This window comes from Triticum aestivum, chromosome 2B, assembly GCF_018294505.1.
Source record: "Triticum aestivum cultivar Chinese Spring chromosome 2B, IWGSC CS RefSeq v2.1, whole genome shotgun sequence".
In the NCBI taxonomy this organism is placed as follows: Eukaryota; Viridiplantae; Streptophyta; class Magnoliopsida; order Poales; family Poaceae; genus Triticum; species Triticum aestivum.
The window spans coordinates 348,843,395-348,915,483 of record NC_057798.1 but is presented as its reverse complement, the minus strand read 5'-3'; the positions used below and the strand labels follow the sequence as shown (position 1 = coordinate 348,915,483).

Sequence of the window (72,089 nt, the reverse complement as noted above, 5' to 3'; positions counted from 1 at the left end):
ACAATGGGATATCACGTGCCACTTGATGTATGTTTTGGTGACCAACTTGCGGGTTCCGCCCATGAACCTATGCATAGGGGTTGGCACATATTTTCTTGACTCTCCGGTAGAAATTTTGCGGCACTCTTTGAAGTACTTTGTGTTGGTTAGATGAATCTGAGATTGTGTGATGCATATCGTATAATCATGCCCACGGATACTTGAGGTGACAATGGAGTATCTAGGTGACATTAGGGTTTTGGTTGATTTGTGTCTTAAGGTGTTATTCTAGTACGAACTCTTGAATAGATCGATCCGAAAGAATAACTTTGAGGTGGTTTCGTACCCTACCATAATCTCTTCGTTTGTTCTCCGCTATTAGTGGCTTTGGAGTGACTCTTTGTTGCATGTTGAGGGATTATTATAGGATCTATCTATGTTATTATTATTGAGAGAACTTGCACTAGCGAAAGTATGAACCCTATGCCTTGTTTCCTATCATTGCAATACCGTTACGCTCACTTTTATCATTAGTTATCTTGCTGTTTTTATAATTTCAGATTACAAATACTCGTATCCACTATCCATATTACACTTGTATCACCATCTCTTCGCCGAACTAGTGCACCTATACAATTTACCATTGTATTGGGTGTGTTGGGGACACAAGAGACTCTTTGTTATTTGGTTGCAGGGTTGTTTGAGAGAGACAATCTTCATCCTACACCTCCCACAGATTGATAAACCTTAGGTCATCCACTTGAGGAAAATTTGCTACTGTCCTACAAACATGTGCACTTGCAGGCCCAACAACGTCTACAAGAAGAAGGTTGTGTAGTAGACATCACAGCAAAATCTCGGCCCCGACCCGCTTATTCGCGGGTTTTCCCCTCGCCGCTGCGGTGCCCTGCATATAAGCGGAAGCGGTTGGTGGGGGGACATTTCAGCCCGCCATTCCCCCCACCAACCACCTTCCCTCTCCCCCTCGTGCCGCCGCCACCCCGCCGCCCAAGATTCTGGCGACAGTAGCCGGCGGGAGCTCACCGAAAGGCCGCCGCACTCACGAGGCCTCCCATCTCTCCCCCTCCCTGCGCCGGCGGGCCGCCGGATTTGCGGATCTGTGGACCTTCTTCGCGCGGCCGTCGGATTTAGCTTTGCCGGCCGCCGGCGGCTGCGCCAAGCGATGGAGTGGTCCGGGAGCATCTTCTGCAGCCCCGGCAAGGGCACATCACCGCATCCAGGGACGGGTTCACCCTCCCGGCGCCGCCGACGATTTGCGGCCATAGATCCGTCTTCCCGCCCACCGGGCTCGGCGTTCACGCAGCGGTTTGTGGCTCGCGGTTGCCGCTCATACAGTGTGATGACTGCACGCAGATAGTGCTGCGGCTTACTTCAGCCACGCCGAAGCACCTCGGATGGGTGTTCTTCAAATGCGAAAACGACGGGGTACGTGCACTTGCGGTAGCTCGTTTTGATGGCTCATTCTTTTGGTTCAATTGCGGATCCTCATTTCAAACATGGCCATTCTTTTGTGTAGGAAGACGGATGCTCATTTTGGTTTTGGGAAGGCCAATACATTGATTTATTGATAGAAAGAAAGTTAACAGATGTTGATGCACTCCTTAGTAGAATAGAAAGCAATAATGCGGCTGCATGGGCAACTAGAGTGGAAGCAACGTCTACTTCTTCCGAACCAAAGATGAAGAATGAAGAATGCAAGATCAAAAATCCGCAGATCAATAACGAGTGCATTGAGAAGATTTTGCTTCAACTAGTGGGAGCAGGTATGGAAGTTGGAAATCTTTTAAAATGCATACATGTGGTTCTTGTTTTCTTTGGTCTTGCTATTCTAGCAAAGATTTGGTGATGTTTTATGTATCCAATGTTATTGAAAAAGCAAAAAATGCATTATGTCGGATCAAATCAAAGTGCAAATTTAGCTTTTCCGGGCCCGGAGGAGCTGCGCCAGATCAGACCTCGCAAAGCCGACCCGTAAAAAAACATATTAGCGGAATATGTTTTTTTACGGGTCGGCTTTGCGGGGTCTGCATCCGCGGCCGTGCGCGCCGACCCGCAAAGCCTTTTTTCCACAAACTGCAAATACGTTTTGCGGGCCGGATGGATGCGGGGTCTGCTAGAGTTGCTCTTAGTCCGGAGTATGCCAGAATATGTTTCGATTTGTTTATAGCATGTATGACAAAATAATAATTTTTTCCAAATTTATAGGGAACTGATCCATGGTTTGTAGCTGTTTTGACGAAAGCATTTCCCCCATGCGAACGAAACAAAGTAGGTAGATTTATGCGACATTTCTCACACAGCATGGAAGCATCATATTGGAACTCAAATAATGCAACCTTTTTCTGATTGATGGAAATATTTTTGTTGTTTCATGGAAATATAATGCAAACGTGTTTGAAACATTTTCCAGTGTCACGATATTACCATGGATGTTAACAAATTATATGTGGCACTAGACCATGATGACGCGCGTGCCGCGCCTTGTCCGTGTTTGATGACATGATCTAATTGTGTACGAATATAGGTACAGTAAGAATGTAGTACATGATTAGTACCATTATGCAGGGTTGAAATATGATTATTAAAAAGTCACATGGGTTGTATCTATTGTCAGAAATTGATGGGAAGTTTTACTGCTTCTGATTTTTTGGTTGAAAAAATGAAGTACAATTTGCATGTGTATGTGTGTATCCAAGTATGTAGCATAATTTCTATCTAGAGCTGAAAATGACCCTATGTGAGCAGTTAGAAAAGAAGGTCTACACAGCTGCTCAAAAACATAAAAGCACGTGTTGTTGCCCTTATCTATTTAAGACATGCAGAATATTTAAAAAGTTATAAATGGCACAAGTATCTCTAAATAATATATTTTACCTAAGAAATAATAAAATTTCATATGAGTCTTCTACCGTTGACCTCAGTAAAGTGGTTGTTAAGAGACCTTGGTGAACGACAATAGTAAAAACGGAAAATAAGTCATCTCCAGCATAATAAGCTGAAGTCAAAACTCCATTATTTGCTTGTGTTTGGTATCAAGGATTACTTGTGCCAATGCAATACGGCTCTAGATTCATTCTGAATTTTTATTGATCAACATGTAGTACAACACTCATTGTCTTTTGATTGACTGTTTCCTCTTTGGTATCTTTGGAGCATCGAACATGCATTTTCTGTAAAATGGCTACATGTTAACTCTTTGGCACCATAATAAAACTTTAGCAAGATAGTTCTTAAATTTACCAAAGGGAGCAGTACAAAATTTTCAGTTCAGACTTAAGAAAAATATCTAAGACAGGTCCAGTAAGGCAGTTCTTGAATTTTAGTGCAAAATTTCAGTGGAAGCCTAAGGAGAAAAAAATCTGACATACTATCAAAAGTGACACATAGGAAAAGCACTATTTGAGTACTATCGAAAAGCACTATTTGACAATATTTAAAGTGTGATCGGTGCTTTATCCTCTTTGTTGCGAGGCCGGGGTTTGGATTTTGCGATCCACCTGCATCAACTTCCCTTGGAGGCATGGAGCGGCATGAAACTCGCCTGGAGGTGTCCATGCGCAGCCCCTAATCCTGACACAACCTACAGACCAAGAGAAAACAAAGCAGAATGGATCAAAACCAATCAGATTGTGGAGATAGATCGAGGCCAGGAGTAGCACTTTGAGAAGCCGCAACATTTTTCGGCCTGATGCCAAATCCAACTCCAATAGAGCAATTTGCACCATTGAGCTCAATAGTTCCTGAAACAAGAGCGACAAGTTAGCTGGCTAAGTAATACGACGACAGTGTACATAACATCATCGATGAAAGAGGAGGGCATGGGTCAGCCGTGAAGTCAACCCTAGTAGGCAAGAGATAATCGAAGTCCAGATGAAAGAAACGAAACAAAAGGAAGTAGAAATACGCACCTCCACAGTGCAGCAACGAAATCAGGCTTGCAGAGCACAGCGGCCCATCAGCTATGAAGCCGGGTGAAACTCCAGTGTACCGTGTGCTCCTCGTCCTTCTACCTCTAGCTACGAGAGAGAGAGAGAGAGCTGCAACAACAATTGGTATACAGAGCTTCGGTTCGGGCGATCACCGGCGACCATGGCGCTCGTCCCACACGGTGGCGGCGCGGGCGGATCGGCGACGATGGCGATGCCGATGCTGACCGCGGACAACTACACGGTCTGGGCCATCAAAGCGCAGGCGATCCTCGACGTCCACACCGTATGGGAGGCGGTGGTGCCGGGCGACGCGGCGGTGAACGCCAAGAAGGACAAGATGGTGCACGCGTTGCTCCTCGGGGCGTTGCCGGAGGATGTGCTGCTGCAGGTGTCGACGAAGCTCACCGCCAGGGAGGTATGGGACTCCCTGAAGGTGAGGTTCGTCGGCGCCGATCGGGTCCGCGCGGCGAGGCTGGGGACGCTGCGCGGCAAATTCGACCGGATGAAGATGGCGGACGGCGAGGAGCTCGACGTGTACGGCGGGAGGCTCGCGGCGATGGCAGCGAGGTATGCCAGCCTCGGGGAGACGCTGGGCGACGCAACACTTGTCAAGAAGTTGCTGGATACGGTGCCGGATCGTCTCTTCCCCTTCGTCGCCGGCATCAAGCAGTTCCACGACATGATGACGATGGCGTTCGACGAAGCGCTCGGACGGCTGTGTGCGTTCGACGAGCGGGTTCGGCGCCGTGGACAAGACGGCGGCGAGCGCGGGGGTGAGCAGCTGCTCATGACGGCGGCGCAGTGGGCAGCACGGGAGCGTCGACACGGCGGTGCTCGGGACGACGACGATGAGCGCAGCGTGGTGTCGGGGAGCGGCGGCAACAGGCGCAGGCGCTGCTACAAGTGCGGGGAGCACGGGCACTTCCGGCGCGAGTGCCCGCAGCTGCGGAAAGGACCGGCGGCGGAGCAGGCTCTCTTGGCCGGTGCCAACGTCGACGACGACGGACTCCTCTAAGCCGTGGCTTAAGGGGTGTGTGTTGGAATAAGCCACGGCGTGTGTTGTCGGTCTCGTCGGACGCGTCGGGTACACGCGGGACGGGCGGGACACTGGTAGCGTTGGGCTCGTCGGATTCGTTGGCGTGTCGGTGACGCGCGGGAGGGACGAGACGTGTGGAACGCAGCAGCGTGGCCTGTGTGTATGTGTGTAGGGTGTGTGTGTGCCCGCGAGGTGTGCGTGTGTTGCATGCATTAGTGGAGTGAGTCTCCAGATGATTAGTTGCATGCTTAGGTAGTAGAGCAGGTAGTGGCTTGCGATCAGCTCGGAGGAAGGCCGCTTCGTACGTGTACGAGTGGAGGCCGGTTCGTGTGGATCACGCGTCCTGTGCATGGCCGGCCGAATCGCTCGCTCACAAGCAGAAACTAGCTGGTCGTTTCGTGCGTGTGTGTACAGGAGAAAACGTGAGCGTTGCGTTTGCTAGGACTATAAAGCTGCGGCCGTAGGCTTGTATGAGTTTTGTGCTTTGAAAAACAAAAGTAACGGGGCAGTGAAGCCGGGTGAAAATCCAGTGTACCGTGTGCTTCTTCTTCTTCTACCTCTAGCTACGAGAGAGAGAGCTGCAACAACAAGCTAATCAACGGCTATGTGGTCAAAATCGGCCCAGTTCACGTGACGGCTTCCAGGTCATTCTTCGGAGCAGCAGCCCAAGAATGTTGGGCTGGACGAACGTATGGAGTGGCATGGTTGTAAAGTTACAGCGTCGATCAGCGGGATGACTTGACAATCTGGGACGTACAACAGTACAATCTAACGGCTGCGAACAGCAAAGCGCTGTGGTGGCTCGGTGGTCGCTCCGTTGTACTGTTTAGTAATTTAGTTGCTTCATGCATAACATACGTATAACGCTTGCCTACTTTGTCATTCGATGCGTCAGTACCAAAGGATCACGGATGACACATGCTTTCTCACATGTTTAATAAAGCTTTTCGATGCTTCGGTAGAATAAAAAGGTCACATGCTTGCTCACATGCCATTCCTGCTTATAATGCACTAATGTTGTACCAAAAACTATATTCAGTACAGTGTACAATGTATCATTCTTGTTCGCAAGAAGCAAACAAGAGCAATATTGAATGCAATATTAATAGGCAGTTGAAACATATTACGAGTAGAAAGTATAACAACTACTACTTCCGTCCCAAAATTACTATCATATCTGTTCACCGAATAGAAAATATGCTTCCAAAAGGGGATTGCTCTACCCAAATATGCTTCCAAAATGGAACTTATGTTTCTGACAGTATTTCTATTGTACACAAAATCTGAATCAATCAACTAGAGGATTGCTCTACCCAAATACAATCTGCTATAAAAAAGAACTATTATCACATGTACGCATAAGTCATAACACATGCTTTAAGCATATTAGGAATATGATTCCAAGGAATACAAATGTGCTCAAATTGCTTTCATCATATGAAAATCATGCTTACAACACTACAAACCATGCTACATAATTCATAGTCAATTATCTCTCCAACCGGTATCATGTGGTGTTACCTCCTTTATTTTTCAAGTATATTTCCATGTGTTATTTTTGCATTTCGTGGCTTGATAGCAATTTAGTTGCTCTGTTCCAGTCCTCTGCTCCATCCACGTTGGTCTGTTCCAGTCCTCTGCTCCATCCACCGCTTCCGACCAAGCCTCGATGAATTCCTTTTGTTTCACAAATCTGTGAGTATTGACATCACGAGCCACGAGAATTCGGTGAGGAGCAGCGAGGACCACACCATCGAGGGGACGACACCCTTGACATTAGACAACCGATTGTGTGGCTTGCTATGTTGCTTCCAAATGATGACAAAACATTGGTCATTGAGATGCTTGATCTCACGTCGGACTCCATGACCAACATCGATGACCGTGGCATGCACACAAACGGTAAAGCACGATCATCGTCTCAAGTTAGCCCTGTCAAAATTTAGGAAGCATGAGTAGTTTGATTTGGATACAAGCATGACGTCTACGAAACAATACGAAGCATGGAAATGAAGCCAACTGCACATAATGTAGAAGCATAAGTGTGAAGTAACGACCCGTACATAGAAAAGAAGCATAACTATCGTGTGTATGAACCTGACTGTGCATTATGAATAAACACATGTATGAGACAAATGAAGCATGAAAATTGGATGCATCGTATTCTTGCAATCTCAATATGACTTCTACATAGTCGAAGCACATTATATAACAGGGAGATACAAAAGATCTCTGCACAATCGTTCAAATTCAGATAAGGAAGGGGGTGGCACATGCAACTTGTCCATAATATATGTTTTAGGAAGCATGATTTGGTTGACGGCTAAATAAAAAACATGGAGCCTACAAGTACATGCAGGGCATAGAGCCAAAGAAAAACTAAACACAATGTAGAAGCACAAGATTGATATGTGTGAAGCAAACTAGTCTAGTGTAGAAGCATTGGCGTGGTAAATATGAAGTAAACTGCAAGGACTGACGTTGTAGTCCTATATGTATGAGTCATGAAAAGCAGGAAGCATGGTATGGATGCAATATCAACATACTTTCTATATGATGAGGATAGTCACGACCAAGAGGTTGGATGAGGACAATGATTCTGTCATGCAGATACACGATGGAGTGGACAAAATTCATCAAACAACACTCAAAACGAACATATATGTTAGAAATCATAGAACTATATCAAGATCTCCCACAATCCATAGGTGAGATGAGGATGGTACCTGCAGATGAGGGGGGTGACTCCAGCAATGTTCCTCGCGTGCCAGATACATCCGGTGACCGAGACAAAGATCTACCGTGGTGGTCTAAACGTTGTGGTGCTCGAAGCAATTGTAGATGACCGAGACGGCGATGGGGCTGCGAGCTCGCTGGTCGTGCGCGTCGTAACTAATGCCAGGCACAACCACACGATGGGACAGCGCACCGGCATGGCTAGTTTCACGGACATGGACAGAGGCTGTTCATGGTGGTGAGGACAGGGACGATGACGAGATTGATGCTGTCGGGTGTAGTTATGGAGACAGGACGAGGAGACTGATGCGTTTATGGTAGGCAAGATTATTGCGGGAAGAGTTATGGGTGATGATGTGGCTAGATTAATCGTGCTATTTTGGAAAGAAATAAAAGGATTTAGGAGGCCATCTCAACCGTGAGATGAAAAAGACATCAACGACCCGCGCCATGGTCTGGCAAACGTCTGCTATCAGACGGCTGCTAGTAAGTGTTTCCCATTAAACACACTAAGGTGGCCTTTGTTTGGGCTAGAGATAGTGATTCTCGGATTCTAGTCCTCCTAATATCAGATTTTGAAACAAACAGCCACTATCTCAGCTTCGTAGAATCGATTCTACAAGTTGCACTAGACGCACCTGGAAGCCGGAATCAACAAATTTGCTGATTCCGGAGCTGCCACTTACCCCATTTCTAGGAGTAAAATGCACTGGCAGTCACTGAACTTGCAAAAAGCACTCAGTTTGGTCACTGTACTTAGAAATACGGCCAATACGGTCACCCAATACGACAAGACGTGTTTGTACGGTCACTGTTGCGCATATGCCACCCGTCGCCGCTTGGTTTGACCACGTGTTGACCAATCCTTGACGCCGGCTGGCATTAGGCAGGCGGTAGCGTGGTGTTTTTGCAGAATCCCCCATGGTTCGTTGTGCTTTAGCCCAAAACTCCTTGCGTGTTCGACTTCGATCATAACGAGGGGAGGAGGAGGAGAGCAGGGGCAGAGGAGGCGATCGTCGGCGGCAGCGCACCATCTCCGGCCATCGAGACCGTGGAAGGGCCGGAGTCACCGTGGAGGTGCGCCGCATCGCGTCACTGCCGTAAGGGCACCGCATCTCCTCAGGATAGCGCCTGTTCGTCGACCAGATGGAGCTCCTCCACCGTACTACGATAAGCCTCACGTACATCCGCCATGATTGGTGCTTGCAGTCTCCGATTCCGCGATTTAGGGTTTCGCATTGTGCACATGGAGTTAGGAGGTCAATTTTGGCCGGAAATTTTCACAAGATTTAAGCTAGGGTTTTGCCTAACAAATTGGGGTTTTTCGGTGTATGGGTTTTGTCTGACAAATTGGGGGTTAAGTGTTTGTTTGTAGGTCATTCTGAAGCAATTGTAGGCCTTTTAGATGTTTGAACATACTGTTAGGGTTTTAGGTTAGCAAAGGTGGTTGCTTGTAGGACAGATTTGTGCAGAATTGTGCTCTGTTTTCCTCTTTGACAGTTGACAGAACTGTGCTCTGTTTTCACCTGTGACAGAATTGTGCTCTGTTCTCATCTTTGTAGGACCACGCAGCAGGAAATTTTCAGTATAATTTAACCATGGTGGATATTTCCTTGGCAAAGGTAGCAACCATTATTATGTCAATGAGCATGTGTTGTGGTATGATGATTTGGATACAGTGACATGGTCCCCAATCATGGTTGAGCACCTAGTTGAGGAGATTGGTTGGGAGATGGCAGGAAGGCTGAAGGTTTACTACTGCATTCCAATCCTAACCTTGCAGAAGAATGGCTTGAGAGAAATAAGAGGAGATGGAGACACAGACCAGATGATAACTTTTGTTGATCTTGGCCACCACTCATTCAGTCTGTATTTAGACCATGAAGACAGTCTGAATTCAAACAATGATGATGATGATGTGGTCAATTTCCCAAGAGTGCAGCTACCCCCAGTGTTTAGTCCTTCTAAGACAAGAGTTGATCAGTCAGAAAGTACTGAGGCTGTAATTGCAGAGACATATGTTCATGTTGATGATGAAGGTGCAGGGCAGGAAGGTGAAGCAATCCCAATACAAGTAGTGTATCCAGAGAGCTCAGATGTTGATGTGGGTAATTATGTGTTTGCAAGGAGGGATTCTTCTTTTGGTAACCAGGATGAAAATGCTGCAGCTCCAGATGATCTCCAGGAAGCAAAACAACAAGGTAGTGATGAGCTAGGAGGATCAAGAGTATGCAAAAGGAAAACCAGACAGAAAAGCAGTTCTGATTACATTGAAGATGCTGAAAGTGACTCGGATGACTCTGACTTTGATCCTGGAGCCATAGTGGACAGTGACTATGACATTAGTGATGGTGATGATGATTTGTATGCTGACAATGTAGACATGGATGAGCATGTGGTGACAGAGAAGAAGAAAGAAGAGAAAGGGAAGCAAAAAGTTGAAAAGGGAAAAGAAGCAGTGAAAGGAAATGAGATAGATGGAGATAAAGCATCAGCATATGATCATGAAGATGAGTTATATGAATCAGAGGGTGATGACTTGTGGGCACCAGATTCTGATGATGAAGAGGTATTCATGAAGTTCAAGGCATTCAGAACAGAGGATCTTCATTGTCCCAAGTTTCATGTCGGTCAAGTTTTCCAAACTGTAGAGCTCTTGAGGAAAGCCATCAAGGAGTATTGCTGCAAAAACAGGGTAGATGTGAAGTTACCAGTGAATGATAAGAAAAGAGTGAAAGCAACATGTGATGAGGACTGTACTTGGTATCTTTGGGCTTCATATGATAGCAGGACCAAGTGTTTCATGGTCAAGAAATATGTGGATGAGCACACTTGTAACAAGAAGTGGAAGATCAAGGCTTTCACGACACCATTTCTAGCACAGAAGTATCTTGAGAGCTTTAGAGCTGACCAAGACATGAATTTGACAAACTTTTCTAGAGTTGTTAAAAAGGAGTGGCATATGACCCCAACCAGGACCAAGTTGCAAAGAGCTAGGAGGCTAGCAATGAAAATAATTTATGGTGATGAAGAAGGCGAATACAACATGCTCTGGGACTATGGTAATGAGTTGAGAAGAAGTAACCCTGGGAGCTCATTCTTTGTTGCACTAGATAGCCAGGCAAGGTTTAATAAAGCCTATATGTGTCTAGATGCATGCAAAAGAGGGTTCTTGCAGGGATGTATGCCTATGATATTCCTTGATGGTTGTCATATCAAGACAAGGTACAGAGGCAGCTACTTACTGCTGTTGGGATAGACCCAAATGATTGTATTTTTCCTATTGCAGTAGCTGTAGTTGAAGTGGAAGACAAGCCTAATTGGTGCTGGTTCCTTGAAAGACTGAAGAATGATCTTGCCATCTTTAATACTGCTCCATGGACCATTATGTCAGACAAACAAAAGGTAAACAACATCAATTGTAGTATAAGTACTAGTCCATAAGTAGTAGTCCATGCTTATGTCTATGTTTTGTTATTGTAGGGCCTTATCAATGATGTGCATGAGTTATTTCCAGAGTCTGAACACAGGTTCTGTGTCAGACACATGTGGCAGAACTTTCAGCAACAATTCAAAGGGGATGTTCTTAAGAATCAACTTTGGAAGATAGCAAGAAGTACCACTGCTGTGAAGTATGAGCAGTACATGGCTGAGATGAAGGACATCAACTTGGATGCTTACAAGTGGTTGCATGAGTTGGAACCATACACATGGGTTAGAGCATTTCAAAGTGATTTTCCCAAGTGTGATATATTGCTCAACAATAACTGTGAAGTTTTCAACAAGTGAGAAGCCAATTGACTTGCTATACTATGTGCACTGCTTACTTCCATGTTTCACACTTAACTCAGTTTTGTTTTGCACTTGTAGGTACATCTTAGATGCTAGAGAGCTACCTATACTTTCTATGCTAGAAAGGATCAAAGGCAAGCTGATGCAGAGGCATTACAGCAAACAGCTTGAGGTAGAGAAGATGAAAGGAAATATTTGTCCAAAGATCAAGAAAAAGGTGGAGAAGCTAGTTGATTGGGCAAACCTGTGCTATGTGGATGGAGCTGGAGATGGGGTGTTCCAGGTAGGGGACAGGGGTGTGAACTACCTTGTGGACTGGCACACCAATGAATGCAGCTGTAAGAGGTGACAGAAGGGTGGCACACCTTGTGTACATGCCATAGCATGTGCTAGACATGAAAGAGTTGACCCTCTTTCATTGGTTAACCAATGCTATTCTGTGAGCATGTTCAAAATGGCATACAGGAACATAATCTATCCTTGTAGAGACATGACAGAATGGGAGAAGATGAATGGGCCACCACTTCTGCCACCATTGTACACCAAGCAAGTAGGCAGGCCATGCAAAAGCAGAAGAAAAGCACCAGGTGAAGTAATCTGCAGTAATGGTGGCAAGAAAATGTCTAGGCATGGTGTCATCATGCATTACAAGTACTGTGGAGAGCCTGATCACAACATTAAAGGATGCAAGTACCTCAAGGCAGGAGTACCTCCTCTAAATATGCAGGCAGCATCAGCATCACAAGCAAATCATGAAGCACCATCACCACCTGAGCAACATGTGCAAGATGAAGATCCTGTCATTACTCATGTATGTTTTTGCACTGAATAATGCAGAAGATGTTTCAGTTTGGCATCTATGTTGGGTCACTTAATTATTGCTTCATTTTTTAGCAGGAACACAACCCTGCAGAAAATCCTATCATAGAAGATCTTATGGTTGATCAAATGATAGAAAGGGTAAGTTTTCTCATACATGATCTCATATATTATTATGTAGTACATGATCTCATATATTATTGTGTAGTACATGATCTCATGGTAAGTTCTGTCATACATGCAGAGGCCTGTGCCAAGAGTGATTGCACAAGGACCTGTACCAGAGTCTACATTCCTTACTGCTGCTCAGCTGTTGGTCAATCAAAACCAAGGGAACACAAGCACCATTCAGCAAGGAGAGATGGCCAAGAAGTTACTTGCATTAAAAAAGCAGAGAGACAAAGACTTAGAAGACAAGAAAAATGCTATACTTGCAGCAAGGAGAGCAGAACAAGAAAAGAAGGCTGAAGAAGCTGCCAGGAAGAGACATCTGCAAGAGGAGAAGAAAACAACAGAGGCAGAGAGGAAGAGACAGGCAGCTGCTCAGAACAGAGAGAAGAAGAAAGAAGAAGCAACAATAAAGAAGCAAGCTCAAGCAGAGACAAGGCAGATTCTTCTGGAGGTTAAGAAAACTATATCTACTGAGAACAAAGCAAAGAAGGAGGCTGAGAAGAAGGCTCAAAAAGAACAAGAAGCTGCCAAGAAGCTAGCAGAGAAAGAGGTTGCTGCAGCAAAAAGAAGAGCAGATAAAAAAGCAGAGAAAGCGGCTGCTGCAGCACAAAGAAAAGAAGAACTTAGGCTGATATCTATTGCAATGGGTAATAGACAGGGTGATTCAGAACACCAAGAAGATGGTCAGCCAAGGAAGGCCAGCAGAACATCCATGTTTGATATCTTCAGGTGATGACACAGTGGACAGCCAGAACATCATTGTACTATGCAAGCTTCTTATTTTGTAACCAATTGGTAATGTAGGAATGTTGCAATTGATCCATAATGATGTAGCCACATGAGTATGGATCAATTGTTGCTCATTTTGTAACCAGATCTACAAGTTACTTCTTTGCCATACTTATGACTTATGCTTAATGCCCTGGTTATAACATTGCCCAACATATGGTCACATTTGTCCTCTTCAACTTGGAGCATATGGTCACATTTGGTCACATGTGGTCACATTTGTCCTCTCCATAGTTATTTTGCAAGGAAAATGAACACAATATTTCATTGGCTAATTTGACTGCACACACACAGAAGCATCAGCAACTAGCTTTGCAATGCACACACACAAGGCAAATAAACAATGGCCAAATGTGCCTAATTTGACAACACACACAGAGAAGCATCAGCAACTAGCTTTCCATTGCACACACACAAGCCAAATATGACAGTGTTCAAATGTGGTTAATTTGACAGCACACACACAAGCATCAGCAACTATCTTTGCAATGCACACACACAAGCCAAATATGACAGTGGTCAAATGTGCCCAAATTGACAGCATCACCATAAGACATCAAAGATGATCCATTAATTTTCATTTGCAGTACAAGATTCTCACTTGCATTACATATTGCAAAAGCATCAGATACAATGCAAAAGATTGTCACTTGACACTAACAACATTACCACATAGTACCAGTTCATCTCCTAACAAACTAGGCATCATTCCAACACTACCACATACTAATAGTGACATAGTCATACTGCATGAACTACATATTGCATCTACTCCATCACTTCTTTAGCAGAGAAACAACTATAAGCACTGCAACTACAATGAGTGCTGCCAACAGTGCCTTCATCATCACCAACATTTCATTGCCTAACCCTACGAGTGCCTCTGCTTGCTGATTGCTCATTTGCCCTGGAACTCTTCCATGATTTCCAACTTCAAAGCCTGGAAGATCAACTGCACCTCCACCTGCATATATTCGATTCCTTGCTTGCGCCAGCTCTTCCCTCCTATCTTCTGCAGCTCCTAATGCATCTACGGCTTCATTGCCCACGAGAAACTGATTATCTAGCAAATAGGCAATGTATTCCAACTCCCAATGCCAGAAATGGTCCTGAAGATCAAAAGAAAAGAACAAACGCCAACAATCACCATTACAAGATCCCAAAACTCAACCAAAATGAAGAACAGGGATGCACTCAACTTACACCAACAGGACATTTGTAGAAGACCCGGCCCTCGTGCTTCTCCGTGTTGGAGAGATAGAACTTAACACGAGTGCGGCAAGAAGGGCATCTGATGAGCGGCACCACCACCGAACGGCCGCCCAGCAAAGACCTGACCGAGCTTGTCGACATGGCGGAGTGGGAGGCAGAGGAGAGGGAGGCGCCAAGCGGCAGGGAGAGGGCGGCGGCAAGCGGTAGGGGGACGCCGCCGGCAAGCAGCACGAAAGAGGGCGGCGACAAGTAGCAGGGAGAGGGCGGTGGCGACGGCGGCAGAGTGGGGAATTAGGGATTCCGCCACAGCGTGGGGTATTTCAGGATGGTCGATGGATAATTGCATGCGCATGGCTAATTTGTAGAAATAACCCTCACCGTGCCAACGTGGACAACACTGACTGGTCAAACCGAGCGACGACGGGTGGCATACGCTCAACAGTGACCGTACAAACACGTCTTGTCGTATGGCCAGTGATCTGCGCCGGCGCACCGGCCGAATGGTTCGGCCGGTCCAGCCCCAGCCGTGCGATGCATTTAGTACGGACCGTTGGATTTCCGCGCTAGGCCACCACCGAACCAACCGTTGCAGCAAAAAAACGTTTTGTTGCAACCGTTGTACGAACAGCCACAACGAGAAAAACAAGGGAGCTCGATCCCCCGCGCCTGTCCGTAGCCGATCCGCGGCGGCGGCGGCCGGATCCGCCGGTTTTTTGTTCCCCACGACCGAATCACCTCGAGGAGGGGCTCCCCCACCTATCAAGCCGCCTTGTACTTGCTTCAACCATGTCATACATCCGTAATGACCTCCTTGACGCCATGGATTTGGGCTCAAGCTCCGCTGCCGTTCATGGCCGAAGTCCACTGAGGAGGGGAGACCCTGGTAGTAGTGGACCGGTGCTGCAACGGTACTACAACCCTGGTGTGGTCTTCCAAGATGCAGCACGACATGGCCGGGATGAAATTGATCTGGTATGAATTCCAATTGCAAACCCTAGATCATTTTGTTCACGAATTTTTTTTGCAACCTTTGATGAGCATGAGATTGAAAAGAGATGTTGTGAACATGCTTGTGCTTGTTTTTTGTGTTGTCAATTAATGCTAGTAAGATGTTTCTTCCTGTTGTCTGCTACTAAAATGTTACAAGCATGTGTTGCATTTGCTACATGCTACTTGCTGGATGTTGCATGCTGCATCCTAAAATGCTGCATACAGGAACTGTTTTGGGATTATGATTGCCGTGCTGCGTCCACTTTTTTTGTTTTGCGCTTTCTGCATGTTTTTTCAAGGAGCAAAAAAAATGACTTGGGTGCTGATTTTGTTGCAGAATGTTGCTGTTGAGCCATCAATTTTCCTTGACGATGATATGCAAAATGTTGCGCATGAAGAAGAAGAATATGGAATTGATCTGAATGATACTCCCCAAAATGATAGTGACGATTCGTTGCAGCTGAACACCGATGGTGTAGCTCCGAATCATGGCAATGCCCGTGTGGCTAGTGACAATGCCAATGGAAATGCTGCAACACTTGTTGATGAACCGGATGAAGATATATCATCACAGCCAGTTGTCCCTTTTGTTGGAATGGTTTTTGACAATGTTGAAGAAGCTCAGCGTGTTTACAATGAATATGCCTCGAAGATGGGCTTTGGTACTCGCATTGTGACATCAAAACATAGTAGGAAAAGCAGCTCGGATCCGAAGCGCATTCTTATCTATAGAGTTTTTGAGTGCATACACTCACGGAAAAATCCTTCGAAGAATGTTGGTGGTAGCATTTCTGACGGAGCTGCCACAAATGAGTGTGAAGATGTTGATATGAGCTATGCGAGTAACAAAAAATCTCCAAGCAAACAAGCTGGCATCTATATGGATGTGAGCGACAAGAGGAAAAGAAACCGGTTGGAGCGGTATGATTGCAAGGCTCGTATGGGTGTTAACCTCAAAGACGGTAGCTGGGTTGTGACAGTTTTTGAGGCCGATCACACACACCAGCTGATGTTGCAAAGGGGGCGTCGGAGATTTTGCCGCTCTCACAGAAAGATCCCAGATGCAGACATGCAATACATCACTTCACTACACTATCGCAACATATCAACGGCTAATATGATGGGCTTGCTTGGAGATGCACGGTGTTGTGATCCGAGGAGTTTGCCGTATGTGAAGACTGATGTGACAAATGCAAGAGCAAAGCTGCGAAGGGGCCTGTCAGAGCGTGACTTGGAGCTAACAATCGAGTACTTTGAGAGAAGACAAGTGGAGAATCCCAACTTCTTTTTCTCGAAGCTACAAGAAGATGGAGCTGTTAGGGCGCTTTTCTGGGTTGATGGGAGAACAAGGGCCCTGTATCCAAAGTACAAAGATTGTGTGTTTTTCGACACCACATTCTGCACAAATCGCTACAACTTGCCCTTTGCTCCGATTGTTGGCATTAACAACCACACACACACTGTTTGCTTGGGGTGTGCTTTGTTGCCTGATGAGACCATTGAAACTTTCAAGTGGGTCTTCCAGCAATGGATGTTGGCAATGAATAATGAGCATCCATTGAACATTATGACTGATCAAGACCAGGCAATGGCTACAGCCATCTCAATGGTATTTCCAGATTCAACGCACAGATGTTGCAAGTGGCACGTCTTCCGGGTTGCAAGGACAAAACTAGGGAGGATGCTGGGCAAGGATGAGCCATTTGCAGAAGCATTTTATGGTTGCATTAATGGTTCAGATACCGTTGAGGAGTTTGAAGAACGGTGGAAGCAGATGGTCGAGTTGTTTGGTGTGGCTGATAAGAAACACCTCAAAAACATGTGGAACAGCAGGGAGACGTGGGCTCCTGTGTACTTTAGGAATAAGTTCTTCCCATTCACAGGAACAACTGGACGCTCCGAGGGCCTGAATTCCTACTTCAAGACTTTAAATCATCATGGAGACTCGGTTTGGACATTTGTGCAACAGTTTGAGCTTTGCCAGGAGCTAATGCTTGATCGTGAAGACAATGCGGGCTTCATCAATGAAGCGACGAGGCCGCCACTCTGGGGCAAGTAAGTCCAAAGTCATGCAACATTTTTTTTAGTTTTCCAGTACAGTTTGGTTGCAGCATTTGAATGAAACATATGTAGCAATTCTTATTGATGTTGGAAGCTTTTTTGTTTTGCAGTTACAACATTGAAAAGCAGGCTGCAGATTTCTATACCAGAGAGGTATTTTCCAAGTTTCAGAAACTATTGGCTAAATCAACAGGCTATGGGCTGCAATACCAGCTGCAAGGGAATGTCGTCTGGTTTCGCCTTGTTGCAAATGATGGCATCAACCATAAAGTGTACACGGTGCGTGTTGCCCCTGAAGATCATACATACATGTGTAGTTGCAACATGTTTGAGATGTGTGGGCTGATCTGCCCACATATCATCCGTGTCATGGTGCACCTGAACGTGCAAGTGATACCTGCGAATTACATGCTTCCAAGATGGTCTAAGAGAGCAACCGACCTTGCACTTGAACCAGGCGATGGGCATAGAGCTATGCATTTCGGCGTCCCCACGACAAACACCCTAAAGTTTAACTCTCTTTGCCGGAAGTTTGGAAACTTGCTTCAGATGCATGCTTCAATGATGAAGCTTATAGTTTTGTCTCTGGGCTAATTGATCAGGGCAGTGTTGGGGTTGCTGCGATTAAAGCTAGAGCGACCTATGGGGTTGCAGGAGGCGAAGAAGCGCAAGGTCGTGCAGCAAATGAACAAGTCTCAGGGGGTCCAAGTACAGGGCAGCAGGATCCACCCCCCGTAGGACTACGAAACCCACCAAAGTCAGCAAAAAGGGGAGCCAAAAGAAAAGAGAAGCGTAGGAAGCCACTAATTGAGCTTCGAGAAGATGAAATGAAGAAGAAAGCAAAGAAGGACGCAGCGAAAACGAAGAAAGCTCCAAAGCCAATGGAAAAGAAGACTCCATGCAAATACTGTGAAGATGAGGATCACAATGTGAAGAACTGCCAACTCCTTGCCGCTTTTCTTGCTGCGAGTGCGAGCGCGAAAGCTCCGGGTGTCGGCCCAATCCTTACACTTTAGGATGTTTCGTGAGGGAAAAAATTGATGAATTACCTTGTAACACCCCATGTCTTATGAATGTTTGTGTTTTGGGATTGCAACATATTACTACATGTGTGGTTTCAAAATGCAGAATGATGGTTTTTTAATTATGATGGTGCCAACTTCTATTTTTTTTGTAAAATAGTACTCAATGATTGTTGTTACCACAGCTTGATTCATTTTTAAAAAGGAAACATGGTTGAAGCTTTTGAAAAGCATGGTTGCAGCTTTTGAAAAACATGTTTGAAGTTTTAAGGAAACATGGTTGTAGCTTTTGAAAAACATGGTTGAATTTTTTTGAAATTATTGATGAAGCTTTTAGGAAACATGGTTGAAGCTTTTTCAAACAATGGTTGAAGCTTTTTTTAACATGGTTGAAGCAAAATAACAAGTATGAAAAGGGAAAAAGCCTTGAATGATTTGATTTAAAGTGTTGATTTTGCTATGCAGCAAGAGTTTGGGAAGGAAGCTTATTTACATTATGCTTCCAGCAATAATATCACAGGGATGTAGCTAATTTGCAGGTAAAAATGTAAATTTTGCCCTGCAACAAATCTAACAGAAGGTTGTAGCTATTTTTTGTAAGCTTCCAACAATTTGACTATGACAATGCAGCATCCACATATTGTTTTCATGAAAAAGGTTTCGAGGGGAAAATTGCACAGAGATTCCCTTGAAACTTCTATGGATGAAGCTCATAACCAGCAAAACAATAAACGGTTGTCAATGCATGATCATGTTGGCAAGCAGAAGATCACATCCATTAAAAACGGAAGAAGTGCTTCATCCAAAGAGATCAAGTTATCATTGGTTTACATACCAAAAGAATACATATGTTTACCGAAGGTATCATTAGGGTACATACGAACGCGCACTACTCTAATACCATCAGAACGCTACCACCTCAGACATGATTCTAGACCTAACGAAAGGAAACGAGCTTGATCGTCTTGAACCCTCCCGCAAATTAAGCCGCCAACTCTTCCATGAATGCCCGCTCCATTGGGGCATTGTTCATTGGATGAGTGCAAAGCTTGTGCGCCACATCCATGCGGTATCGCGCCACATCTTCCTGTAAAAATGAATGAAAAAATTAAGCAAGTATGATACTAATTATTCTTGTGTTGCATGAGTATTGAAAACAAAGAAAGTAGATTGCAACAAAATGACAAGAAAGTACCTGATTGAACTCTTTGATTGACTTCCCATCAAAGTTCTCCACATATTTGAGCCCGAAAAAGCCACAATCACATCTGTGAGATAAAAAAATTTATCCTTCATAGTTCCGATGCATAGTTAATACAACAAAATGTTGAAATGGAACACATCATTGAAGCAAAATTCAAAAAGAAAACTCACAGATTATCTTGCTTTGGGTAATCCTCTAGGTCAACACGGGCGAATGATCCAACATTGACATTGAATTGGCTATACTCTTGTGCGAGGGCTGCAAAGTTTGTGATCTACAACCGAAAAACACGCACCAAAGTTTGAAAAAAAAGGATGAGGTGTGTGAAGATGACAACATGGCATTTATGTAGATGAATCAAAGGGAAAACAGAAAAATAAAAATAGAGAGCATGAGCCTACCAGGTTATTGGCCTGCTTCTTCAAAGGAGATTGTTTCCCTTTTGAATGGATTGAGTCAAATACATTCCACTTCTTGTATAGCAAGTTTGCGTAAACAATTATCCAATGCTTTTCATGAACAATTGTGACAAAAAGCTGTAAAACACAAAAGAAAGGCAAAAAAGGTACTCAGAACATGTAAAAAATGTTACAGCCTAGTAGGAATGAACGTAAGCTTTCCAATGTTGTAACTACAAACAAAAAAGCATTCAACAACAACTAGAATTGATACATATGTTTCAAAGAGATGTTGTAAACATCAATAATAATTGCTACATATGTTTCGAAGGAAATGCTACATCATTGGATCATGTTTTGAAAGTATTTGTGGTGTGAAACAAAAATAGGCTCTCGAGAAACTTACGAGGTCATATTTATTCGCCTTGAACTTTGTCACAGCCCTTTCAAGCTCGGGTATGAGTTTTGCTGGTTGGAAGGTTGTTGGGTCTTGTTTTAGTAAGATCTACTTGAAAGACACCTCGAAATGGTTAGTGTGTGTTGCAACAAAAATGTGAAGAAAAAAAGGAATGAAGCATTGCTTGTTTTTGCAAAAACTTACCCCCGCGTGGACTGAGAACATGTATTTCTTCAGATTAGTACCACTTGCTGCACGGGATGCTACGTTGTTCATCTCGATACATAGGGACATAACCTCATCATTCATATCCCCGCGAGGCTTGAAGCATACCAGGAATTTCTTGTATCCAATGTAAAATCCACCTATCTTTATGAAAGGTGTCTTGTTACCATAGATGCAACCGAATGAATCATTTGTTTCGAGCAGGAAAAAATAAAAAACAGAAAGCAAAAAGAGATAGGGCTTAGGTAGCTCACACTTGTTCATTGGCATGTGATCTCCTCAATGGTTTCCCATGCTTTACATACTTCTCATATGTGGCTACAGCTGCATCGACCTTTTGCTTCTTTGCCTTGGTATTTTTTACGGCTGGAACTTTGGCCATCCTCTTCTTCCTGGTGTTCTTGTCATGTGTGCTAGGGCCACTGCTTGCATCAACAATTTGCTCTTCTGTAGCGACCATCTTAGCGGCTGTAGCAAGCAACAAAAATGGATGAGTTTGCAAGGGATTGTACAAAAGAGTATTTGTTGCAATCACACATATGTAGCGAAAAAAAAAAGAGATGGAGAAAAACAAAAATAAATGATGCAGGAGGAAGGAAGCATACTTGGGCTGCCATCATCGTCTGAAACAGGGAACACGGGGATGTTTTCAAATATGGGGTTGACTGCGCTCTTCTTGGTTATAGGCTCATCCGTGCAATGCATCATCTCGTACTCTTCGGAGCCCTTTGGGAACAACTCACAGGATGGCTCGTCGTCCCAAATGCCGGCTGTCGCACTCCTGGGTGCATCATAGAAGAGTGGGGGGCTGTGAGGTGAGACGTTGTCTTCCATCTCGAAACTCACTCGTTGTTGCTCAGGAGTTTCAGCAGCCTCGGTTGCAACTTGTTGCTTCAATCTGGTGACTTCATCCTTGTTAATGCTAGGTGTTGTACCTTCAGCTTGAGCTTGAGCACCAATGCCAGCATTTGCAGCTTTAGCATCATTCTCTTTTCCGTGACATTCGTCCATGATAGGTGCTTCAAAGGAGAAGTTGGGCTCACTGGTAGCTGTGATGGCGTCTCCAACATCACGAAGGAGGGCTGCCATCCGGTTGCACTACAATCCCTTTAAACACTGTCCAAACTTGCCAACAACATCATCCACCTCCGATGCAAAAATACCCTTGTGCTTGTCGTAAAGCATTTGAAACTGAGTTGGTACCTACAAGAAGGCAAGTATTGAACATTTTAGTCATGTGTATGGATGTAAAAAAACACAAATGTGGGTGTGGCACATTAGAGGTATGGATGAAGCGATAAAACAAGTAGGTATGATGTTGTGTCACTACGTATCAGATAAAGAGTGTGACTGTAGCAATTTACTGTCAACTATGTAGGTAGCAAATTAATGATATGGATGTAGCAAAACTATGACATGGTTGAAGCAAAAACAGAATGTAGTTGTAGCACACTAGACATATGGGTGTAGCAAAAAAGCATAGTATGTATGAACTTGAACAACATATGAAGCAAAAACAGAACATGGTTGTTGCACATCAACTTGAAGGATGCATCAAAATAAATATACACTTGCAACTGGGTATAATAAAATAATGCGAAGCCAAAGGTAAACAGGAAATGAATACAATGAAAAAGATAATGTACCCTTAGATCTTGCATGCTAGGGAATGATTGCTGCAGCCAATCGTTGAGCGATGATGATAGGTGTGGTTCAGCATCAACATTTTGTTGAGCCTCATTTGATTGAGAGTCCTTTGCTTGAATTTCAGCACCTTGAATTTGGCTGCCTTGGCCACTAGGTGCTTCAGCATCAACTCCCTTCCCACTAGCTGCTTCAGCACCAACTTCCTGTCCCACAAGTTGTGCTGCATAGGGGGTGTTGCACAAACTCCGGATCTAGGAAAACAAAACATGAGTGGCATAAATAAGAAAGCTTCCATAAACTAAATTGGAAAAGCAAAGATTGCTACATGGGTGTGTTAATACTCATTGACAAAGGAAAATACATAGGCGGGATGTAGCAAAATTACATGGGTGTGTTTCCCGTAGAAAGGTTGGACAAGAGTGATGTGACGCCCGAATAATTAAGCTACAGGAATTCCCTGCTAATGATGCCACGTCACCAGGGTTACTGTTGTTAACCTCACGTTAGTTCAAAAACGGATTCAAAATTCTAATTCAAAATATGGCAAACCACAAAAGTTTTCGAACATCAAAACTAAATTGTTCGGGTTGTGTCAAATAATGCATAAGTAATTATGATGGAGGACCACGTTTTTATAAAGTGTTTAAATGCTCTAATATAAATAAAATAGGATCAATCAAAACGATTTAAATGCCATTACTAATTAATAAAGTATCAAACTAAATTATATGGGGACTAGACTTTTGGTGGCAGTGCAGCTTATTGCATAGTATTTATATGTCAAGGCTCCACTTTTTACAAAAGTCATTTGGTTCAAGTTTTAGATGGAAAACAGGAGGTAATTAAAAGAAACAAAAAAAAGAAAAGGGCAAAACAGAAAATAAAACAAGAGAAAAGGAAAACCCCCTCCCCTGGGCCAAGGCCTAGCTGGCCAGGCCAGGCCAGCCCACTCCCCACGTCGCCTCCTCCTCTGTTCACAGAGGGGGTCGTGGGCAGAGCCGATGCCCGCCACGGCACCGGCCGACGTCGTGGCGGCCATCCGGCCGGCGACCCCGGCCTACAAGACCTCGGTGCCCCTCCCTCTAACCCTAGCCCTAGACCCCCCTCGCTCGCGCTCTCCCCACAGCCTCTCGCTCACCCCTCCCCCTCTCTCTGTTTTGACGGCCAGGCGGGACGTCACCACGCCGTCGTCAAGCCCGCGGCCACCGGCCACCGCTCGCCGCACCGACGAGTTCAGGAGGATCGCCATCGTCGACCTCGTCCATCCAGAGCGTCAAATCGAGCGGAGCCGCACCGATTCGCCGCCATCGATCTCGTCTTCGACATCCTGCACCGACGGCCGCCGTCGTCGATTCGCTCGACCCCGACCGTCCCCAGCCTCCCCGACCACGTCCCCGGCTCCTTGGTGAGCTTCTCCTCCGGATTCCCCCTTCCTCAGCCTTGATTTGGTCGCCGTTTGCCGTCCCGAGCTCATCCGAGTCCGCTTGTACGCGTACGTACGTACGTGAGTATTTGCTCGCGCTGCTCCTGCTGCCGCCACACGCGGCCGCGCCGCGCCCGCCTGCGTCTACTGCTGCTCTTGCCGCGCGCCTCCCAACTGCTGCTGCTCGTGGCTGCTGCCTCATGTGTTGCCGTTGCTGCCGCTAAAACTCTGTTCCTGCTGCTTGCTGCTCGTTTTGGCCATGACCACTATTGGAGAATCCTATTCTACCGCCTGCTTGTACGTGAATACTTACCTGGTCATCTGGTCATACTGCGTGTATACTACTAGATTAGTGGAGTTTGTTATGGTGTTAGTTGGCCTCACCTGCGTGTGCATGGGTTGTATATATGTACACTCGTGATGTATCAGTGTGCTGCGTGGTGTGTGTGCGTGTGTATTCTTAGTGTGTGGCCGACCCCATTAGAAAAAAAAAAGAAATAATAATAATAATAAATAAATAAATAGTGGCTTAATTAATTAAATGATTAGTAATTAGTTAATTAGCCTAATCACATTAACAGTGAGGCCTGCAGCTTAGTTAGTCTAATCAGTAAATAAATACACTGTTAATTAAAGCAGGGGCACTGACATGTGAGGTCTGACCCATTTGACTAGTCAACGGTCCAGTCAAACTAAGACTGGATAGTTCACCAGGTCCACCTATCAGCCCCTAAGCACACTATGGGTACACGCTTTGGGTAACCATTGCATTTTGGTTTAATGAGTTTGAATTATTAATAATTAAAATAATTTCAGGAATTGTTTAAAAAATTTGAAAATTAAAATAAAATAAACTGTAAGTCAGATGAAAATACTTTGTACATGAAAGTTGCTCAGAACGGCGAGACGAATCCGGATACGCAGCCCGTTCGTCCGCCACGCATTCCTAGCATAGCAAACATGCAACTTTCTCCCTCCGGTTCGTTTGTCCGAAAACGCGGAACACCGGGGATAATTTCCCGGATGTTTCCCCCCTTCACCGGTACCACCTCGTACCGCGTTAGGGCACCCCTAGCATCACGCTTTGTCATGTCATGCATCGTCATGCAATTGTTTGCATTATATTTATTGTTTCTTCCCCCTCTTCTCTCGCTAGACACCGAGACCGACGCCGCTGCTACCCAGTACGACTACGGTGTTGACGACCCCTCTCTCTTGCCAGAGCAACCAGGCAAGCCCCCCCTTTGATCACCAGATATCGCCTACTCTTCTCTATACTGCTTGCATTAGAGTAGTGTAGCATGTTACTGCTTTCCGTTATTCCTATCCTGATGCATAGCCTGTCCTTGCTACTACTGTTGTTACCATTACCTGCTATCCTACTGCTTAGTATAGGATGCTAGTGTTCCATCAGTGGCCCTACACTCTTGTCCGTCTGCCATGCTATACTACTGGGCCGTGATCACTTCGGGAGGTGATCACGGGCATATACTATATACTTTACACAATTACATTACTTATGATACTGTTCGGAGATGGGGGTTGAAGGGGCAGGTGGCTCCATCCCGGTAGAGGTGGGCCTGGGTTCCCGGCGGCCCCCGACTGTTACTTTGAGGCGGGGCGACAGGGCAGGTTGAGACCACCTAGGAGAGAGGTGGGCCTGGCCCTGGTCGGCGTCCGTGGTTATTTCAGAATAACACGTTTAACGAGATCTTGGTATTTGATCTGAGTCTGGCTACTGGCCTATACGCACTAACCATCTATGCGGGGACAGTTATGGGCACTCGACGTCGTGGTATCAGCCGAAGCCTTTGTGACATCAGCGACTGAGTGGCGCGCGCCGGATTGGACCGTAAGCCTGCTCTTGTATTAAGGGGGCTAGTTCTGCTTCCGGCCGCGTTCGCAACGTGCAGGTGTGCAAAGGGCGATGGGCCCAGACCCCTGCGCCATAGGAATTAGACCGGCGTGCTGACCTCTCTATTGTGTCTAGGTAGGGCTGCGACGTGTTGATCTTCCGAGGCCGGGCATGACCCAGGAAAGTGTGTCCGGCCAAATGGGATCGAGCGTGTTGGGTTATGTGGTGCACCCCTGCAGGGAAGTTAATCTATTCGAATAGCCGTGATCTTCGATAACAGGACGACTTGGAGTTGTACCTTGACCTTATGACAACTAGAACTGGATACTTAATAAAACACACCCTTTCAAGTGCCAGATACAACCGGTGGTCGCTCTCTCACAGGGCGACGAGGGGAGGATCATCGGTTAGGATTATGCTACGTGATGATACTTGGAGGACTTTAGTCTATTCTCATCTACATGCTGCAAGACGGAGGCTGCCAGAAGCGTAGTCTTCGAAAGGACTAGCTATCCCCCCTTATCCCGGCTTTCTGCAGTTCAGTCCACATATAATAGCCTTATTCCAGTTGATACCAATGCATACATATGTAGTGTAGCTCCTTGCTTGCGAGTACTTTGGATGAGTACTCACGGTTGCTTTCTCCTTCCCTTCCCTCTATCATTTCTACCTGGTTGTCGCAACCAGATGCTGGAGCCCAGGAGCCAGACGCCACCGTCGACGACGACTCCTACTACACCGAGGTGCCTACTACTACGTGCTGCCCGCTGACGACGACCAGGAGTAGTTAGGAGGATCCCAGGTAGGAGGCATGCGCCTCTTTCGATCTGTATCCCAGTTTGTGCTAGCCTCCTTAAGGCAAACTTGTTCTCTTATGTCTGTACTCAGATATTGTTGCTTCCGCTGACTCGTCTATGATCGAGCTCTTGTTTTCGAGCCTTCGAGGCCCCTGGCTTGTAATATGATGCTTGTATGACTTATTTTATTTGTAGAGTTGTGGTGTGATATCTTCCCGTGAGTCCTTGATCTTGATCATACACATTTGCGTGCATGATTAGTGTACGGTCAAATCGGGGGTGTCACAAATTGGTATCAGAGCCGACTGCCTGTAGGAATCCCCCTTCCACCCTCCTTGGCCGAAGTCGAGTCTAGATATTACAAAACTTTTACTAACATGGATGTGCGCCTTACGGGCTCACGTCGCCATTGGGTGGTATTAGGATCTTTTACTCCTCGATCTTTACTCTGGGACTCTGAGCTCTCTTCTATTCGGGTTAAGTGATTTTGTTAAAAACAAAACTAACTTTAGGTTCTCGCAAGTACTTTCTCCCGGAGAGCCCCTCACTTCAGATAATCGCCTGCTGCACTAGAAGATTCCGAAGTTACTCTACGCTATTCTCTCGAGTCTTTGTACCATCGCATTTGCAATTTCCTTCCACCGTCAACCCCTATGAAAACTGCATACACTTTCCATTCATACAATCATTCCCCGTTGATCTTGTTATTACAAGATGTCCCAAAATACTCTTTGTTGTCCCGAGAATCCTTTGAGCTCACTGCGTTGCAGTTCCTTGCCACCTGAATACCCCTACGGATAATTTCTCGCCCTTATCGAGTATCCGCTCATCCCCAGTTGTTCATGTGTTTCGCAATTGTCTTCGAAATACTATTCAATCCTTCAAAATTCCTTAGTAGCTTATTGCTCTGCAATACTTGTCTGCTTGCATTATGGATGCTTTCCATATGTCTGGCAATATTCGTTAGTATCCTTAGACCCCGTCATTTTGATCCTATTGATTCAACATGAGTGCGAATGCACGCAATCGTCAGTTGATCCTTTTAAATTATCCTTCCGGCTCAGGCGTCATTTTGAACATGAGCTTGTTCTCGACCAATCTATTTGCCGTCAATTTTACCCTTAGGTCTATTGAATTTATCCATCCTTGATCAGAGCGTTTGCTTCTGATCCTTTGATTTGCAAGTCATATTTCCTTTGCATTTGAGCTTGGAATTAGTCGGTTGTTTCTATAATCTAAGGCCCTTGCCTTGATTCTTCCTCTGGTTGTGTGCCGATGCTCACATCAGCTCGTTATGAACCATCAAGTCCTTTGTTGAAGTATCATCTGACAGTGTCCTTTGTATACAAAAACCTCGAGAAGTTCTTTTCGGGATACATAATACCATTGGTAAATCCCGTTCTCTGATTTGGCCAACCATGCTCTACTTTCGAGCTGGTGATATTTACTATTGAAGCTTGTGGTATATGTTTCCACGATACCATGACGGGTTGAACCTATGCCTTCCTTAATATGTGTGAACCCAAAAGTTTTCATGGGTCATACTCCTCTGGTAATTCACCAGGTAGGTTTTGACACCGAGGTCATCTTTATCTAGAGCAGTGAATGAAAGGTTATGCATTGAAGAAGTGGGAGTCGACCTTGAACTTTGTGTTCATGCCCATGGACACGATGTAGATCTTATCATTAAAGCTTCTCTTAAATTAGATTATTCCTTTCGTATAAGTTCATCTTATATCCGGGATCTGGCCTTTTGCAATCGTGGTTCCGACCATGTTCTCCTTTAAATACCATTTCACGTGCAAGTTTAAGCGCTTGTCTTCTGTAGAGCAATACCCCAGTCCAACCTCTACTTTGATCTGTCATCGAGTATTACCCCCTCTGGTATCTCGAGATTATCACGGAACTGCATAACTTCTTGTGAGTTCTTCTTCAAGTATTATTTGACTTTCGCTGCATCATCATTTGACTTGATGTCATCACCGACCGATTACATCTTCATGAAATCTCTCGACAAATGTGTCGTGGTCATCAGCAACATCCTGAGCTCTTCTAGGATATCAATCAAATTCATGATGAGAATTACCATCCTTGCCCCTCGATGATTGTGTTATCATCGACAACATTCTTGCCTTCCCGCAACACAAACGTATTCATGTTATGATTGCAACTTGCTGTCCAGCTTGTATGATGTTCCACCTTGAAGTATTAATGTCCTTTATGACAAGGATGTTGTGAGGATTGCTCCACCTCTTAAGAATTCTTGGTATATTGATGCTTCTCACCATCACCATTCTTTCTTGGTCTCCGTGTTGTTTCTAACCGGAATACCGACAAATGGTCTGTGATGTGTAAATTCTAAACTTCTAGCAACCCTATTGCTTTGAGGTTATTGGTCTACAGTTTCATTCTAAGTCTATTGCTTATTGAATCATCATTTGAACATTGATCGTGCTACCTAGTCTAGATTCCTGGGTGCACCCTTCTATCATTGTTCAGTCGTGTATGTTTCTCTCGAGCATACATCATTATATCATTTGATCCGACAAATGATATTTCCTTGTTCACATAATTGTGGAAATCAATCCTTTGGAAATCTCGATGATTTGTTGCTGAGCCTATCAGCCACCTCCTCATCCTCTCCTTGGTTTACTATTGAACTCTTGTGTCGGAACTCGCTCCCATAGTTCAATTCCCGAGAATCTTATAATGTCATCTCGACAATTTGTGTTGCACCTTTCTTCTCAGGTATCCTGAGTCTGAGTTATCTTGACACCCATCACATTTGAATCTCTGTCAGATATGATGGTTGGAATATATTTCCAAGAGTTATAACATTGGTCTTTCATGACCCGGTAAGGTGATGTCATTCCTAGCACACTTGACCGAAGGGCCTAGTGTTATAGTTTCCTTTTTAACAAGATTAACCATTTTTCCATGAGGAAATTGAATGCCTTGTTTAATAAGTTTATCCTGATGGATCCTTTGTGTATCCAAAGTCTGACCTTTGCTTGAAGACCATGTCAATACTGTCTCGAACTTGTCTGTGGTACACCGATTTTCAACAAGAACATTGAATCGAAATGCCAAATGTTTCCTGCTCTATTATCCAAACACCGTTGTATGGATAATGTCATGAAAATCTCTCTCCCCTACCTAAAGAGTTTTCTACGTTATATCCTGTCATGGATATCATGCTTAGCTTGTCCTTGGGAAGGATATACCCTTGAAATATGTTGAAATATGTGTTTAAACACATTTTTCTTTCCATTGTTCTGATTAAATAGGATAGACACTTTTCCCTTTCCATTGGTTTGTTTAAACCCTTTCTATGATCTATATGATATAAGCAGTAATAATTCCCTGCTTGTGCAAACACCTTGGTGTACAACTCTGTCAGTAAGACCCTGTTGCTATTGTTGATGACATTCCGGTAGCCACCGATGGACGGGAATTTTGCCTATTGGTCCGCCTCGTTTTCGACGAGCAGGAAAATGGTTCTCTTCGTCCCTCGCCCTTGGTACCGACGTTGTTGCCGACATAATCGACGAGCCACCCTCTGACATGTCTTGCTTACATGATCGTGCAAGACGTCACCCCTCTTCCTACTTTTAACCCACATAGTGGACCCATAACCCACAGTTCCACAAGATCGAAACCTGACTCACCTGTACAATCCTGTTTCTAATGGTTATTCCCATGCTTGGCTTTGTATTTAACTCATGGGCCACCTTCCTAGTGCTCTATTCTGGTATCAGACGCTATACTTACTCTCGCTGCTCTGAACCCCTTTCTCACTCTGGTTCGGACTTCGAGCAACTATCTATCTGCTTGGAACCTCTTATTGTACCTTCAAACCTCACTCTCGATGTGTTTTATTTGTTCAACTCGAGAGGTACTCATATACTCATTCATGGGTTAATCCCAGATTATTACCCTTATAGCATTCTGTCGTTGCCGATCTACCCCGTTACCTATTCGTAAGTACGATGAAGATCCCGAAGAAAGGATGTCGACTTCATCATGATGACCGGCAGTAAAGGAATGAAGACATCAATGTAATGGATCGACCTCTTCGAGAAGAGCAACTATGACCGAGAAGAATCGTTAGAATTTCGTAACCAGAACTTTCCCCCTTACTCCCGGTCCTAAATCTCGGGACGAGATTTCTTGTAGTGGAGGAGAATTGTGACGCCCGGATAATTAAGCTACAGGAATTCCCTGCTAATGATGCCACGTCACCAGGGTTACTGTTGTTAACCTCACGTTAGTTCAAAAACGGATTCAAAATTCTAATTCAAAATATGGCAAACCACAAAAGTTTTCGAACATCAAAACTAAATTGTTCGGGTTGTGTCAAATAATGCATAAGTAATTATGATGGAGGACCACGTTTTTATAAAGTGTTTAAATGCTCTAATATAAATAAAATAGGATCAATCAAAACGATTTAAATGCCATTACTAATTAATAAAGTATCAAACTAAATTATATGGGGACTAGACTTTTGGTGGCAGTGCAGCTTATTGCATAGTATTTATATGTCAAGGCTCCACTTTTTACAAAAGTCATTTGGTTCAAGTTTTAGATGGAAAACAGGAGGTAATTAAAAGAAACAAAAAAAAAGAAAAGGGCAAAACAGAAAATAAAACAAGAGAAAAGGAAAACCCCCTCCCCTGGGCCAAGGCCTAGCTGGCCAGGCCAGGCCAGCCCACTCCCCACGTCGCCTCCTCCTCTGTTCACAGAGGGGGTCGTGGGCAGAGCCGATGCCCGCCACGGCACCGGCCGACGTCGTGGCGGCCATCCGGCCTGCGACCCCGGCCTATAAGACCCCGGTGCCCCTCCCTCTAACCCTAGCCCTAGACCCCCCTCGCTCGCGCTCTCCCCACAGCTTCTCGCTCACCCCTCCCCCTCTCTCTGTTTTGACGGCCAGGCGAGACGTCACCACGCCGTCGTCAAGCCCGCGGCCACCGGCCACCGCTCGCCGCACCGACGAGTTCAGGAGGATCGCCACCGTCGACCTCGTCCATCCAAAGCGTCAAATCGAGCGGAGCCGCACCGATTCGCCGCCATCGATCTCGTCTTCGACATCCTGCACCGACGGCCGCCGTCGTCGATTCGCTCGACCCCGACTGTCCCCAGCCTCCCCGACCACGTCCCCGGCTCCTTGGTGAGCTTCTCCTCCGGATTCCCCCTTCCTCAGCCTTGATTTGGTCGCCGTTTGCCGTCCCGAGCTCATCCGAGTCCGCTTGTACGCGTACGTACGTACGTGAGTATTTGCTCGCGCTGCTCCTGCTGCCGCCACACGCGGCCGCGCCGCGCCCGCCTGCGTCTACTGCTGCTCTTGCCGCGCGCCTCCCAACTGCTGCTGCTCGTGGCCGCTGCCTCATGTGTTGCCGTTGCTGCCGCTAAAACTCTGTTCCTGCTGCCTGCTGCTCGTTTTGGCCATGACCATTGTTGGAGAATCCTATTCTACCGCCTGCTCGTACGTGAATACTTACCTGGTCATCTGGTCATACTGCGTGTATACTACTAGATTAGTGGAGTTTGTTATGGTGTTAGTTGGCCTCACCTGCGTGTGCATGGGTTGTATATATGTACACTCGTGATGTATCAGTGTGCTGCGTGGTGTGTGTGCGTGTGTACTCTTAGTGTGTGGCCGACCCCATTAGAAAAAAAAAGAAATAATAATAATAATAAAGTAAATAATTAGTGGCTTAATTAATTAAATGATTAGTAATTAGTTAATTAGCCTAATCACATTAACAGTGAGGCCTGCAGCTTAGTTAGTCTAATCAGTAAATAAATACACTATTAATTAAAGCAGGGGCACTGACATGTGAGGTCTGACCCATTTGACCAGTCAACGGTCCAGTCAAACTAAGACTGGATAGTTGACCAGGTCCAGCTGTCAGCCCCTAAGCACACTATGGGTACACGCTTTGGGTAACCATTGCATTTAGGTTTAATGAGTTTGAATTATTAATAATTAAAATAATTTCAGGAATTGTTTAAAAAAATTGAGAATTAAAATAAAATAAACCGTAAGTCAGATGAAAATACTTTGTACATGAAAGTTGCTCAGAACGGCGAGACGAATCCGGATACGCAGCCCGTTCGTCCGCCACGCATCCCTAGCATAGCGAACATGCAACTTTCTCCCTCCGGTTCGTTTGTCCGAAAACGCGGAACACCGGGGATAATTTCACGGATGTTTCCCCCCTTCACCGGTACCACCTCGTACCGCGTTAGGGCACCCCTAGCATCACGCTTTGTCATGTCATGCATCGTCATGCAATTGTTTGCATTATATTTATTGTTTCTTCCCCCTCTTCTCTCGCTAGACACCGAGACCGACGCCGCTGCTACCCAGTACGACTACGGTGTTGACGACCCCTCTCTCTTGCCAGAGCAACCAGGCAAGCCCCCCCCCCTTTGATCACCAGATATCGCCTACTCTTCTCTATACTGCTTGCATTAGAGTAGTGTAGCATGTTACTGCTTTCCGTTATTCCTATCCTGATGCATAGCCTGTCCTTGCTACTACTGTTGTTACCATTACCTGCTATCCTACTGCTTAGTATAGGATGCTAGTGTTCCATCAGTGGCCCTACACTCTTGTCCGTCTGCCATGCTATACTACTGGGCCGTGATCACTTCGGGAGGTGATCACGGGCATATACTATATACTTTACACAATTACATTACTTATGATACTGTTCGGAGATGGGGGTTGAAGGGGCAGGTGGCTCCATCCCGGTAGAGGTGGGCCTGGGTTCCCAACGGCCCCCGACTGTTACTTTGAGGCGGGGCGACAGGGCAGGTTGAGACCACCTAGGAGAGAGGTGGGCCTGGCCCTGGTCGGCGTCCGTGGTTATTTTAGAATAACACGTTTAACGAGATCTTGGTATTTGATCTGAGTCTGGCTACTGGCCTATACGCACTAACCATCTATGCGGGGACAATTATGGGCACTCGACGTCGTGGTATCAGCCGAAGCCTTCGTGACGTCAGCGACTGAGTGGCGCGCGCCGGATTGGACCGTAAGCCTGCTCTTGTATTAAGGGGGCTAGTTCTGCTTCCGGCCGCGTTCGCAACGTGCAGGTGTGCAAAGGGCGATGGGCCCAGACCCCTGCGCCATAGGAATTAGACCGGCGTGCTGACCTCTCTATTGTGTCTAGGTAGGGCTGCGACGTGTTGATCTTCCGAGGCCGGGCATGACCCAGGAAAGTGTGTCCGGCCAAATGGGATCGAGCGTGTTGGGTTATGTGGTGCACCCCTGCAGGGAAGTTAATCTATTCGAATAGCCGTGATCTTCGATAACAGGACGACTTGGAGTTGTACCTTGACCTTATGACAACTAGAACTGGATACTTAATAAAACACACCCTTTCAAGTGCCAGATACAACCGGTGGTCGCTCTCTCACAGGGCGACGAGGGGAGGATCATCGGTTAGGAATATGCTACGTGATGATACTTGGAGGACTTTAGTCTATTCTCATCTACATGCTGCAAGACGGAGGCTGCCAGAAGCGTAGTCTTCGAAAGGACTAGCTATCCCCCCTTATCCCGGCTTTCTGCAGTTCAGTCCACATATAATAGCCTTATTCCAGTTGATACCAATGCATACATATGTAGTGTAGCTCCTTGCTTGCGAGTACTTTGGATGAGTACTCACGGTTGCTTTCTCCTTCCCTTCCCTCTATCCTTTCTACCTGGTTGTCGCAACCAGATGCTGGAGCCCAGGAGCCAGACGCCACCGTCGACGACGACTCCTACTACACCGAGGTGCCTACTACTACGTGTTGCCCGCTGACGACGACCAGGAGTAGTTAGGAGGATCCCAGGTAGGAGGCATGCGCCTCTTTCGATCTGTATCCCAGTTTGTGCTAGCCTCCTTAAGGCAAACTTGTTCTCTTATGTCTGTACTCAGATATTGTTGCTTCCGCTGACTCGTCTATGATCGAGCTCTTGTTTTCGAGCCTTCGAGGCCCCTGGCTTGTAATATGATGCTTGTATGACTTATTTTATTTGTAGAGTTGTGGTGTGATATCTTCCCGTGAGTCCTTGATCTTGATCGTACACATTTGCGTGCATAATTAGTGTACGGTCAAATCGGGGGTGTCACAAGTGAGCTTGTTTTTGTCAACTTTATCCAATCACTCAAAATCCTTTTGGCAAACAAAACGTATCCTTGGCACGGAATAATCAATAGCATGCTCATTTGGGAGGCCAGCCGGGATATCAACATGATCCATGTATATGATCTGAATGTCATGGAAAAAGGACATTAGCCAACAAAAAACATAAAGGCATGAAGGTTTCATGCAGCAAAGGGGAAAGATGGAGGTATTTCGTAATGTTGCGTTGCATACCGCTAACATGGGAAGGCATGAAGCAATCTGAAACTCTTTTTCTGCGTTTGCTTGCATCCTCTTCTTCTCTTGAAAGACTCCAACCTCCTCCATAGCTCGTGTCAACAAGTGCTCATCCCAAGCGAATTCATGCACCAAAGACATATCTTCGAGGGAAGCAAGATACTCGAGATTCACCATATTGCCCGTGCCTGGGCACAAAACTGTTGCCAACGCAAGGAGTGCCCAAGTCCTATTTATCATAACCACGTCCTCCTCACTGCAACTAGTGAGCAACTTGACAACATGGGCGATTGGAGCCCTGTTCCCCTCCTTGTAGATGCTGCGAAGATCATGTTCATCACTCTTCTTTAGAAGCTTCACGGGTCTATCACCGGATGGCACGTTGAAAATCCTTTTCACCATAAGCTTGCTGAAGGTGATAGATTTGTTCTTGTGTTTGAACTCGGAGAGTACGTGATTCGTGTTCATCGCAACAAACTCAATGAGCTCATGGGGCACCTTGAAAGACCGTATGTCCAACAAGTCTCCAAACGGTCCCTCCCTTATGACTCTCTATTTTTCCGGTGATATTTGCTAATCTGAGCCAGCCTTTTTGAGTTAAACCTTGACTTAAAGCCACATAGATTGCCTTTCTTCTTAATCTTCTTCTTAGCCTTCTTACTCCCCTCATTCTCACCAGAGTTACCTGCAACATCTACAAAAAAGGAAAATACACAAGTCAATAAAACCATAAAACCGAACCATCAGAAGCTAGGAAAAAACATACATGAACACCTAAAAAATTCTGACAAACCTATGAATTTAGGGATGTTGGGTTGCGCAGCAGAACGAGTAGTGATTCATTGGCAAAAAATATATAGTGCATATCAGACATTTTGAAAGTCATACTTTGTAAACTATCAACAACATCTAGAATACCAAAGTTGATTCCATTAGGTTCATCATGAAATGCATTATCATGTCATTTCTAAACCGACTCAACATCCCCATCGATTCTCCAAAAACATAAGCTAAAAACATCCCTGTACCTCGATTAGTCAAGTACCTAAATCCCTTGGCGGCCAAGGAAAACCTGCTAATGATTGGGTTAGCAAGACATCAACATGTAGAAAGAGTTGTGGTTTGCTTCCCTGAATCAATCCAGTTGCTGGAATGCTACCAGATTCAAATTCACCACCGCGCCAACTCCCTCTGCCCGCGGGAACGCCACCCTGCCGCCTCCCTCGACCGCGGGAACGCCATCCCGCCGCCTCCCTCGACCGCGGGAACGCCACCCCGCCGCCTCCCTCGACCGCGGGAACACAAACCCATCCTCGTCCGCGCCGGCGCCGGCGGTGGCCCGCGGCTAGCGACGCCCTAACCCTAAATCCAACGGGGGAGGGGAAGAAAACAACGAAAATGGAAAGCATTCGGGCTCGAGTTACCATCGGGGGGGGGGGGGCATAGATGGCCGGAGAATGGAGATCCGCCCTGGGCCCCGCCGCCACCGCCGCCGCCACCCTGCGCGAACAAGCACGTCGCCCCGCGGTCGCCCTGCCTCGAAACGAAAAGATAGAGCGGATGCAGCAAAAATCATTTTGGAAAAGGATAACTACGAGCGTGTAAAAAAAAATAGGATGACACGTGGCGCAACGGTGTCCTTAGATCAAAAAGAGATCAAACGCACGGGGCGCGACCGGCGCAACGGTTCGGCCGGCGCCCCGGCCACAAACACTTCCCTTGTCGTATTGGGTGACCATATTAGCCGTATTTCTAAGTACAATGACCAAACTGAGCGTTCTTTGCAAGTTCAATGACTGCGAGTGCATTTTACTCCCATTTCTTGTATAGGCCTACTTCTCACCGTCATTACGATCGATATGTCACCGCAACCCCAGCCCTACTTCTTTCACCGAACAGGCATCCTCTCCTTCGTTCTCACAGAACAAACAGAGCCAGAAAGAGAGAGGCGAGGCTCTCTAGGTTTCCGCAGCCGCCGCCGTCGCCGGCCAAGTCGCTGGCCCCGTCGCCACCATGGCGTGCGGATCCGGGCCCCTCCGCCCCCCACCAAAGTTCATCCGCTGCGCCGCCGTCCCCTAGTTCCCCTAATCTCCGCCTGCACACTGCCCCTGGTCCCTGCCTGCGCCGCCGGCTGAAGCTCTCCGTGCCCCGCGTCCGAGCTCCTGCTGCACCGCACAAGACGTCCACCTTGGTCCCCGGACTCCAACTCCGTCCGCCCGACTGCAGCGCGCCGCCCCATCCCCGACCTGCGTCAGGACAATGTAAAAAAGTTTCCTATTCAGATTTGCTTCATGGCGTGTATTTCGTATTCAGATTTTTGGCATGTATGTGTGGTGGCGTATGAACTGCTAATTATTCACTACTACTCCACATTTGGCTGTGACATGTTTGCTTCATGGCGTGTATTTCTATTCAGATTTCATACTGGACATGTATGTATATGTTGTACTCCCTCCGTCCGGAAATACTTGTCGGAGGAATGGATGTATCTAGTCATATTTTAGTTTTAGATGCATCCAGTTTTATCCATTTGTGCGACAAGTATTTCTGGACGGAGGGAGTACTTATGAATGTCATATTTTTAGATGTCGAAAGCCAATTGGAATTCACAAATGACCGCCGTATTTTGCAAACTCGCTGCCATTGAGAAGTTAAAAGGGAATAGGCCTCTCAAATACTTGAATGCTGCTGGATACAAGAATGTAGAAGTTGGTTTCTTAGAGCAGACCGGGAAACATTACAGTAGGTTACAGTTAAAAAATAAATGGGGCAGTTTGAGAACTTTGCATAGGGATTGGTTGATCCTTAAGAACACAGTAACTGGCCTTGGTTGGAATGATGTAACGAACTCCGTGATAGCTGATGATGAATGGTGGAAAAAAGCCGGTGAAGTAAGTCATATTCATAAAATCAAATTGTTATGTAGCTAATATTGCACTAGAATTTTTTGTTGACAAGTCCGAACAATTTATTTATTCAGGAGAAGGACTTCTTGCAGTTTCGTAAATGTGGTCCTGAAAATGGAGCAAATGAGTATCATGTATGAGAATATCAATGTTACCGGGGAAAGTTCTATGATGCCAGGTTGTGAGCATGAAGTGCTTGATCTCGAGGAGGATGAAATCGAGGAGGAAGAATTGCAGACTACCCTAGCCAAGAAGGAAAAGAAGCGGCCAGGGTAGATAGATGGAAGCTCTAGTAAGGAATCCTGTTCAAAGGGACTTCAAGCGTATGGTTGACCACTTGATTAGTGAAGATGCCGCAATGAACTCACATAAGCATAGTGTTGCTACTGAAATTGAAAAGATAATGGAAGAAGTTGTGGCATGTGGAGCAGATGAAGAAAGTAATGAGTACTTCATAGCAACCAAGTTGTTTGCGAAGTTTGAAAATCGTTGTTTGTTTAACAATATGATGGCCAGGTGGTACCTCGGAAGGACACCTTTCGGTATTTGGGGTCAATGTTGCAGGAGGATGGGGGTATTGATGAAGATGTGAATCATCGAATCAAAGCCGGATGGATGAAGTGGCGCCAAGCTTTTGGCATTCTCTGTGACAAGAGAGTGCCACAAAAGCTAAAAGGCAAGTTCTACAGGACGGCGGTTCGACCTGCAATGTTGTATGGCGCGGAGTGTTGGCCGACTAAAAGGCGACATGTTCAACAGTTAGGTGTGGCGGAGATGCGTATGTTGAGATGGATGTGTGGCCACACGAGGAAGAATCGAGTCCGGAATGATGATATACGAGATAGAGTTGGGGTAGCACCAATTGAGGAGAAGCTTGTCCAACATCGTCTGAGATGGTTTGAGCATATTCAGCGCAGGCCTCCAGAAGCTCCAGTGCGTAGCGGACGGCTAAAGCGTGCGGAGAATGCCAAGAGAGGGCGGGGTCGACCGAATTTGACATGGGAGGAGTCCGTTAAGAGAGACCTGAAGGATTGGAGTATCGACAAAGAGCTAGCTATGTACAGGGGTGCGTGGAAGCTTGCTATCCATGTGCCAGAGCCATGAGTTGGTTGCGAGATCTTATGGGTTTCACCTCTAGCCTACCCCAACTTGTTTGGGACTAAAGGCTTTGTTGTTGTTGTTGTTATTGTTGTTTAACAATATGAAGACTAGTGAAGGGAAGAAGAATTGGCTTAAGAGGATGTATGAAGAGCGAAATAGGCGTTAGGATTACACTTTGGAAGTGCGGTCACGAATATGCTATTCCCTTCCTTTATGTTATGTTGCTTGAGAATTGGTGAACTATTTCCCTTCATGTTATGTCACTTGAGACTTGATGAACAATATTTCCCTTGATGTCATGTCACTTGAGACTTGATGAACAATATTTCCCTTAATGTTATGTCACTTGAGACTTGTTGAACTATATTTGCCTTCATGTTATGTCATGTGAGACTTGATGAATACTATTTCTCTTGATGTTATCGTTCATGTTGATCCTGACATGCATGTGTTCCTAATATTTATGTGTATATGTAGATGAGCGCAAGTGGCAGCCATAGTGAGGAGTCCGAAACTGATTCTGATGCTATGGCAACCTCAAGGAGGCAAAGGAAGAAAAAATACATGATGGCTGCACTTGTTGGTATCATGTATAGTGAGAAGTATCTCATGAAAAAGAAGAGAAGAGTTCCTATAATGACTGGACAATAGTTGGTTACCGAGAACTTGAGTTCTCCAAAAGATTGCTATAACATGTTCAGGATGTACAAGCCTTGTTTTGATAGATTGCATCATACACTTGTACACACATATGGCTTGAAAGGAACAAGAAACATGAGTTCAGAAGGAGCATTGGGTATGTTTCTTTGGACGGTTGGGGGCCCTCAATTCGTAAGCCAAGTGGAGAATCGTTTCAAGAGGTCAACTGAAGTTATCCATCGCAAATTCAATGAAGTATTGAAATGCTTGAACGACATGGCTATGGACATCATTCGACCAAGTGATCCAGAGTTCAGAGTTGTACATGATAGGCTTGGGGATGCGAAATTTCCTCACTTTGATGGTTGCATGGGTGCAATCGATGGTTCGCATATCTAACATATAAAAGCTGCTAGAGTACCCGCCCATCCAGCGCCATCGCGGATTCAGATTCATCCTGCGCGCACGTTTCACCTCGCTGGCGGCATAACAGTAATTTCCGTCGCCTGGTGAAAATCCCACCGCTCGTTTTTCTGTACGCCCCGCGATCGGCCCAGGAGCAGTTGACGAGTGGGCCAGGCCTGCGCGGGGGCCAGCCTAGCAGCGATACGGTGTGTGCGTCTCTGTGTCCGGGTGAAAACAGGAGCGATTGATGGTGGGTTGCCAGGGGCGTTCGTGGGTTGGCAGGGCGTTTTTTTACCGTCCTCGTTTGCACCCAGCGGTCGCGCCTCCGCTTCAGCCGCGACGGGCCCATCTGTCGGTCTCGCAGGTGCGCGCCTCGGAGAGAGCAGCGACCGAGCGGGCGACCTGGGCTAGCAGGCACGACAGAAAATAAAAGGGGAAGCGGCAGCGAGAGAAAAGAGGAAAAGCAGTCAGACCTAGCCCGCGCCCCCGCAGCCGCCTCCTCTTCTGCCGCCGTCGCCGCCTCGGCCTCGTCCGCCTCTTCTCCTGCCGCCGCCGCCTCGGCCTCGGCCGGCCCTGCTCTGCCGGCGCCCGTCGGCCTTGATCCGGCCTCGGCAGGAGGAGCTCGCCCTTGAGTAGGACTCAATATAAGGAGGGGAGCAGCAGCCGCGCCCCGTGCTCCACCGGTGCCCTTCGCCCTCGATCCGTCCTCGGCAGGAGGAGCTCGAGCCGAGGAGCGCGACCTCGATCCGGACTCGGCAGGAGGAGGGAAGCAGTAGCCGCGCCAGCCGACGCGCCTCGCCGCACCCTCTGCGATATCAGGCGCCATCTCATTCCCCATCTCTTCTGGTTGCATCTCCCCCCGTGAGTTCCTTCTTCTAATCCCCTTCCTCTCTCGATTTGGTCTGCAGGAGAGAGAGAAGATAAGACGGAGAGAGAAGGAGGAGAGGAGGGAGAGGAAAAGAGGTGCGGTGGCAGGGAAATCGTCGTCGGATGCGTCTTATATGTGGTGATGATCTCCTACTTTATTTTCTCGATTTGTGTTTTGTTCTTACTTTCTTTCCAACTCAGTAATCATGCTCTTGCTTTTCCTTTGGTCTCTGTTGTAGATGGGTGTGTTCCCATCAAGTCGATGGTGGGGTTGATGTGCCCGTCGATTCGTGATCCGCTGGCTGGGCTCATCTTCTCAATGGCGGACTGGTGTTCTATGTTAGTCGGAGCCATTGTATGTGGTTGTGCAGTTGCTGATGTACAGGAGGCGTCCGTGGTATCAGTTCTTCATCGTCCATGCTTATCTTCTATATGCTCTAGCAGCCAGGTGACTACATATTACCTTTTCTATCAATTCGACCACCTTCTCTTCTTCACGAGGATCGGCGGGTCAACATCGATGCCCATGTTAGCGGCAGTGCCCGCTATGATTCTCATGGCGGACTTGATGGTTTTGCAGTTCAAGTCAGGCAACTTCTCCTGGGCGATCGTGCGTACTTGGTCGCTGTGGCTCCTTTGAGCCTTTTTCGATGCTTGGGAATCAGAATTAATAAAATGGAGATAAGGAACCATGTAGTTCACTGAGCAGCTATAAAGCCTAAGATAAACTACAGTAAACAGAAAGTTGAGGAATCAACCAAATGTGTAGAAATTTTGGTGACTAACTTATGACTTGTTTATTTCAGAGAAACTAATGACTTATCAATCCAACAGACAGTATGAAGTTGTGCCAAGTAAAGACAAAAAAGAAACTGTATGTATATAACGGAGTAGCGGATGCGGTTCAAGCTGTTTTTTTGCCTGCTTATTTTTTATGTAGCTTTTTTGGCCTGCTTGTCAGTGATGCAATGCCTTATGGAGTAACGAAAGCCTAGAATGAGAGTTAGGGAAAATGAAATGGACACCAAATTTGGTGAGGCTTATATACTATGAACTTGGAGCCAAGTAGAAACCCCAGTGTTAGCTGAACAAAAAATTTAATGTGTTAAGTTATGCATATTTCATTGTACCCAAATAATTCAAATAAGTGTTAACTCAAAGGATTGTTTTTGTAGAGGTCCATATGCAATTCATCAGATACAGATAAAGGGTTAGTATCTCCCATGTGTGCGAAATTGGTGTGCAGATAGCAATTCACAGACCACTTTCCCTGTCAGTACGCTAACATTTTCGTATATGCATTTATAATTAAAATTATTAATAATAGCATAATGAATCATTAATCAGTCCCTCTACTGTCTGCACATGCTTAAAACTCAACCATGGTATCATTATGGAATTTGAACAACCTAGGCCCCCACAGACACTAGCAAATCAACCTAGCTACTGCATTTCCCTTTTGCCCAATTATCCCCATATATCTTCAATTTGGTGCAGGAACCTCAAATTATGTAAAATTTGGTGCTAATCAACCGGGTGCATACCTGCAGCCTTGAGGAGCAGTACTGAGGCAGGAGGTGTCTTCAAGATAAAGGTGAAGCTCTTATCCTGCAAAGATGCAATGCCACACGCATCCTTATCCTGCAAAGATGCAATGCCACATGCATCATGAGGACTAGCTCACATTACCAATACAAACATTCTGCACACACATTTAACATGATGAGGCAGGAGGTGATTCTAATTATCGAGTAAAGTCATGTATATAGACTGATTAGTGTGATGTGTTTATGATTTTTTCTGAGGGTACCTAAGCTGAAAAGCGGTGGGTGTGGTAGCTAAAACAAAATTTGTGCAATTTCGCTTCAACTTCAAACTGTTGTTGGGGAGACTGCCATGTCAGGAACTCGTGTACTTACAATACGTTAAGTTAAATTAGAAAATGCCGTCTCATTTAAAAAATAACATCTCATTTTCCCCCTTGATTCAGTTATGAACTCTACTGTATGTTCAGACTGAAGTAGTTATGTGAGAGTAGAAGAGGTTTATAGCCTCTGTTGCTGGTGGACTGACTATTTTATATGGACTGAAGCTGCAACTGAGGGTAGTGCTACTCTATGCTGGGCAGCAGTAACTTAGGTCCTGCTCTTTTGTGAAATTGACACACGAACTAAACATACACATTTGATTTTTCTCACAGTTTGTGCTCACACCAAATCAAGCTTTTCAAACCATTATTACAGTGTTGTTTCTTCCTCTCTTTTAATTTTTAGCTTGCTGTTTTTCTTGGTGACCTTCCTTGATTTGTGCTAATTTCTGCAAGAAATTTTTGGAAAACATCAATTCTTCTGCTTTACTGAAACTTGGATCTTCGTTAGGCATGAGTTGAGCTGCCTTATTTAATATGTTATTCATAGGCATCAATAAACTAGACGATTTGCCAGTAGAAACAATTATAACTGGGACATGCTTTCTCTTGACACTGATCAATGGATAAATATTCTGGCTTATTTCCTTTTTGTATTTGATCAATGGATAAAGATTATTTAGAGCTTTCTGCCCTTTTATTTTCTTTGTGGCTAATCTCCAACTACCCTATGGACTGTAGTAATCACTTTCTCTTTTTACCATCAGCAGGATTTAATTGATGGAGTCCTGCTGCTAAAGGACTGCTAAAGGACGTGAACAGGAAGTCCTATCGCTGGATGTTTATTGTCCGAATTGCAAGGATCTGGGAATACATGAGTACAGACCCTATCGAATTCTATAGCTCTATTCATTGGCACACCAGTTGATCAATTTTGAGGTAATAAAGCGAAGTTGTTATCTGGAAAATACTTGCCTACTTAAAGAAGGTCAAAATAGAGAAATCCTTGGCATAATTTTTATGTATACAATATACTAGCTTTCATATCTACTTTGGACACCAGATGGCACATCAACATTATGTACCTGAAGCGATCGCTACAGAAGGAAGGTACCAAACAAGATTAACTGTTTCTATGCTTCTCAAAATACTTTAGTATATGCCCATAATATCACAGTATGAATTGCTGTGTGGGAAGTTTGCTTTTCCTACCATCACGGAATAATAATTCATTTTTTAGTTTGATATATTCCGCGCCCAATTAACTATTGTATTTGCCAGAGAATGCAGAAAAAAAATACTAACCTGCTTGTGTTCCCGAGAGAGTGTATTTTCTCCGTACCTCAACATTCTTGATACATATGGTCATCTCTGTTCTGGACAACACACTTGACGACCTCTCTTCATGGCACAAAACTGAAACTGTGCCATTAATATATTTTCATTGCATGCTTGTCTAAATAAAGGGTGCAATACACATGGCATAGTCGCATAGATATACAAATCCCTTATTCCTGTGAGCAAGACCGAAGCTTGCTACTTGTTAAGACCAGTCATAAACATTTCTGTGATTGTAGCTGATTCCCGTCAGTGAAACTTTGCCATGACCATTGTTTATTCAGTGAAATAGCTGATTCCAATCATCCATCAACTAGATTTGTGATAATCACAACAACAAGCTTATATCTTACAAATCGCCTGATTGGTGATTATCCATTTTATATGATGTTTTTCATTTGCAAGTGCTGAGTTTTTTCCTTTCAAGTTTCTCTCTCTTACTCCATTTCATTAAATATATTTCTCCTCTCACTCCATCATTCAGTCTGTCGGTTACTCATGATGAGTGATTATATGCAATCATCCGACAATAATTAGTATAGATAATTAGTTATGCCAGGTTGCTACATTTCAATCTCCTTTTTACCAATATGAAATATGATGGCATATTAATATTGAGAGACAGTCTCGTCGTCCGCTGCAGCATCACCATTCTTTTTCGCCGCCCTAACTTTTTTGCACCCCAGGCCTAGCACGCGATAACGGCGCCACGAGGATTCTCTGTCGTGAGGAGTACCCCGACCCGTATGATGGCCACCGGAAGGTCACACACTTCTTTGGCTCGCTCCGACTGGCTCCATTGACGACTTCTCTAAGGTATCTTCTTGTGCAGCTTCACACCTGCTTGTGTGTCTTGCAAAAAAGCAAGCTACCTGGTACCTCTCTACTCTGCTTTAGCAGGCGTTTGCAGAGGAAGCCAAGGGGTACATGATACTGGTAATTTACTAATGACCCATATTGTTAGAATAATTTGTCGCAAATATTTTTGTTGGTTGTCCTTTTATTTTATTTATAATCTTGCCTCAATCATGTCTTCCATTGTGCTTCTTCACTCAAAAGGTGTTCTGCATGTGTGCACTTGCTTGAGAATGGAATAATCTCATGAATTCTATTGAAAACAGAACTTAGTTATTGCAGTATGCTTAATGTTTTGTTTTAGTAATTATGTCTGCTTTAGCAGCCAGGAGCATCCCCTCCCATTTCTGACTTTGAACCATGTGCCCTGTTTAAACCAGCGTAGTTCGATGACCTTATGCAATTATTTGGTACAAAGAATGTGCTGATAAAGTATTTTTATTTTTACTTTACTATGTTTAGTTCTGAGGTATTTATACTCCTGTCAATCTGCTCTAATTCGGTTCGCCGATATCCTGAAGGAATTGGACCATTCTATATCTTTTTTTCTGATTTTAGTTGGATACCTGCTTAGATGGGTGAACTTTTAACCCATCTTTTATTGCTTGCAGGTGTATTTGTTGGGTTCCTCTTGGCGTGTCGAACAAAAATTGGCGTTCAGCACTGCTATTTAAAGATGGTTTGATCAGTACTACAGAAAACCCATAGATTATTGTAGGTGAGAGCATGGTACCCTGTCTCTTCCTATTTTGTTCCTTTCTTATAGTATTACTTTGAGGCATTATTTATAGCAAAAGAATCAGATTGAACATTTAATATCTTTATTCCTTATCATGCTAGGCAGAGGCCCTTAGGTTTGCATTCAGGTGCTAATTGTTTAATAACCATCATGCATTAGTTAGCTATAATCCTTTATCTTTTCCACAAACATGATGATTATGTTCAGCAGGATTGTCCGTTTCATATCCCAGAGATGTATCATTGTAAAGTACTCTCTCCGTTCTAAAATAGATGACCCAACTTTATACTAAAGTTAGTACAAAGTTGAGTCATCTATTTTGGAATGGAGGGAGTAAGGTTAAGGAGATCTAATCCTGGACATATCAATGCAAGAGCACAACTTTGTATTAGAATGCTTACTGTGTTTTACATGGTGGTGTTTCTAAGAAAGTATATTTGGTTGTGATCTTCAAATGGTTTGAAATTTAGTTAAGGGATGTCAAAGCCTGAATGTGGCCACATTTTGGTGGGGAAGGAGGGATATAGTCTTTATAATTTAATCTTAGCTTTACACTTCTGTGATTCGTTGAAGAAATGTATCTCGATGTAGTTTTGGCTGTATTGAGACTGGGATTTAAGCTTCTTTCCTTTCCGAGACGCATACATAAATACTGTGTGCTATATGGGTTGGAAAAATAGTGTTGAAATTTAAACTCGAATCGTATGGGCACTCCTAGAGAAGCGGCTGTGTCCTATCTTTGTTTGGGACTAATTGTCAAATGAATAATATTATTTCGTGCGTGTAATTCATCTTTTTTGATTGCTCATAACCTGTTCTTTTTTGGTTGTTTGTTTAGGTATCTAAGAATGATGATGATTACACTCGGAGCAAGCCTTGTTGCGGCGCTGCAAGTGTTGCCCTCCTCCTCCCCAAGGGCAAGGTGAAGGAAGGTGCCTGTGTGGTTCTTCTGCAGCTCGTAGCGAGGATTGCTGTGTTCAACCTGCACAAGAATGCCAAGAAGTCCTTCTCGGAGACGTAAGCCATGGCGCATGTTTCTGCCATGATTTCCTTTGGTTGGATTTCGTGGATTTAGGTGTTGAAAAATTATGGGCTGTGGATGCAGGATTAAGGACATGTACCTGCACTACAACGAGAGATCTGGGTTGCTTCTTTGTGGCTTCCAAACTTGAAATGTTTGTTTGGAAGTTAGTTTAGTTTTTTGTTGTGGATTCACAGCTTCTCACATGTACCATCCTCTTAGACCTTTAGATTTTCAAAGAAACTAAATGAAGATATGGTGGTATGGTCTCAATGAAGTCGTTCCATGCTTTATATTTTCTCTAAAAATTTCTCCTGAAGAATCATGTATCTATGTTAGATCCGGTGAGAAAAGAAGCGGCTTCCAAGCAGAGGATGCAGGAGTGTTGGCCGCATTTGGTCTTTGACTTGGGTGTGTAAATATTCTTACAATACTTGGCTCCCTCTCGGCCTTTACGCCATTGGCGCAACGAGTAATCTAGTTCATGTAATTGTTCCAAACTAGTGGATGGGGCGCGCCCGTGGCGCGCCTCTTGAACAGTGCATGTGCGGTGCCAGGTTGGAAGCGCCCATTCTGCTGTCTTTTTCTTTATTTACTGCACAGATGCATGTATAACTGACAACCTTGTTAATCAATGACAATAACCAAATCGTTAGAGCTAAAAGTAGATTAAATTTGGTTTAGTAGCAATCAACTGTATAGCTGGTTCAAAAGGAAGGGGACGCCAGTTTTGATCATAGCATACACTTTGTAGATACTGTCAAAAACCAGCGTAAGAAGCACACTAATTGACGTATGTACGACTCTTAACGGCCTTAAGAATCACACTACATTGAGTATATATAGGTGGTAATGACGGTCAGCAACGATCTGTCTACAGAGCGGTGAATGATGAATTCTCAAAATAAAGGACATTGGAGTTGACCCAACGACGCACTCCACGACGAGCTTGTTGAGGAAGAGGTCGTCAGTAAGGAGGTGCTCCCTGAGGCCCTGAAAGTGTAGCGAACAGTGGAGCAGCAGTGAGCAGGCCTCCATCTCATCGCCCTGGCGAGATCGGGCAGCAAGTTCTCAAGCTTCCTCCTGGCCTGCAAAAATATGTTCCTAGCCAAGAAAGAGTTGATAACCTTGTCCTGTTATCAATTCAAATGATAGCTAACCTAAAAATAATAAGAACGATGCATTCCAAATAGCAAGAAGCATGCGCAATAGAACCAGCCCAAGTGTGGCAACAACGTGATGGCAAGAATAGGAAGTGGAGTGGAGTGTTGTGTCTCCTCCTCCCATCATATTCTCTCAACGCGTCACATAGCACGCCTAAATACACATTAATTTTTGGAATATAGGAAACCTGCAATGCAAAGAACAAAAGTCGTTCGCTTCTTCAGCTACCTACGAATCAAACTTTGTTCCTAGGATGCACAACCTATACAAACCACAAATTTTGTATGCTACAAACTACTGTACCTTGAAGCACAATCAACATGCATGAGCTACCTCCTAGTAACTCATAGATGGATTATTACTATGTGACAACAATATCTTCCTTACATTCACACTCGATCCAAACTAAAAAAAATGAAACAAAGTGCAGTGAGAAACTAATCTAGCTAATAGACAATTTGAATGTTCTATAAGATCTGCTGAAGAGTGGGGATCTGTCTGACGCATTTTATTCACCAAAATACAATAGATGTATTCACCCAAAGACTGTTCTGTTTAAGATTTATAAAACCATAACAGCAACAACTGAAGTGGGTCTTTGAAATTTATACTATAGCACCTTCCAATAAAATGAAAGTTCATCCTATTGCATCCAGGAAAATTATATGAAACTTCTTGCTTATTGGAAGTCCTATAAGCTGCTTCCTGATAAATACTCCCTCTTTAAACTAATATAAGACCTTTTATAGATCTCTAAAGTAGAGATCTATAAAAGGTCTTATATTAGTACCACAGTGAACATCCACATTTCCATCATATTCAGCAATAATAGGCATGTATAGGCAACAGTTCCAGAGTTCAAAAGACAAGCATATTTGCACTCATATTCACACTTTTGGCAATGGATCTTTGAATTAACCACAAGAGAACGAAACTGAACAATGAGTGATTCAGAGAAGCAGTTTTCTGTGAACTCCTACTTCTGAATTGTGGACACTACAAGTTGTACAACGAACAGACTGAATGAGATGCATGTATACCAGCAAGGAGGGCGAGGTAGAATTGAGGCGGGCTATGGAGAAGCCCTAGTTTCCAACGTGGCCGTCGGCGGACTTGAAGTAGCAGGTGGCGGCAAGGGAGTGCGGCTGCATATACCAAAGGCTCTGCATCTGCAAAGTACCCAACAAAGGTACAAGTCATGAAATCAATGAACTAACGCCCCTAAAATAACTAAACAATTGAATTGCAAATAGATAATTAGCAAATACTACTTCCAGTTGAGTTTAGCTTATATATCCAAGACATAGAAGTAGCATGCTATAACAAAAAATTCTGGAAAACGAAAAACGCCTGTAAAAATGAGAGGATATGTTATTCAATACCTTGTATGGTGTATGTGTGACTTAAATGTGTGTTGACAACCATCAAAAGAAGGAAGGTTATGCCAAGTAAGCTATGACAGTGACACCTAGAACAGATAAGAAGCAGATCACCATTGTGAAAGAAAGACCACTAAGATATAGCAGCATCATGATGTTGCTTCTCTCCATTGGCTCTAGACCTGATACCTGCAGCATAAAAATACTCAGAAAATGATGGCATAAGAAGGTTACCCAGCAATAGAAAAGCGGACTAATTATAGTCGACTGTATCTACTTGGTTAGTTTAATGCTGATCTTTGGTTAAATTGATGTACTAAATAATTAAGAGCATAGGCATCTGATTTTTGTACAATTTAATTATTCTGTTGTATGCAACTTGTTTAATGCATAGGCACCAGGTTGCCCTTTTATGCAACTTGTGCTCGCTTGCTAAGACCAAGAAACTTCCAATAAATTTATATGTACTAACTGACTCCATGATACTAACTGTATGCTATTGTAGTTGATATCTATGTTATACATACATGTTCAGTAGACACGTATCGTGAGTAGATAAAGTTTGATTTGTATTTCTTTACTTTAAGCAGCAAATATGGCCTTGTGTACATGCATTTCCGTTCTCATACAACGGGATATATTAAAAGGAATAATCATGTGTATGCTCTAATATCTTATGCACAGTGAACTGGAGCACCTCTTCTAATTTTAGTTGTAAGTACACAAGTCGTTTTCGAGCAGGACATAGTTTCTTCAGTCTACCTCTCTTTTTTTAGGACTAAAAACTATGGTTTTGTTTACTTTCATATAACCTACACTCATAGACATAATGCTAACTGAATACACCATACCTGATCCAGAAATCTCTTCTGAAGTTGTTGGGAAAGCAAGAGAGAGCCTAGATGCAAAGCCAAGCTAATCCATGTCAAAGAGCAGTAAATAATGCATAAGCGAAACAGTATTCAAAGACAATCCAGTGAACTTACATCCTTAGCTCGGTTGGATCTTGTTTTGGTATACTGTTGCTCTAACAGGAGCAATGCTAACTTCCAATCATCAAGAGGAGCAAAACTGGATAAAAATATAATTCACGCAATAGTAAAGCAATACAGAGTCAGAGAAAAAAAATTGAATGCACGGTTGAACATCCTACCCTCTAACAGTAATAAAATCCCCAATTGGAACCTTTCCCTTTCGAAGCTAAACGATATTCAAGGCGATGCTTCCAGTAGCAACAGAATCATGGGCAGTAGATACTAATTAAGGATCAAATATCAAACATTAAGGAGAGTATAATTCTAAAAGAAAATTGGCACAGAACATCATCAAAGCTCTGTAGGATTTGGCATGAAAGGGAGCTGGGGAAAGGAGCCAAGTTACTTATGAAACATAATCCAAATTCCAGTTCCAAACCAAAGTGTTCATCAAGGTGCCAACCTTATCTTGGATACTTTGCAGCTAAGCAGCTTACTATAAGCAATAACAAAAAGCTTAAACATCAACAAAGTCTTTACCTTGTATTCAGCACTGGCTGAAAATAAAGCTGGATGCAACTTGCTTTGAGCTACAAGGCCGAGTTTCAGTTCAGCATCACGACGCTCCGTCGGGAGTCTAACAAACTTCTCTTTTCCAATCTTAGCTTCACAGGAATGATAAAGCTCCAAATTATTGCATATGAGACCAGGTCCCTGCATAAGGTCTTCGTAAGACACCCAATGTTCTGAAAAGAAAAAGATACAACTGTTCGTGCATTTGATGAGATAAAACAAACTTTCTAACCTGGTTAACAGAGTGATGATGTTAATGCTTCTTCCCCAGTTAGAAATCTCTCCAAGGACAGAATTAACTATGCTGATGAGTTCCTCCGGTCCGTCCTTATCAGGTGTTATACGGGAGTACCAAAGATTTGTTACCCACTCGGTGACAAGATGCCTTGTGAACTGTTCAAATGCTGCTTCAACTGGAGGTGAGTTCACCTTGCTCCTCCAACTGGAATTTCCATTCTTCTGGGTAAGTGAAGGTTTGCTTAATTCAATACTTTTTTGTTTTGGCAAGTGGGCGACTGGCATCACGATCTGTGGTTGTTGTGCTCTTTCTACGGAAATCATAGTCAAGTGATAGGTAGCGAAACAGAACTATCAAAGATATGGCGAATGGGAAGTTAATCCAGACTGAAGAGCTTGTCACTGCAATGGAGAAAATCAGTCATTCAGCACAGCCATGAGCGAGCAACAATATTCAAACAGAACTAAAAAATGGTGTGACTGCAATATAAATCTGCCTTGATATGTATAGCCTTTCTTTTTTGGCAACTTTCAGAAAGACTTTATAAAATTGCTGGCCCATATTTCAATTTAACATCAAACTTGCATGTCTAGCTCGTATATTTACCTTGTCTTTAGACTACACCATGTATTCCATGGTATAATCCGGCTACAACCATCGGCTAATATACTCTAACTTCTACAATTTCATCGCAAACTTGAATCATCTTGAGGTCGCAGTAAAGTTTCTTATGCCCTGAACAATTCACCAACCATCTAAAAACCTAAAATGGAAGCAAACAACCTACTCGGAGCTAAGTCCAGTCTCCAAATCCCCAGTGCAACATGTAAAATTCACTACAAATTCCAGCCATCTTGAAATAGCAGTAAAATTTCTGATGGCCCAAAGAATTCACCAATCGGCTAAAATGGAAGCAAACTACCTACTCAGGGCTAAGTCCAGTCTACCAATTCCCAATGCAACGAATTACAACACCAATTGAACAGACTAATATCGCTACTCCACAGATGCGCCTGAAATGACGCCCCCCAAATTAGCGCCCGCGCATCAGGGCCAGCCGGCATAAAACCTAGGCACGTAACCAACGGCGACCGACCGACCGAACGACGCGTCGGACCGGGGCGCGCGCCCCGCCGGCGGGTGGGCGCCCTAGGGTTTGGGGGGGAGAGGGAACTCACTGGACATGAGGAAGGCGAGGCCGAAGGCGAAGACGAGGAGCAACACGGCCCGCTTCTTCCCCTCCTCCGCCAGGTCGCGGACCGTGTGCGCCGCCCTCGGCGCCGCGGATCCGTGGGGGTCACCTGGGGCGCGCAGCGGAGGAGCGCCGGCGACCAGCTGCGGCCAGGGTTCTCCATCGGGACGCCGTCGCCGTACATCTCGAGGTGGACGGGACGCCGTCGCGGGTGGAAGATGAGAGAAGGTCGTGGGCGGGCGACGCGATGGGTGGCGGCGATGAATGGGCGGTCGTATCTGGCGAAGGTGGGGAGGAGGTGGCGTGCGTCCTCTCTCTGTCTTCTCGAGGAAGGAAATGACCACGCCTTTTTTTTTCTACGAAGGGAACGTTTCCTTCCAATTGGCCAGCGCAAACAGTACCACCCTGCCGACGTGGACACAACCAGAGATCGCTCATTGCGCGATGATAGATGGTTTTGATGATGAGATCGTCAACCATGTTGGTCGACATGGATACCCTTCACTTCTATTGTCGCGGGATGGCCAGGGTCAACACATGACATAAGGATATCCAGAGATACTTTGGTGAAGTACGCGGATAGGTTTTCACATCCACCTATAGGTATGCATTTCATTTACATGTGCACGAAAATACTGCTTTAGTTATCTAGTTGATCCCATGTGTGAGTGCAATCGATGGTTCGCATATTCCTGTAATTGTTCCAAATGATGAGATCGTCAACCATGTTGGTCGACATGGATACCCAACACAGAATATCATGGCAGTGTGTGACTTCGACATGAGATTCACTTCTATTGTCGCGGGATGGCCAGGGTCAGCACATGACACAAGGATATCCAGAGATACTTTGGTGAAGTACGCGGATAGGTTTTCACATCCACCTATAGGTATGCGTTTCATTTACATGTGCACGAAAATACTGCTTTAGTTATCTAGTTGATCCCATGTGTGAAACTATTACTGTGTGCAGGAAAGTACTATATTGTTGACTCAGGTTATCCTAATTGTGATGGATATTTAGCTCCATACAAAGGGCAAAAGTACCATGTGCCAGAATTTTGCCAAGGTCTCCCGCCGAATGGGAAAAAAGAAAGATTTAACTTTGCACATCCATCTCTACGCAGGCGGTGGCGGAAACCTAGAAAGCCTCGCCTCTCTTTCTGGCTCTGTTCGTTCTGTGAGAACGAAGGAGAGGATGCATGTTCGGTGAAAGAAGTTGGGCTGGGGTTGTGGTGGCATATCGATCGTAATAACGGTGAGAAGTAGGCCTATAATAGAAAGGGGGTAAGTGATGAGGACATGAATACCTTGAATATGACCAAAAATATTGCATATATGCATATTTGTCAGGTGATTTCTATTACAAACTATTCAATAATTTATTTATGTTATCCAAAACAAAAATACTTCACACACTTTTATGTTTTGTCTAATTGCAGGTGTATGGGACATTTGTACAATCCACATATGAAGATAAGGAAGAAAGAGATGTTTATTTTCTGTTCAAAAAGTTCTCTCACGTCACTTTTGGCCCAAGAGAAGATAGAGTCCAAGTCTCTCTCAGATTCGGACTGCACAGATATACCTGACTCAAAACGCCCACAACTTTTTCATACGGACTCCGAATTGGGTGATTCTTTTTTTGTTGGAAACTAGATTTCGTGAACTTTCCAACCCAATTGGAATCACCTTCAAATTCGTCCGAAGCGTTGAGTTATGGATGAAATAATCTGATGCTGCAGCAGAATCCGAGTCAAACTACAAGTCCAAAGGTGTTACATCACCTCCACTTGGGCCCATTGGCCTTGTACGACCTAGGGTTAGTTTTAGGCTGCCTTGGGACATCCTCCCACCTCCTTGCCCGCCACTCCTTGCTCCTATATAAGTAGATCCATCTAGTAGTTTTTCCCTTGGGATTTATTTAGTTAAAAGTTAGCCATTGCAACTTCGTGTACTTCATTTGCGTCCAACGACCAGACCAAGACCGCTTACGAATCCCCACCTTTATCAATACTTCATATATACTCGCAATATTCAGATTGCTTTTATCATATTCTTGCTTGTTCTTCGATTGCTTCCAGGAATAGACCTTCATGGTCAGGTTGATTGTGCTCCGGCGTGGTCAATAACCTCTCGGAGTTGGTTTAGCGATTGCTAAGGCGCAACGTCGTGCACGTTTGTAGTCGGATCGTCAAAGTCGTCTCCACCAAATCGATAGTTATCATCTCATCGAAAGATCGGGACACCCCCACCTCTATCAGTAAGTGGCAGCTCGGGAATCAGCAAAATCGTTGATTCCGGCGTCATATTGCGGTGGCGCTTCACGAGGTAGAAAATCGTTAAAAAAATCAAGCGCTATAAATGTGATTCGAACTCTAGCCGACGAAGCGATGCGACTGATGGCCTAGCCACTCTACAGACAAGGTTCTATGCTTGGTATGCAACACGGATCTTAAATAAACAAACTACATCAGCAAGATGTAAATGTTCAGAATTGTGAACAAAACTTTTGAATTGTGAACAAATTTAGAAACATGAATAAATTCAAATTTGTGAACAAAATTATAAAACTGTGAACATTTTTCAAATCTGTGAACAAATTTTGAAACTGCGAACATTTTTTGAATTGTGAACAAATTTCAAAATCATGAACAAAAATATAAGTTCGTGACATTTTTCGAATTCTGAACAAATTTTAAAACCGTATTTTTTTCTAATTGTGAACAAATTTTAAAACATGAATAAGTTTCTACTTCGTGAACAAACTTAGAAAATTGTGAACATTTTTTGAATTTGCGAACAATTTTTGAAAACTGTGAACATTTTTGAATTCTAACCAAATTTTGGAACATCAACAAATTTCAAATTCATGAACAAAACTATAAAATTGTGAACATTTTTTGTTAAACCGCGAACATTTTTTGAATTGTGAACAAATTTTGAAACATGATGAAATTTCAAAATTCGTGAATAAAATTATAAAATTGCGAAAATTTCTCAAATTGTGAACAAATATTAAACCCGTACTTTTTGAATTGTGAACAAATTTTGAAACCATGAACAGTTTTCAAATTATGCACAAACTTTGAAACCGTGATTTTTTTTGAATTGTGCACAAATTTTAAATTAATAAAAAGGAAATAGAAACAAAAGAAAAAACAGAAAAAGGAAAATGAGAAAAAAGAAAAGAAAAAGGAAATAAAAACGGAAAAGCTAAAATCCTGTCGACTGGCAGATTGCAACAGATCCGCATGACCCGAGCTTCGTCAGACCTGATCGCGCGGCTCTATTTGTTCCCGCTAAATACCCACTGCATTGCCAGGATTTGAACTTTGGTCGCTCTAGCTGTAGAACATCTTGCAACATCTCGCTAACCAACTGAGCTACTTTGCTATTGTTGTCACATACAACAAGTTTAACAAATTGACCTTCTCTTCTACTACACTAACAAACATATATCTGTTTTTTCTCCTCCCTTGCGCTGTACCATTTTTTGTGCATATTCACCATACAAAGCCATTTGCTCCAAGTTTTTAAATCCAGATTAATTGGTATTTCGACCTTAGTAAATGAGAGCGAGAAAGAAAGACCACAATGTCTTTGACGAGACAAAACCATTTGCTCCAAGTTTCTAAAAGGACCGATGCAACGTGTTTTGTACTCCACTTATCTCTTTGTTGTATTGATGATTTTTTTCTAGAGAAATAAATGTTTCATCCTATAGAACTTGAACAACGGTCTTTCTCTCGTTTGTCATACCTCGATAAATTCTCTATAATGAGCCCGATAATTATATGCACCACAAGCCTAATAGCTTATGCACAAATATCGTAGTAGCTTTTTTGACCAAAAAAAATAATGTAAACATACACTCGATAACTTTTTTGTCTGAATAGCATGGTAACTCACACATCGCATACGTAATAAATTATGCACCAAGGTCCTGGTAGCTTCAGCGACCGGGGGGGGGGGGGGGAGGGAGTTGATCAAATATCCTCCAGTAACTTTTCTGTCAATAGCATGGTAACTCACACATTGCAGACCTGATAACTTATGTACCCCTGCCCTGATAACTTTGGCGACCAGGGGGGGTGAAAGTGCGTTATATCGACTAGAGGGGGAGGGTGAATATGCGATTTTTATGAATTCTCCACTGAGGAATTTGCTGGTAAGGAAATTCCTTAGTGAAGAACTACTTGCAGCGGAATAAGTACTCAAAAGTAAACATAACAGAACACAAGCATAGTCATGATGATGAAATGAAGACAAGCACAGAGTATAGAAAGCGTATACACAGGATAACACAGGATGAAGACGAACAGACTGAAGAAATTAAACTAAGGAGATTGAGAAAGTCTTTAGTCAAAGTCTTCAAACATATATGAACAAGCACACAACAACTGAAATGAAGAAATAAAAGAGTTGAGGAAATAGAACCAGTAAGCTTGGTGAAGACAATAATTTGGTAGACTAGTTCCAACTGTTGTCTCAGTTGTACGTCTGGTTGGAGCGGCTAGGTATTTAAACCCGAGGACACACAATCCCGGACACACAGTCCTCACAGCTAAGGTCACACAGACCTCGCCCAATCACTCGTGGTAAGTCTTAAGGTGACTTGCAAACCTTCACAAACTAGGTCACCCGGCAATCCACAATTCCTCTTGGATGCTCTAGACCATGACGCCTAACTGTCTGGAAGAAGCATAATCTTCAAAGTAACAAGCGTCGGATCCACGCAGGATCAATCTCTTCAGTGATGCTCAATCACTTTGGGTTTGAAGGTGTTTGGGTTTGGGTTTTCCTCACTCGATGATTTTCGCTCAAAGTCCTCGAAGGATGGGGTGCTCTCAAATGACAAGTGTCAGTTTCTCTCGGAGCAGCCAACCAGCTAGTGGTTGTAGGGGGCGGCTATTTATAGCCTAGGGAGCAGCCCGACATGATAAGACATAAATGCCCTTCAATGATATGACCGTTAGGTGGATAGATATTTTGGGACAGCTGGCGCATAGCACAACAACGGTCGGAATTATGACTCTCAAATTCCTCAGGGCTATCATGTTCCTCACTGTGTAGGAAATTCGCACTGGCGAATTCCTAACTCTTAGTCAGAACAAATTCCTTAGAGACCAGAAGAACTTCGTCTCTATCACTGAAGAATATGACTGGACTGTATGAGATTTCCAATGGCTTCACTCTAAGGGATTGGTAGGTGTAGGATTTTGAGTTGAGCATCACATGGGAATTTTTCCTTAGTATTTCCTCGACCCCCTTTAACAGTACGATGTTTCCTATGACTCAAGAAAGAGAAAATGAAACTATAAAAACAAGAGTCTCCACATTTCATGTTCCTCGAATGATTGCCAAGTCTTCAAGCTCACACCAATTTCTTCACTTTCAAAGTCTTCAGAAAGTCTTCAGAAATCCAAAGTCTTCAGTTGAAAAACTTCATTTTTAGGGGTCGACGTTCTCTGTAAATATCAAACTCCTCATAGACATATAGACTTGTGTACACTCACAAATGCATCAGTCCCTTAACCTATAACTCTTCAATACACCAAAATCACTAAGGGGCACTAGATGCACTTACAATCTCCCCCTTTTTGGTGATTGATGACAATATAGGTTAAGTTTTCAATGGGGATAAACATATGAAGTGTAAATACTGATATTGAGGAATTTGATTGCAAGATATAGAAGAACTCCCCCTAAAGATGTGCATAGTGAGGAATTTGCTTTTGAAGCAATGCACACTTGAAGAGTATAATCATGGAGATCTCCCCCTATATCTTGTAATTCATACATGCATTTGACTTATAATATGAAGAATTTGAAATGCATGATGAAATATGGTGACTGATCTAATTCAGCATGCGTGCATTAACATTAAGCATGCAGAAGAACTCAGCAAAAGTATCAGGCCACCATAGAGTTTAAGATTACAACTCGATCCAGCAAAGTCATCAAAAGAACGAGAGTTGTAACTTAGAAAAAACCCGCCCATATAAGATAGACCCGCTTGAAGATTAACTCAAATTTCTCCCCCTTTGTCATCGAATGACCAAAAGGGTTAAAAATGAGGACTAACACCCCTGAAGAATATTATGAAGATGGAGGAGCGCCAGCGTTGTTGGGGTCGTGTGTCGTTGTAGGGCCTGCCGCAGTGTCGTCCAAGTCTTCATACTCGTCCGTGTCGCGTGATGAAGAATATGAACTGGCGACCAAGGAAGGAACCTTGACCTTCTTGTATTTCTTTGGTGGAGGATCAGACCAGTCAAAATCTTCCTTGAAACCCATTTGCTTCAGATCTTCTTCACCATAAAGATGTGACAGAATAGCCCAGGTGCGATCGAAGACTTCATGGAGGTAGTAATGGTTTTTCTTCACTGCATTATGTGTAGCAGTCATGTTGTGAAGAATAGAACCAAACTAACGCTTAACCCATTTGTGGTTTCGATCCACCTTCTGGTGAAGACTAAGAAGCAGCTCACGGTCAGTCATCACACGAGGAAAGTGGCTTGAGGATTTGGCTTGGATGCATTGGCAGCAGTATCATGAGTGGCAGAGTCATCATTTGTGGAATAAGATGCAGCTTTGCGGAACTGACCATCCAATGGATGAATACCTTCATCGATAACAGCTAATGCCTTGCCCTTCTCATCGGCTGAGGAATATGTCCGCTTGAGGACTTCAATCGGGGGCAAGTAGCTGAGGTGATTCTGAAAATCAGCTTTATAGTTGAGTGAAGACCTTGTTGTGAGGAAACTCATAATCCAAGGGGCATAAGGCTTCAACTCAAACAGAGAAAGTGCAACATTTGCAAGAGTCCTCATGAAGAAATCATAATTGACAGGAATGCCATGCATGATGTTGAATAGCATATTCTTCATGGTGCCAACAATTTCCTCATCAGATGAGTCGTGACCTTTGATAGGACTTAAAGTCTTCGTCAGAATGCGATAGGCTGTTCTTGGCACATACAACAATTCCTTCACGAGGAATTTTGTCCTTGGGGCTTGACCGGGCATCAGAGGCTTCATTAGCACTTGCATGTAATGAGCAGTGAGTTCAGACTCTTGGTACAGACAACGAGCACCTTCAGGTGGAGGACTGATTGGTAGGGCATGAAGTAATTCAGAGGCCGGTGCTTTATAATGAGTGTTTTCGGTCATCCAGTCCAACACCCAAGTGTTGATATCATCAGCATCACCTGTGATGTGCAGTGTTGCGTAGAACTGAAGAATAAGCTCTTCATTCCAATCAATGATGTCAGAGCAAAAGTTGAGCAGTCCTGCATCATGAAGCATACTGAGGACTTGAGAGAAGCAAGACATTGATTCCATGTCCACTTGAGGAATATGCTCGTGGTCGAAGACTTTGTCCTTGTTGAAAAGCAGTGAAGAATAGAAATTGTCCTTGCTGGCAGTCCAGAAGCACTTCCTTCTAAGACGAGCATTGTCATAAGGGTTGAATTCAGTGAAGAAAACATGCTCGTCGAAGAAATCATCGGCCTTGAATTTTTGCTTCTTTGAGAAGGGATCCTTTGGCTTGGGCTGAGGAGTATCAGTAAATTGCATCACCACCTCAGGAATCACAGTCTCAGGGTCCACAGACTGAGGAATTTCAAGCTCTTCAGCAGCTGCAACCTGGGTCTTCAATTCTTCATTTACATTTTCATCAGCACTAGTGGCTGGAATTTCTTCATGGACAGATGGGGTTGCATGAGGTTCTTCAGATCCCATTTGTACTTCAGTAGCAGCAGGGGACTGAGGAATTGCTTGAAGTGGAGTGAACATTGGAGAGTTGGGGTGCTGACTTTCCCAAAAGTCATCATTCAGCACATGTGTGGTACAACCAATGTCCACATCCCCATCTTCCATTTCTTCAACGCCGGCCTCTTCAGCAGTAAACTGAGGCATAGGGAAGGAGACAACTGGTGTTGACGGGATAACATCCACTTCAATTTCTTTATCCAACTGCTCTGACGAAGCAACAGAAGGATTTTTTTCATCGGATTCTCTTGGAATCACATAATCTTCACCAAAAGGAACAAGGTCCTTTGATGGCATGAATGAGACAGGAACGTCATCAATTGGGTTGTCAATTGAGCTTGTCAAAGGCTTCATCTTCTTCGGAGCTGAAAAATCTGATGAAGTTGATGCCTTCCTTTTCTTCACAACTACACGCTCTGCAGCCTTGGTCTTCTTCACATCTGATGCAGATGGAATGATCGGAGTTGGTGTTGGCGCAGGAGGAGCAGAGGAATTTGGTTCATTTTCTCCAGGCTCAACTGATGCAGTCGCCCTGACTTCTTCATTTTCTTCAGGCGCACCACTAGTGGATGCCCTGGCAATTTCTTCAGCGGCTGGAATGCAGTCATCAGCTTTGGTACTTTCATTTTCTTCAGGAGCCTAATTGTCATCAGCGGTGCTGGCATGTTCTTCGGTAGGCTGAGCAGATGCTTCGGCCTGAGGATTTTCTTGTTGCGTTGGGGCTGCAACATTCGAAGTGAGTTTATCAGTAATCTTCACAAATCTGACTTTGGCTCCAAGCTAGTCAGCCTAGTAGCGATCAAATTCATCACTCAGTTGCTTGATCTCATCTTGCAAGGCAATGAGTTGTTCAAGGGTAAGAGTGAGGACATTGTCCTTTAGGTAGCGTTGCTTCTTGTACTGCGCTTTCTTCACCCTTTTTCCTTTTTCAAATTTCCATTTTTCTTTTTCAATGAAGACAGTCAGAACATGACTTTGATCAGGAGTGAGGTTCATCTCCGGCAAAGGCGTGTTTGGGTCCTTGTGCCATAAATCGATGAAGTCTAAGATCAACTTCGGATCTAGTAGCATTGGCACATTGCTGCCTTTGGCTCTAGCTGCCCTGGCCTGCCTGTCTCTGATGATTTCGGCAAGTTCTTCATCATCAGCCTCATCGTCATCACAGGGCACTTGAAAGGCGACCTGCTTCTTGTGAGGACTTGGTCGAAGGCCTCGTCCAGCAGTGGCCTTTTTCTTCAGTAGAGAGGGGCCAGTTGAGGAATTTGGTGCAGCTGAGGAACTTGCAGACGCTCCTGAGGCAATTAAGATGCCTGTAGTCCTTTGGCACGTGGCGAGATGCACAGGTACAGAGGATTTAGTCAGAGCAGCTGAAGACTTTGTCGGAGGAGCTGAGGACTTTGAAGGAGGAGCAGATTGAGGAATTGGCCATGAGGGCTTTGAAGAATCTAGCCGTGAGGGCACTGCTGGGGAACTTGGCCGTGAGGGCATTGAGGGAGAAGCACTTGGCTTGTGAGCAGGCTTCTTAGGCATGGCCTTCTTCAGCTTGCTTGCAGAGGCCTCAGCAGTGGTAGCAGCAGCAGCAGAGTCTTCATTAAATTTCCTCACTGCTTCCTTTACCTGTTTGGCCAGTTTGGCCTAGCGCTTTGCCCATTCATCAGGATAATCCTCACCGCGCTTGAGGCTGGTGGGATCTGCCAATTGGCCAGGTGCTGTAAGGGCATATTTAGCCTGAAGGTGTTTTGGTGATTGATGACATTGCTTTTGCGGACTAATCATGTGCGTTGAGATTTTCAGAGATTCATCCTTTGGCACGAGACGATTCCCTCCCCTCGGTGTTTTATTGAAGACGGTGCAGCTCTTTCATTTCTCTATTAGTGGACTAGTTTCGTAGGAGTCACCGTACTATCAAGAGGGGATTCGCTTTGGTAAGGCTAGGGTGGAATCAACACGTACACATCCTTATCGCACCCGTTGATCCTTCCTGCTTCAATGGAGTACTCCTTCCCTTCCTTGTTTGGTCTGTCTGGTCCGAGCGGTAGTACCACGGGCCACAACGGTAGTACTGCCGAAGCACAACAAGTGGTAGTACCGCTCCTCAGCGGTAGTACCGCTTGCTGTCTTCCGCCATAGTACCACTGAGGCTCCGTGCTCCTACCGCCTCGACTCGAGGCCTCTTTTTCTCGTGTCGGGTTTTGCAGCACTAGCTGCGGTAGTAGAGGCGGTAGTACCGCTCCCAAGCGGTAGTACCGCCCTTACCACTGCGGTAGTACCGCTCTGGGTCCAGGACCTTGCTCCCCTCCTATGCGCGGCAATACCGCTAGGTGGGACAGTAGTACCGCTGGCTTAGCGGTAGTACCGCCCACCCAAGCGGTAGTACCGCTCTCTGCGGGGCTGTTTGGGGGGGGGTAACGGTTAGATTGTTCCCCCCACTATATAAAGGGGTCTTCTTCCCCAAAGTTGACCTACCTCTTCCCCCAAAAGCTCCATTTTTGCTCCAAGCTCCATTTTCGCCCGATCTCTCTTCCTAGCCAATCAAACTTGTTGATTTGCTCGGGATAGGTTGAGAAGGCCCCGATCTACACTTCCACCAAGAGAAATTTGATTTCCCCCACTAATCCCTAGCGGATCTTGTTACTCTTGGGTGTTGGAGCACCCTAGACGGTTGAGGTCACCACGGAGCCATAGTCCATTGTGGTGAAGCTTCGTGGTGTCGTTGGGAGCCTCCAATTAAGTTGTGGAGATAGCCCAACCTTGTTTGTAAAGGTTCGGTCGCCGCCTTCAAGGGCACCAATAGTGGAATCATGACATCTCGCATTGTGTGAGGGCGTGAGGAGAATACGATGGCCCTAGTGGCTTCTTGGGGAGCATTGTGCCTCCACATCGCTCTAACAGAGACGTACTTCCCCTAAAAAGGAAGGAACTTCGGTAACACATCCTCGTCTCCATCGGCTCCACTCTTGGTTATCTCGTGCCTTTACTTGTGCAAGCTTATTTGTGTTGTATCCCTTGCTTGCTTGTGTACTTGTTGTTGTTGCATCATATAGGTTGCTCACCTAGTTGCATATTTAGACAACCTACTTTGATGCAAATTTAATTTGGTAAAGAAAAGATAAAAATTGTCAGTTGCCTATTCACCCCCCTCTAGTCAACTATATCGATCCTTTCAATTGGTATCAGAGCCTCATCTCTTTATGAAGGACTTTGTCGTCCAAAGAGTATGGTTGACACCGTAGACGATGGGGAGGAGGAGCACTCTGGTGTGAATCCGATCTCGTCTACGGGTGATGGGGAAACCACGGTGTCCCGTGAGGAATTCAATGTGGCCTTGGACACATTGAAAACCTCCAAGACAACCAAGGTTGAAAGCATGTTTAATAAATTCTTAGAAGGACTTAAACTACCTACCTCGCCATTGAAAGTGGGTGATCCCACTAACAAGGTGACGGATGCTAACTCTGACAAGGGGGAAGCTAATAGTGAGAAGGGTCCTTCTACTAGTGATAGAAATGGCACCAGCATCTTTGCCCATGTGGAACCTCCAACTTATGGAGGACCGATTCCCTCTACTCATTTAAATCATGCCGGCCCTCCTCCTAAGATTGTGAAAAATGAGGATTTTGATTCTTGGGTGTATCTCTCCAAGCGTCATTTAAATCATGTGAATACTAATCTTTGGAGAATCATTGAAGAAGGTTTCTATCCACATGACCGAAGCAACTTCACCCCTAGAGAAGCAATGGATAATCAATTTAATAAGAATGCTCTCTTCATCATCCAAGATGCTATCCTCCCTGAAGATCTCCCTCATCTCCGACCCCATGCCATGGCCAAAGACGCATGGCAATGCGTTGTGTCTCTCTATCGGGGAAGCGCAAGTGTCGGTGTCAAAACCGGTGGATCTCGGGTAGGGGGTCCCGAACTGTGCGTCTAGGCGGATGGTAACAGGAGACAAGGGACACGATGTTTTTACCCAGGTTCGGGCCCTCTCGATGGAGGTAAAACCCTACTCCTACCACGAGATCGGAGTGGCTAAACCCTAGAAGCTAGCCTATGGTATGATTGTTGTTCGTCCTACGGACTAAAACTCTCCGGTTTATATAGACACTGGAGAGGGCTAGGGTTACACAGAGTCAGTTACAATGGGAGGAGATCTTCATATCGTATCGCCAAGTTTGCCTTCCATGCCAAGGAAAGTCCCATCCGGACATGGGACGGTGTCTTTAATCTTGTATCTTCATAGTCCGGGAGTCCGGCCAAAGGTCTTAGTCCGGCCATCCGGACACCCCCTAATCTAGTACTCCCTCAGTAGCCCCTGAACCAGGCTTCAATGACGACGAGTCCGGCGTGCAAGTTGTCTTCGGCATTGCAAGGCGGGTTCCTCCTCCGAATATTTCATAGAAGATGTTGAACACCAGGGTAGTGTCCGGCTCCACAAAATAAGTTCCACATTCCACTGTAGAGAGAATAATATTTGTGTTAATCGGATCTGCTGACGTATTCCGCAGCATGACATCATGCCACGGCCAGGCTTTTATTCATTTTATTGTTCCACCTTAGCGCGTTTAGCGAGGCGGTTTCCTTGGCACGTCTTGTCAAAGCAGAGATCGTGTCCCCTTATTCCGGGATTCTCATCAATACGGGTGTGGGTAACCCAACCGCGCCATTAACCGCGGCGCTTGGGAGATAAGCGAGTTTTATTAGGCCAGTGGGGGGCTCGTAGTTTTGGCCGCCCATATAAGGGGATAAGAATATGCCCTTTCCATTCACGCCTTCTTCCTCCTCCGCTTATCCATCCCTGCGCGCTCGAGCTCCAGTGCCCAAGCCCGCACTTCCCATCTCAACCTTCTCCAACCATGTCCGGAGCGGGAGGTATATGGATGGCCTCCTCCGTCATGGAGGGGCAAATCAAAAACCTGAGGAAGGCCGGATACTTGTCTAACGACATCGCGCACCAGCTTCCAGATGTGGGGCAACTCATCCCCACCCCGAGGCCCCATGAGAGGGTTGTTTTTCTTCCCCATTTCCTCCGCGGACTGGGTTTTCCTCTTCACCCGTTCGTCCGGGGGCTCATGTTCTACTACGGCCTGGACTTCCACGATCTGGCTCCGAACTTCATCCTCAATATCTTGGCGTTTATCGTCGTGTGCGAGGCCTTCTTCCGCATCCAGCCCCACTTTGGCCTATGGCTGAAGATCTTCAGCGTCAAGCCGAAGGTTGTGAAAGGCCGACAAGCGGAATGCGGAGGTGCCATGGTGGGCAAGATAGCCAACGTCACCTGGCTCGAGGGTGCCTTCATGGAAACCATCAAAGGGTGGCAATCGGGGTGGTTTTATATCACCGAGCCGCGTGACCCTAAGTGGGTAGCGGCCCCCGAATTTCGATCCGGCATCCCCACCCGGCTCACATCTTGGAAAGAGACGGGCCTGTCGTGGGGCAATCCGGAAGAGGTGACCGGACTCCAAACCTGCGTCCGAGACCTGGTGACCAAGAAGGTCAAGCTTGTCAACATGGTGCAGGTCATGCTCTTCCGCCGGATCCTCCCGTGTCAAGGACGGGACTTCAATTTGTGGGAGTTTGACCTGGCCCAGCACTAGACTCTATCCCGGCTCTTCGAAACGAAGCACGAGGACGCCTGGAAGGTGCTTTTCAAGAGTTCTGAGGTCTCCCCTCCCATCACCGAGGATCACGGATTCTGTGCCAAACGTCAAGCCTCCGAAGTAAGCTCACATTTAGTCCCTTACCGGATACCCGAATTGATAGAGGCGGAGGTGTCCCGTCTTTCGATGAGATGATGGATATCGCTTTGGTGGAAGTCGACTTTGACGATCCGACTACGAACGTGCGAGGACGTCGCGCCTTAGCAATCGCTAAACCAACTCCGAGAGGTTATTGACCACGCCGGAGCACGATCAACCTGACCACGAGGGTCTGTTTCCTGCGAGCAAACGAAGAACAAGCAAGAAACTAAGATTGCAATCTGGATATTGCGAATATAAGATGAAAGCTTTATTGATCAAGGTGGGGTTCTGTGACGCCTTTGTCTGGTCGTTGAACACAAACGAAGTACGCGAAGTTGCAGCTATGGCAAACTTTTAATCTAAACAAAACCCCAAAGTCTAAACGATGCCCTAAGGGCTGTATATATGGAGGAAGAGGGGGGGAATTTCGTGGCCCTTGGTGGAGGGGTCCGAAATCAACCCTATCTCTTGTTTCCCCACACATACGGACTCTAAAAATAGCCTATACTTATGTATTTCGAAATTACATGGGCCTGGCCCAATAATAAGGTGACGCAGCACCTAAAATAGCCTCGGGACGAAATTTATGAAGTGGCATCTTGTATATTTCGTCCAAGGCTTCATGCACCCATTATGGTGGCTTCAAAGTCCTGAAATCATCACTTGTAACTCCGTTCTTGTTCCCCTTGCGCATGCCATCATCTCCATGCTTGTTCTTGCTCCAATGTTCATCCTTCTCCAAGCTAGGCCCTTCATTTGTAAGCAAAACAAATGTATCCAATTTAGGCAGCATCATATTCTCATGAACATTAAAATCATTAACAAGAAACGAAAGTACCTGGTAATTTAGTTGGCGTGCACTAGCTCTAGTAATTGGTCCAGTATGTATAGCAGCAGGGGCTGTGGGTGTAACAATTGTATTGATGTCCTCATCATCCTCCCCTTCTTGAAATGAAGTCGTCCTCGACGGAAGTTCATCTTCCTCACCCAAATAAGGCTTCAAATCTGCAATGTTAAAAGTGGGACTAACCCCAAAATCTGCAGGCAGCTCAAGTTTATATGCATTATCATTTATTTTCTCTAACACCTTAAAGGGACCATCAGCACGTGGCATTAACTTTGATTTGCGCAAATCAGGAAATCTATCCTTACGCAAATGTAACCAAACAAGTTCTCCAGGTGCAAACACAACATGTTTTCTACCCTTATCTCCAGCAAGTTTATATTTAGCATTCATACGCTCAATGTTTTCCTTAGTTAACTCATGCATTTTTAAAATCAATTCAGCACATTGTTTAGCATCAAAATTAACCTTCTCCGAAGATGGAAGAGGCAACAAATCAATAGGTGCACGAGGTAGGAAACCATACACAACTTCAAAAGGGCACATCTTAGTAGTAGAATGCAATGAACGATTATAAGCAAATTCAATATGAGGCAAGCATTCCTCCCACATTTTCTTATTATTCTTCAAAACAGCCCTAAGCATAGTAGACAACGTTCTATTGACTACTTCAGTTTGTCCATCAGTTTGGGGGTGACAAGTAGTACTAAAAAGCAGTTTAGTCCCCAACTTAGCCCATAAACATCTCCAAAAGTGGCTAAGAAATTTAATATCATGATCTGAAACAATAGTATTTGGCACACCATGCAAGCGAATAATTTCACGAAAGAACAAATCAGCAACATTAACAACATCATCACTTTTATGACATGGTATAAAGTGTGCCATTTTCGAGAATCTATCCACGACAACAAATATGCTATCCCTCCCCTTCTTTGTTCGAGGTAAACCTAAAACAAAGTCCATAGATATATCCTCCCAAGGAACACTAGGTACAGGCAAAGGCATATATAAACCATGAGGATTGAGTCGTGACTTAGCTTTTTGACATGTAGTGCATCGAGCAATAAAACGCTCAACATCCCGTCTCATCTTTGGCCAAAAGAAATGTGTAGCAAGTACGTCCTCCGTCTTGTTCACGCCAAAGTGTCCCATTAATCCTCCTCCATGCGCCTCCTGCAACAACAAAAGACGAACGGAGCTAGCTGGAATGCATAGCTTGTTAGCACGAAACACAAATCCATCGTTAACGACAAACTTGTTCCACATTCTTCCTTCTTTACAATTCTGCATTACATCTTTAAAATCAGCATCATGCACATATTGATCTTTGATGGTCTCCAAACCAAATATTTTGAAGTCAAGTTGTGAAAGCATAGTATAGCGACGAGACAATGCATCAGCAATAACATTTTCTTTTCCCTTCTTGTGTTTAATGACATAAGGGAAAGTCTCAATGAATTCAACCCATTTAGCATGTCTATGATTCAGTTTAGCTTGACTTTTAATATGTTTCAAAGATTCATGATCAGAATGTATAACAAATTCTTTGGGCCATAAATAATGTTGCCATGTTTCTAAAGTCCGAACAAGAGCATATAATTCTTTATCATAAGTAGAATAATTCAGACTAGGCCCACTCAATTTTTCAGAAAAGTATGCAACAGGTTTGCCATCTTGTAATAACACACCTCCTAATCCAATTCCACTAGCATCACATTCAAGCTCAAAAGTCTTACTAAAATCAGGAAGTTGGAGTAAAGGAGCATGTGTCAACTTATCTTTCAATACCGTGAAGGCTTCTTCCTGTGCGGTACCCCAAACAAAAGGCACATCCTTCTTTGTAAGCTCGTTGAGAGGTGCAGCAATGGTGCTGAAATCTCTCACAAAACGCCTATAGAATCCAGCGAGGCCAAGAAAACTCCTCACTTGTGTGACCGTTTTGGGCTGCGGCCAACTCTCAATAACTTCAATCTTGGCTTTGTCAACTTCAATTCCCTGTGGAGTAACAACATAGCCAAGAAAAGATACTCGGTCGGTGCAAAAGGTGCACTTCCCAAGGTTACCAAAAAAACGTGCATCACGTAGAGCAATAAAAACAGCACGTAAATGTTCCAAATGTTCTTCCAAAGATCTGCTATAAATCAGTATGTCATCAAAGTAAACTACCACAAATCGTCCAATGAAAGCACGTAAAACTTCGTTCATTAATCTCATGAAAGTACTAGGTGCATTAGTTAACCCAAAAGGCATGACTAACCACTCATATAATCCAAACTTAGTTTTAAATGTTGTTTTCCATTCATCTCCCAATTTCATACGAATTTGATGGTAGCCACTGCGCAAATCAACTTTGGAGAATATTGTAGAGCCACTCAATTCATCAAGCATATCATCTAGCCTATGAATAGGATGACGATAACGAATAGTAATATTATTAATGCCTCTACAATCAACACACATACGTGATGTACCATCCTTTTTCGGCACTAGAATAATAGGAACAGCACAAGGACTAAGGGATTCGCGTATATAACCTTTGTCGACAAGCTCTTGTACTTGGCGCATAATCTCCTTCGTCTCCTCTGGATTGGTACGGTATGGTGCACGGTTTGGCAGTGAAGCACCGGGAATTAAGTCAATCTGATGCTCAATCCCTCGAATAGGCGGTAATCCCGGTGGCACGTCTTGTGGAAAGACGTCAGCGAACTCCTGCAAAATGTTAGTGACAGCAGGAGGCAAAGAGGAAGGCACATCCTCGAATGAAAATAATGCCTCTTTGCACACAAAAGCATAGCAAACAGATTTGCTGAAATCTAGCTCATCAATATCAGATTTGGTGGCAAACAAACATGCACTTTTCAATTTAATTTCAGAAGCAACACTAGATGGTTTATTATTAGGCTTCATTTGTTGCTCAAATTCTTTTGCCACAATCTGATTTTCACTCTTATTCGTCTCCTGTTTTGCTTTATTAGCTCTATTAATATCATCTTTCAAAATGGAATCAGGAGTCATAGGAAGCAAAGTAATATTTTTATCCTTATGAACAAGAGTATAGTGATTGTTTCTACCATGGTGTACAGAATTTTTATCAAATTGCCATGGTCTACCAAGTAATAAGGAACATGCTTGCATAGGTACCACATCACAATCAACATAATCAGCATATGTAGAGATACTAAAATGCACACGAACAGTACGTGTTACCTTAACCTTGCCGCTGTTGTTGAACCATTGGATGTAGTAAGGATGTGGATGTGGTCTTGTGGTGAGAGAAAGCTTCTCCACCATCTCCATGCTAGCCAAGTTGTTGCAGCTCCCTCCGTCTATTATGACGCGCACAGAACGTTCCTTCACAACTCCCTTGGTATGGAACAAATTGTGCCTCTGATTTTGCTCAGCTTGTGTGACCTGCACACTCAAAACACGTTGAGCAACTAAACATTCATACCTGTCAGCGTCTTCAGGAGCCATGTATTGCGTCTCATGATCAGAATCATCTCCACCATGTTCTTCACGTGTAATAAGAGCCAATGTCTCCTCATCATAGTCACTAGCGGACTCATATCCACCATCCGCGGTAGCAATCATCACACGCGGAGATTTGCATTCCCTCGCATAATGACCTCCTCCCTTACAACGACGACAAATAATATCACTTGTGTGCCCTGTTGATGCCATGGAAGAAGAAGAACGCTGTGCAGGCCCCGCAGGTGCGCTCTTGGCAGATAATGGTGGTTGTGCCTGTTTTCTTGTATCACGGCTGGAGGTGGCACCAGATGGAGGTGCTAGTGCAGTTGAAGTAGAAGATGCACGTGGTGTCCATGATGAAGGTCGGCCTGCAGAAAAGTTAGTTCGCCCCAATGCTTGTCGATCCTGCACTTCACGTTCAGCTTTACAAGCAAGATGGAATAAACGAGTGATATTAGTATACTCCTTATAGTCTAGAATGGTCTGAATCTCTCTATTTAATCCACCCAGAAAACGTGCAAGCATAGCTTCATTCTCCTCAACAATACCACATCTAATCATGCCAGTTTGTAATTCCTGATAATATTCTTCTACAGAATTTTTTCCTTGTCTTAAGCGCTGTAATTTTTGAAGCAATTCACGTTGATAATATGGTGGAACCCAACGCGTACGCATAGCAGTTTTCAAAGCGGCCCAAGTAGTTGGAATAGGATACAATCTACAATGTTCAGACCACCATACACATGCAAAACTAGTGAAAGCACAAACAGCAGCAGCAACTCGTCTCTCCTCAGGATATTGTAAACATGTAAATCGTTGTTCAGTTTCTAACTCCCAAGTAAGATATATATCAGGAACATATCTACCCTCAAATGGTGGAATATTCAATTTCAGTTTAGGAATATGGACATCATCTCGTACCTGAGGTGGTGGTGCAGGCCTACCATTACGAATATATACCTGAGGTCGACCTGCTGGTGGTGGTGCTGGTGGCTGCTCGTAGATCTGATTTTGATCAACCTCATCCTCATAATCGCCCGCATACTCATCATCCTCCTGGGTACCAGCAACAGCAGTAGCAGGAGCCACAGAAGTATCAACAGCAGCACCAACAGTTTGGCCAAACGCAAGAGGAACACGGCTCGCTCGGCGAAGGTCTATTTCGCGACGTGGAGGTAGTCATTGTTGTTGTTGTTGGAGAGGTGCGTTAGGTGCAGCGGGTGGTGGTGGTGGAAGACGCGCGAGCAATTCATTAAATCTGTTATCGAGCTTTGTTTCGAACGTCTTCTCAAGGCCAGTGATCTTCTCCATGGCCTCTTCAAAATTGTTCAGCACATCTTGCACCTGTTCAGTCATCATTTGCTGAAACTTATCATGAAGCTCCTTGTTCGATAAATTCTCCCAGTCAATCTCGTCGGCTTGTGATCCTGGCATGGTTAGCAGCAATAGAAACACACAAGAATATGATCCTACAGACTACGAACAAGTGGTGGTGGTGGGTGTCACAAATCCGTCAAGCAAAACTCAAATTCTTACCAGTTCTTACCCAGCAACAGGCGGTGATCGGCAACCGTTGTAGTCAAAACTCTCAAAGCTTGGATAGAGCGATTACCAGGGAGAGTCAAACGCACGACGTAGATGTATGTGGAGCTGGGAAGGCTTATACTATGGTAGCAAAAAGGGTCAACAATAATCAATTCAGAGATGCAAAGTTGAATAAACGCTCAACGATGGTACTGTGCTGGTCCTAGGCTAGACTGTGCTAGAGACGCGAGCCTAGAACACAACAAAATCACGGCGCGGCACGTAAACAAGGGAAAAGCACACTCTGAAATTTTTTTTTCGCTCTTTTTTTTTGCGAAAAATCACTATAATGGCGAGTGTCTCAAAACTCTTCCTAGCTCAAACTGACAGGATGGGCACGAAATTTTTCGACCAATTTTTTTTTCCACTGCCCGGACCCAAAAACTGGAAACGGGTCAAAAAAAACTTCCTATAATGGCACCTGTCTCAAAACACTCAGAAACACCTAAAAATAGGATAGCCAGAATTTTTTTCGAAAAATGCGTTTTCGAAAAATTTTGGGCCTAAACGGAGCGTGGCTACCCGACTCTTTTTTTT

At 44.6% G+C, this 72,089-nt stretch overlaps 1 protein-coding gene, 1 long non-coding RNA gene and 1 pseudogene across 6 annotated transcripts; all 3 read right to left on the bottom strand.

Annotated features, from left to right (window-relative positions):
- Nucleotides 1–19,586: 19,586 nt before the first annotated feature.
- LOC123039209 (uncharacterized) lies at nucleotides 19,587–36,124 on the bottom strand (annotated as a pseudogene).
- Nucleotides 36,125–41,271: 5,147 nt separating this feature from the next.
- Nucleotides 41,272–44,036, bottom strand: LOC123039208 (50S ribosomal protein L11, chloroplastic-like). Its single transcript, XM_044462469.1, has 3 exons — nucleotides 44,010–44,036; nucleotides 42,345–42,441; nucleotides 41,272–41,528 (listed from the first exon to the last, which is right to left on the bottom strand). Exons 1-3 carry the CDS (start codon nucleotides 44,034–44,036, stop codon nucleotides 41,272–41,274), a joined length of 381 nt encoding a protein of 126 aa, XP_044318404.1.
- A 3,236-nt stretch (nucleotides 44,037–47,272) lies between these two features.
- Nucleotides 47,273–52,504, bottom strand: LOC123044907 (uncharacterized). 5 transcript variants are annotated; one of them, XR_006420718.1, is made up of 8 exons: nucleotides 52,127–52,498; nucleotides 50,943–51,349; nucleotides 50,678–50,851; nucleotides 50,150–50,234; nucleotides 50,015–50,061; nucleotides 49,167–49,252; nucleotides 48,825–48,953; nucleotides 47,273–47,724 (listed from the first exon to the last, which is right to left on the bottom strand). It is a non-coding gene; the product is annotated as an uncharacterized lncRNA (long non-coding RNA). The 5 variants fall into 5 exon arrangements; XR_006420719.1 differs by having other exon boundaries at nucleotides 49,167–49,352; nucleotides 50,150–50,851; nucleotides 52,127–52,504; XR_006420721.1 differs by having other exon boundaries at nucleotides 47,273–48,953; nucleotides 49,167–49,352; nucleotides 52,127–52,497.
- Between the last annotated feature and the right edge of the window lie 19,585 nt (nucleotides 52,505–72,089).

Excerpts from the sequence above, each read along its gene's own strand:
- LOC123039208 (XM_044462469.1), bottom strand. The coding sequence starts at position 44,036 with ATGACCATATGTATCAAGAATGTTGAG. Across the intron at positions 42,442-44,009 it reads TATGTATCAAGAATGTTGAG|GATAAGGATGCGTGTGGCAT; the intron begins GTACGGAGAAAA and ends GCATCTTTGCAG. Across the intron at positions 41,529-42,344 it reads ACTGCTCCTCAAGGCTGCAG|TTTATCTTAGGCTTTATAGC; the intron begins GTATGCACCCGG and ends TGTTTACTGTAG.